At 38.0% G+C, this 67,500-nt stretch overlaps 2 protein-coding genes across 2 annotated transcripts; one reads left to right on the top strand and one right to left on the bottom strand.

The window, feature by feature from the left end:
- Positions 1–23,645: 23,645 nt before the first annotated feature.
- Positions 23,646–24,824, bottom strand: SERP1 (stress associated endoplasmic reticulum protein 1). The gene is made up of 3 exons (XM_074298342.1): positions 24,573–24,824; positions 24,402–24,477; positions 23,646–23,933 (listed from the first exon to the last, which is right to left on the bottom strand). Exons 1-3 carry the CDS (start codon positions 24,654–24,656, stop codon positions 23,893–23,895), a joined length of 201 nt encoding a protein of 66 aa, XP_074154443.1. The 5' UTR covers positions 24,657–24,824; the 3' UTR covers positions 23,646–23,892.
- LOC141560348 (eukaryotic translation initiation factor 2A) lies at positions 24,779–56,747 on the top strand. Its single transcript, XM_074298341.1, has 14 exons — positions 24,779–25,279; positions 34,030–34,099; positions 36,904–36,978; positions 43,377–43,495; positions 45,266–45,365; positions 45,763–45,845; positions 46,663–46,736; positions 46,836–46,980; positions 47,183–47,299; positions 48,810–49,381; positions 52,832–52,927; positions 53,711–53,845; positions 55,242–55,307; positions 56,267–56,747. Exons 1-14 carry the CDS (start codon positions 25,252–25,254, stop codon positions 56,330–56,332), a joined length of 1,746 nt encoding a protein of 581 aa, XP_074154442.1. The 5' UTR covers positions 24,779–25,251; the 3' UTR covers positions 56,333–56,747.
- Positions 56,748–67,500: the final 10,753 nt, after the last annotated feature.

The raw sequence follows: 67,500 nt of genomic DNA, 5'->3' as shown, positions 1-67,500 counted from the left end.
TTTCATGAAGCTTAAATAGTATCCTCCTGGACCACAGTCACCACAATTTTGTAACTGGATCTGATTCATCATCATCATTCTGCTAATATTGTATGATTCTTTATGGTTAGCATTCCTTTCTGTGTATAGGAATAAATTATCTATTCCATACCTGATTTAAAATTGTTCATTAAGAATATTTTTAAAAAGTTTTTCCCAAATGAATGTAGGCTATTTGCATTTTTGTTTTTTCCGAGGTTATTTTTACCTTTCTAAATGTGATTTTTCTTGTGCAACAAGAGAACTGTATAAATATGTACACATATATTGTATTTAAGATATACTTTAACATGTTTAACATGTATGAGACTGCCTGCCATCTAGGGGAAGGGGTGGGGGGAAGGAAGGGAAAAGTTGGAATAGAAGTATTTGCAAGGGTCAATGTTGAAAAATTACCCATGCATATGTTTTGTCAATAAAAAGCTATAATAATAATATTAAAAATAAGGATAATTCTATGGCAAATAATAAACATAATAATAATAAATTTACTTTAATTTGGAAAAAAAAGTTTTTCCCATAAGCATTTTTATATTCAAAGGCTATTATCTGATAAAGCCTCATTTCTAAAATACATAGAGAATTGACTCAACTTTATAAGAATTCAAGCCATTTTCCAAATGATAAATGGTCAAAAGATATGAACAGACAATTTTCAAATGAAGAAATGGAAACTATTTCTAGTCATATGAGTGTTCCAAATCACTACTGATCAGAGAAATGCAAATTAAGACAACTCTGAGATACCACTACACATCTGTCAGATTGGCTAGAATGAGAGGGAAAGATAATGATAAATGTTGGAGGGAATGTGGAAAAACTGGTACACTAATACATAGTTGGTGGAATTGTGAATGAATCCAACCATTGTGGAGAACAATTTGTAACTATGCTCAAAAAGTTATCAGTCTGCACACCCTTTGATCCAGCAGTGTTTCTACTGGGCTTATATCCCAAAGAAATCTTAAATGAGGGAAAGGGACCCACATGTGCAAAAATGTTTGTGGCAGCCCTTTTTATAGTGGCAAGAAACTGGAAACTGAGTGGATGGCCATCAGTTGGGGAATGGCTGAATAAGTTGTGGTATATGAATGTTATGGAATATTGTTGTTCTGTAAGAAACGACTGACAGGATGATTTCAGAGAGGCCTGGGGAGACTTACATGAACTGATGCTGAGTGAGATGAGCAGGACCAGGAGATCATTGTACATGTCAACAGCAAGATTATATGATGATCAATACTAATGGATGTGGCTTTCTTCAACAATGAGAGGATTCAGGCCAGTTCCAATTGTTAGTGATGAAGAAAGCCATCTACATGCAGAGAGAGGACTGTGGAAACTGAATGTTGTTAACAACATACATTCTCACTCTTTTTGTTGTTGTTTGCTTGCATTTTGTTTTGCTTCTCTTTTTTTCTGGTTTGATTTGATTTTTCTTGTGAGGCAAAATAATTGTATAAATATGTATGCATATATTAGATTTAACATATATTTCTACCATGTTTAACATTTTAAAAAAGTGTTTTTCCACTTTGAGGAACCCCTAGGTTTAGAAGATAGAATCTAAATTATTATCTTCACAGGGCATTAGTGGAATAAAAGGATAAGAAAAGAAAACACATTCACAGATAATGTAATATGTGGTAAATGCATTAAAGAAATGCAAAAGGTCTATTGGTAAAGTCCCAGATTCTAATCAATGGGATTAAAGATGTTTATGTGGTTTTTTGAAGGATATTACAGTAAGAGACAGCACCGTATACTGCTGCTTGTTATATGCTTGAGAAAGACCTCCCAAGGTCTGGTCTCAGCTTCTTCAATTATAAAATAAGAAAGTAGAGCTAGAAGATCTCTGAGAACTCTTTCAGCCTTAAGTCTGTGATCCTGGGATGAATAAGAATTCTAAAAACTAAGGGGTGGGAGAAAGACATTCCTGGTACAGGACCAGATGTAGCATAAAAGAAAAAGGCAAAATGCAGGCTGGATGAGAGGGATCGAACTAGCTTCATTTTCCTGAAGCATAAAGTTGGGGCATACAGGGAGTAAACGAGTCTAAGGAAAATGATGCAAAATGGTGGAAGGACCTTGACTGGTTAGCAAAAATTAGCCACATTCCATAGACAACTATGGATCAGAGATTTGGGAGCATAGGAGTTAGCATAGGATGGTTGGCCACACATACACACACACACACACACACACACACACACACACACACATTTATAATATTCTTTGTAATATGTGTATTATGTAATGTGATTATAATATGCAGTATATAATTCTATAACCTGTCATAATATATATTTATTTTATAAAAATATTAATAACAGAAGCATTTTTTAAAAATACTAACAGAATTAACAACTAAGTTGATATTTCAAAAGGGGGACAACCAATAACATCAAACCAGAAAAGGAAATGAAAAAGAAAAAAAAAAAGAAAATTATTGGAAATGCCCATGCAGAATTTTCAAGGGATTGGATTCCATCAACTTTGGAAATTCCCAAGACTCTCTCTATGAATGTACTCAGCATCTGCTCTGTAAATTCTAATCTTAGAGAATTGCCTGTAGGTATTGAAGGCAAAATTATACTTCAAAAAAACTAAAATCTTAAATGAGCTGAATTAAAATCTATAAAAATATTAAACAGAATAATGAACAAAACAGGACATAGATAATCTTAGTAATTTGAGAGAATTTGAAACTTAAGTTAAAAAAAAACAAATGTTAAAAATTGTTTTTACATGTAATCAGGAGTAAAATATTACATTTTTTTTTTAAAAATAAAATAGCTAAGAGTGAAAAAGGACCTAGATTCAGATGTGTTCATAATTGCCTTCTCTATTTTTTGAAAATAGCTGGTGAAAAGGAGAGGGGGGTTGTTGAGGAGACAGATGAGGTAAATTTTATTCTAATTGAATTATTTTCTGCCACCCTCCTTTGGATTGCCAAAAAATAAACAATAACAACCCCCCCAAAAAAGTACCAACTTCCCTCACTTCCAATTATGTATCAACTGAAGAAAAGAGACAGGTTGCTTTAACAGAAACTGAGCTGCCCATCCTCAGAAGTATTCAAGAAAAAGTTAGTTGACTACTTGTTAAGAAAATTGTAGAGACGATTTATATTCCAGGTAGAAGCTGCACTAGATGCCCTCTTTGGTCTTTTCAAATTTCAATATTCAATAGTTTTCTTCAATTACATAAGAGAAAAAAAGAAATGCAAGCAATTTCTCTGCTTTTAAATCAGAAGCACTTTTTTCTGTACATCCCATATTTTAAATAACAACTACATGGCCCTAAGTTGATAAAACCTTCAAAGATCAATAACCTTAAATACATAAGATTCCATAACTGTTTTTCTCCCTTTTATTTAATTGCAATTAAATAGCAAAGACTTTATTTGTTTATAGCCAGTATATCATACTGTTCACACACACACATTAAAAAAAAAACACTCAGTAGCTTGCCCTCAAAATAAAAAGGGGGCTGGGGAATAAATATGTATATATAATTTTTAAATTAAACTTATTTACCATTTAAAACATTTACATAAAAATATGGCTGATAATGTAGTGGAAAAAGAAAGGGGAAATGGAGTCAGAAAATTTGGTTTCAAATCTTTGCTTTTCTCTACAAGATTACCTCAAAAATCTCTTTTGGCTTTTTTCTCTGATCCAAATTATTTGTGACTGTTAAAAACATGTGTTCAATTAAAAAAAAAAAAAAAAAAAAAAAAAGACCATCCCCCTAGCTCTAATTGCTTTTGTGTATCTTCCTAATTTCTCTTTTTGTCTTCTTTTCAGAGGCTGATAATATTAACAATAATGATAACCATTTACTATCTTTTTATATAATTAGAGTAATAAAAATCATTGTAATATATGAATATTCCTATATTTCTTCATATTTAAATGAAATAATATACATAAAGTAATTTGCAAACCTTAAAAAACTATATAAAATAAGATGTTTTTATTGTTATTATTGTGATATATAAAATGAGACTTTAGACATATTCTCCCAACCCATACACAGGTTAGCAGAATGGGTGCCTACAGCATGACTGACTAAACATTCCCATCAAGGTTCTAGGGTAATACATAAGAAGTGATGGGATTCTTTAAATTCTATCAGCTTAAGCTTCTATCTATTGTGTTCTCCCCACCGCACCCCCAACTGCCACAGTCCCCAAATATGGATTTCAGAACATGTGCACCTATTGTTTCTGGTACGCTTAGGAGAAAATGAGGAACCTCTTCCTGGATGCTGAGCCAGAATGACAAATGTTTACAAAAGGATGGGACTCTTACTGTCCAGACTTTTGTTGAATTTATAATTGATTAGGTAACAACATCTTACATATATATAGCAGTCCGGATTTTTCAAAGGGCTTTCATTTTTATTACCTTGTATGAGCTACACAGCTGTAGTGAACCTGTGAGGTCATTGGTAGAGAAGGTGGTATTGTTTACATTTGTCAAAGGAAATGGTGAACACAAAGATAAAGCAGGTTAATGACTTGCCAGAGTTTCCTGATTGCCAGGCTCACTCTTGCTGTTGTTGTTCAATCTCTTCAGTTGTGTGTGATTCTTTTAGAACTGTCATTATCTAAGCAGATAATGAAATAATTCTTTATCCACTTGATATTTCTTGTGTGGATGGTCAGGCCATCTTGAGTAAACATATCTCGTGCATTTGAGGTTTTCTGAGCAGAAATATTGATGTGTTTTGCCATTTCCTTTTCTAACTCCAGGAAACCGAGGCAAACAGGGTTAAATAACTTGTGCAGGCTCAAACAACTAGTAGGTGTCTGAGGTTGGATTTTGTCTGGACCTGCCCAGGAGAGGTCTTCGGTACCAGCCCAAGTCCTGATTATGGGTGAGGAGTGATGAGGTGGAACTCACGAGGATGGTCAAACAGGAGCCCGTTTATTAACAAATCTTCAGCTTTATATGCCCTATGCTTATATAATACACTTACATAACTATAGGATACTGCGCATGCAGGACCACATAAACAACTTGCTATTGTGTGCAGATGTTTCCTTGCCATAACTCTGTTTCAAGTACAACACAGGTTGTCATGCCTCCTGACTCTCACGTTGTCAAGCTCCCAGATTTCTCAGAAAGGCAGAGACATTCTTAGGGGAACACGGGGAGCCAAACCAGACATTGTCAGCAGGGTTCCTTACTGAACTAAAGGGTCTTATACCTCACCCAAGGTTCCCCACTATCTATGGCGTTCTACAGGATTTGAACTTAGGTCTTTCTGACCCCAGGCTTGGCACTCCTATTTTTTCTTAGGAAGACCAAATTCCTGCTTATGTAAATAAATACCTGGGTTTTCTTTATCCTGACACTCAGGACAATTCTGTCTAGGCTTAATTCTACCATATATGGATAGACAGAGAATGCCAACTACAACATTTACATAAGCAAAATAAGAGATAAGTAAACTTTAAAAAAAATCATGCATTCTAAAACAAACTGCAATTTTGGATTCTCTACTATTTTCAAAGGGCTGGGCTGCTTCTCTCTTTCATTTATTAAATAACTACCACCATGAAAGAAAATTGAACCATATCCATTTGAATTTTCCGATAGATTGTGAAAATTAACTGGCAAAATATGATATCAGCCACAGAAATGAAATACCAAAATTTCAGACTCTACTGCAGAGTGCAAGTCTGATGTGCTGGCCCCATTGTTCAAATTCCAAATGTCTAGTTGCCTAAAAGACTATTTTATGGAGCACTGGAACATGGCAAGCACTCACACACAGTTCAGAAAAAGTGATAAAAGGACACTCTTAAAGTCTCTTTGAAAAATGTTAGTATTACGGCAACAGCAAGATTATATGATGATCAATTCTGATGGATGTGGCTCTTTTCAACAATGAGATGATTCAGACCAGTTCTAATGGTCTTGTGATGAAGACAGCCATCTGCACCCAGAGAGAGAACTATGTAATCGAGTGCAGATCATGACATAATTTTTCCCTATTTTTGTTGTTGTTTGCTTGCATTTTGTTTTTTCTCTCATTTTTTTCCCTTTTTGATCTTATTTTTCTTGTGCAGCATGAGAATTGTGAAAACATGTATAGAAGAATTGCACATGTTTAATAATGTAATTGAATTACTTGCTGACTAGGGGAAGAGGTGAGGGGAAGGGAAGAAAAAAATTTGTAACACAAAATTTTGCAAGAGTGAATGTTGAAAATTATTCATGCATATGTTTGGAAAATAAAAAACTTTAATAAAAAAATGAATGTTAGCATTAATTGTGAGACACAGGAAATGTTGGGATACGATCACCCAGAATGTTCTCACATCAAAGAAGGTGCTATGTTCTATGAGCCAAACAGAATCTCAGTAGAACAAAGGACCCATGACCTGTGCAAATCCAGAGACATCTTTATCACAAATCCTCAAATGGATTATTTGTGTCCTATCCACAATAGTCTTCTAAGCTTGTATTGAATTGATCAGCCAGTTCACTCCAACATCATCCTGTCCTTGGTGAAAGATAAATAACAATAACTATGGATGGAACCAGATCAAATAGTATCACAAATGAAAAGTATTTTGGTGCTTAGATTCATCCCTTTATCTTTTATAATGTAGGATTTATCTGGATGATTATCCATCACAAAATCTAATATATTTGTACTTTGATATCAGTGAATATAAGAAAATAACTAGCTGTCCTCTTTGCATGACCTTCAATCTCCTTTCTGCCTTTGTACAACTATCTCCATGTCTGGAATGATTACCTCCATTATTTTAGCCTTGTAACATATTTAGCTATTCTTTAAAGAATACCTCAGGGATGACTTTCTACAAGGACTTTCTTGATTTCCCCCAGGAATTATCCTCTACTTCTTGAAGTTCCTCTGTACTCTTTTATATTCCTTCATGTATATTCCTTGAAATCCCTTGAAAGAAAAACCAACAGGAATAATCCTATTGAACTGGAGAATAAGAAATATTAGGAAAATCATAAAACAGGGAGATATATGCTGGTCAAAAGTATTCATCATTGTCAAGAAATAATACCAAGTTCAGATTAAGGAGAGGTTCTTGTTCACAGGTGACATTTTACTAGTTGCACTAAGCCTTTGTCTATTACAATACATACAAGAAGAAATACATAACCACTCAAGATGACCTGACCATCTACACAGGAATTATCAGGTGGATGAAGAATTATCTAAAGTGGCTGAAGAATTATTCTCATATCTGTTCAGATAATGATAAACAATTGGGTAAAAAAAAGAACTTGCACTGATTGTCTATTAATATATATTCCTAAGATAAAGTGGTAGAAATTCATAAATTGGGTCCAAAATTGAAGAGGAAAAAAACAAACTAGATTACCTTTTAATGACCCCAAATATCTTTCCAAAACAAAAGCCTTTTTTTTAAATGCCAATATTTTACAGTTGTCATATGATTATAAGACATGGAACACAGCAGTACTGAAGAACTGAAAATAAATATCACACAAAGGTCAATTGTGGTTGTGAGCTGGCTGCAACATATGATGAATTCCAATGAGGAACTTTGAAGAAGAACAACAGTAAATGATATCATCAGGGAAATGTATGATAGGAAAAAAATGGATTAGCCATGGAACAAGCAACAGAAAGTACATCTGGATATCCCAATATTTCAAAGGAAATTGAAAGAAGCTTCCAGAGCATTTTGGTGAACCCTCACCCCTACCTCATCCTGAGTTAAAGGATCTGGGCAGAATTTCAGGTTGTGATCTGGATTACTTCTATTTGATGTTAAATCCAAATTATTGAGAGTATAGAAATATTTGAATATTTCAATAAACTTTGTATTCACCTATATATTCATACTATACTCTCCCAACTCTAATTTCCCAAGGGCAGGAATTATTTTGTTATTTGTCTTCATAGTTGCAGAACCTAATATAGTACCCTGTATACAATCCTTGCTAAATAAATGCTTGTTGAATTGAATTCATATCGAATAACAGAGCTTGGATTCCAATTCACATACTCACTTGGTGATGATTTATGAACTCTAAACCCAAAGGAATAGTCATCTTCCTGTCTGAAGCTAGGAACCCTTAAGGCACTCAGCTCCGAAATCCTTGAGTCCATGGAAATACTTTAGCATCTGTAGCCTCCTACTCCTTCAGTCTCTAGCTTTAGCTCAGAAGACTAAACAAATCAATAATGCCATTCATACCTTCTACAGAAAGATTGTCAATGGACTATGTCATTTTATACTTCTCTCTATGACTTCTCAAAATGAAACACTTTTTCCTGGCCACCACTCCTCACTTAGGTTAAAACTTCCAGGACAGGGAGCATCTTCCTTCCATATCTGTAACCCTAATGCTTAGCACAGTGCTTGGCAAGTACTAAGAATTTAATAACTGCTCATTCATTCATTTATTCGTAGTTTAAAATGATGTGGCAATTAATATTATTAAAGTAATACTGAAACAATAATTATTTCTTGAATAGAAAAAGTAATTGCTAACTGCCACTATCTTCCAAATCTCCATTAAAATTCAGTTGGATTTTTTAAAAGCCAATTTTTACTTACACTGCTAAATTCTTTAGAACCTTAGAACAAAGGACTTCACAACTTAGGTTGATTTCATTTTTGATATCCCTTTTTCCCATTTTCTAACCCATAAACACTTTTTTTTTTTTTTTTTTTTTTTTTTTTTTTTGCTGAGTCAATTGGGGTTAAGTGATTTGCCCAGGGTCACACAGCCAGGAAGTGTTAAGTGTCTGAGGCCAGATTTGAACTCAGATCTGACTGACTTCAGGGGTGATGCTCTACCCATTGTGCCACCTAACTGCCCCACCCATAAACTCTTTAAGGGAAAGAGCAAAATTTACATATTGCCATATTACGTTGGCACTTGCTATTTACTTTTTTTTAGATTTCTTTCATAATATAATTTTTTTATAATATAGCAGTCTTTTGAAGCCTTAATGTTTTAAGTTCTAATGATGGAGATAATTCTTTCAATTTTAACTTCCCTAGATTTTATCACTTTGATGTATAGAGAGTAGGTCTGTGATTTCCTGTGTATGGGCAGCTGGGCGTGGAGGTAGGAGTGAGGGTGGATCACCACTAGGGAATAAGGAGCTAGGCCTAGAGTCAGAGAGACCTGAATTCAAATCCAACCTCAGACTATGTGACTCAGGCAAATCACTAAAAATTCTGTGTGCCTCAGTTTCTTCGAATATAAAATGAGAATAAAAATAGTTTCTACCTCACAGAGTTTTTATGAGAATAAAACGAGTTGATTTTAGTAAAACACTTAACACAGTGCCTTGAACTTAAAACATGGCTTTAATCTCAGAGGGTTGCCTAGAGAAATGAGAGGTTAAATGAATGGCACACGGTCACAGTGCTAGATTATGTCAGAGGCAAGATTTGAATCCAATTCTTTCTAGGTCCCAGACCAGCACTCTATTCACTATCCTTCAATGATTACTTTATATTTCTTTTATCATTCATGCTTGAATAAATTATACTGTATTTATATTCTAAGGCAGCTGAGTTCAGGTTTTAAAAATAGTATTTCTAATTAAATTACCTCACAATGCTAATTTGTTCTTATGCTGCTGTATATGAAATTGCAATTTTCAAATTTATATAATGTTTTGAAACCTTAAAAAGAGACATGAATCCTTTTTTTTTTTTTTTTTTTTTTTTTTAAAGCATGATTTAATCAGTGTTCCAGGGACTAAAATTCATGCCAAAATAGATAATGTTTTGGTCTGATTCCATAAACAGCAATACTCCATTGCCATTTAGAGTCCACATAGATTTCTTTTATCTTAGAGCCGAAAGAGACTGTCAATATTATTTTACAGAGGAAGGGACTGAGGCTCATAGAGGTTGTGATTTGCCCATGGTGAGAGAGCTTATTAGTGGCAGAGCTAAAGCTGGAATGAAGATCTTTGCATTCTACCATGTTATCTCATTTGCAGAGTATTTTGTCCTTGGAACTGTCAAAGCTCTTTCATCTTGTTAAGTGCTGGAGATAAAAAGAAAGGTACAAACAGGGTTCCTGCTCTCAAAAAGGTCATGTTCTATTGAGATACACAATATTCAGCCAACTTTATACAAACTAGAAATGTTCAGGATAAATTGGAGGTAACCTCAGAGGGAAAGGGCTAGCATTAGAGGTCATGACTATAAACCTCTTATAGAAAATGGGATTTTAGCTGGGACTTGAAGAAAGCTAAGAAATAGAGATGGAAAGGAAAGTGTTTCAGGCATGGGGATGACCAGCAACAATACAGAGAGTTAGAGTGTTTTGTGTGAGGAACAAGGAAGACAGTGCCACTGGACTGAAGAGCAAGGAGAGAGGGAAAGGGAGAAAGACACCTAGGTGAGGATCCTTAATGACTGGGAAGATACATAGTGATCACCTCCACAATCATGAACTGAAAAAAAACAAAAAAAAAAAAACCCTGGTACATTTCTCAGGTTCTAGCTTTAGTCCAGATTGCAGATTAAAATGCATCTAGAATTATTCATTAAGAGTAAGGCACTCAATAGTAGAAAAATGAGGGAGAAATACAAAATATTTAAGGCTGACCCTACTCTTAAAGAGCTTCATTAGAGTGATTCATCAGGAAATTCCTGACATTCATCTTTAAATTTGATGGATGACTTTATTCTTTGATCCAGACATTCCACTTCTGGGTATGTACCCCCAAAAGATAGGTCATCATAAGTATAAAGAAGTGAAAATAAAGTAGTTGTGGAAAGCCTAAGCTTAAGGTGGAATGGAATATTACTGAACTGTTAGAAACTTTAGACATGAATATAGGGAAGTATATGAAGACTTATGTCAACCAATGCAGTCAAATAGAACCTAATCTATAATAATAGCTAGCATTTATCTAGAATTTTAATATTTATAAAGCATTCATAAATATGATCTCATTTTATCCTCATATTCATGCTGGGAGGGAAGGGCTATTATTATCCTCATTTTACAGATAAGGAAGTTGAGGGACAAAGCAGTTAAGTAGTTTATTCAGGGTTATGTAGGTAGGTAGGTAGGTGGTATAATGGATAGAACACTGTGTATGGAGTCAGTTCAAATTTGACCTTAGATACTTAACTGTGTGACTCTGGGGAAGTCACTTGATTCCTGCCTAAAATTAAAGAAAATAGCAAACCACTTGAACATGTTTGCCAAGAAAACTCCATAGATTGTTGGCTCATGGGGTCATGAAGAATCAGATACAATTGAGTAGCAAGAAGTAAATGAAGAGATACAATCTGATTACAGTTAGCACATAGTAGATATTTAAATGTTTCTGGGGTCGCTTGGTGGAGCCATAATGCACAGAGCACTGTATCTGGAGTCAGGAACACCCACCATCTTGAATTCAAATCTGAACTCAGACACTTGTGACTTTGGACAAGTCGCTTCCTCCTGTTTGCCTCAATTTCCCCATCTATAAAATGAACTGGAGAAGAAAATGGCAAACTGATCCAATATCTTTGCCAAAAAACCAAAAAACCAAAAAACAAACAAACAAACAAACAAAATGGGGTCATAAAGAATTGGACACAACTGAAAAAAGACTGAACAGTAACAAAGAAAAAGTCTTAAACTGGATTAAATTCCAATTTTCCTGACTCAAGGGCCAGAATTCTATTCACTGTGCTGCCTAGATGTCATAATGTGTTTAGCAGGAAAAAAGAAAAAAGAAAAAAAAAAAAAAAAACTATGAGGAAAAACAGCAACAAAACCATGGTACTTTAATCCTCTGAAATTATAATGATCGAATTTGTTCACAGAGGAGATATATGAGAAAGTACCTCCCTAAGCTTCTTTTCAAAAGCTTGGGAAATGAAGGGGGTTGGGGAGGAATTGTGGAGGATGGGGCTTGAGGGATTGTGGGCATGAAACATTTAACATAATGCCCGACTTTTTCAATGTGTTGGCAGTTTTGCTAAACAATTTCTTATTCTTCATTATAAAGAATGACATTTTGGGTGAAGGAAAGACATTGGGACATGTAAGAAATACAAACAAAAGATATCACTAAAAAGTATTTTGTAAAACTTGATAAATTGAACCCATAATGTAAGCTCTCTATCCCTGTATCCAAACTGTGTAGCTCTGTCACTTTAACGTCTATGCTGATTTTTGATCTATACAACACCCACAGAATTTGGTACCATTGAACCACGTGGAAAGCTTCAATTATGACAATAAAAAATTTGCAGCACTTTTCTCCTCTCTTTTAACAATTGTTTCTTATGCTCAGAAAGGTTTCCTACAACACAAACTGATAAGACTTTGGAGAAACTGTGACTGTAATGGTCACTTCACATACTTTACTCAGTCTTTCAGTCATTTTTGTGGGAATTATCATGTCATATAAACAGGTCACATAACTGATCTCTTAGTCTCCAGTCACCAAATCTATTCAACTCTTTGGGATCTTGACTTTGGACATTTCTGATACTCGGGGATGCTCCCTTCCAGGAGGGGAATCCTCTGGAAGTTCGGAGTTGGAAGAGGCTGTCAGAATCATTTAGGCCAATCTCTTTCTCTCTGTGTCTCTCTCTGTCTATATCTCTTTCTCTCTCTGTCTCTCTCTCTCTGTCTCTCTCTCTCTGTCTCTCTCTCTCTCTCTCTCTCTGTCTCTCTCTCTCTCTCTTTCTCTCTCTCTCTCTCTCTTTTAACTTCTGCCTTATATTTAGAGAGATGGGATCATAGCTAGAACTCAAGACCTTGACCAACCCAATACTTTATCCACTACCTAACACTATCAGACTTCAAATCTTTTTATTGTTTAATTGTTGACATGGTTCTATTAATATGTGGTACTAGGATGTCTGCTCCATGTAACTTAATAATCATATTCTTCTTATCCCTGTAACTTGGCATGTTGGTTCCTATTTCCTCACACGCATCCATTACAAAGTGACTACTTAGCAAGAACCTGATACTACAGAGTTGGTTGATGCAACAGTTGAGCAATATCTCTGGCACAGATGTAAACGGTTAGAACATGTTCTCAGTTGGACTGGTCCATTTAACCTGCCACTTCTCTGAGGATAATATACCTGTGGGCTGCCAAGATGACCTATGCTAAATATGAGGTGTTGTTGCCTATGTTGACATTGGTCATTGGTTCTCCTGTGTTCTCTCTTTAATTAGATTGTAAGCTACTTTAGGAAAAGTACAGTGCCTTATACTTATTTGAAACCTCCTCGACCCCCACGCCTCCTCCACTCCACTCCTTACCCAGTCTAATACAGTGTCTCTTTATCAAAATGTTCAAATCAGTCTTTTGAAAAGCAGACAAACTGGTGTGGTGAGTTGTAGGCTTTGTTGAACAAACCTCTTAATATTTGTTTACACTTATTAGGAAAAGAGTAAAGTATACTGGAAAGCATTTAAACTTGTGGTTAGGACGACTGGATTTGGATTCTGCCTGTGATATTTGTATGACCTTGAGAAAAAAAATCATTTCTCTATGCCTCAGTTTCTCCAGTAGAGATTATACCTGCAGTAGTACTTCCTCCAAAGGATTCTTGTGAAGGTCAAATAGGATAATGTATAAAAAGCATTTAGAAAATATTAAATAGTTTGACAAACATTTATTATACAACTACTATGTAATAAGTACTGTTCTTGGTATTGGGGATATTCATGCAAAAATGAATAATCCTTGTCTTCAAAGAGCTTATTTTCTATTAAGGTAGACAATATTTATATGTAAAAGTACATAAAAATACATATATAAAAATAGGGAGGGAAATTTGAGGGAAGGATAATTGCAGGGGGAAGGAATTCAGAAAAAGCTTCTTATAGAAGATGTTACTTGAGAAACGTTTTGAAGGAAATAGGCTTCCAAGAGGCAAGGTAAGTTGGGGGTGCATTGAAGACAAAGCATGCAGTCAATGAAAAGGACAAAGATGGGAAATGGAGTGTTGGGTAAGAAACAGCAATCAGAATAATTTAATGGAATTGTAGAATATAGGAAGAGAGTAATAAAATTAGAAAGGTAGGTTAGGGGCAAGTGGTAAAGATCTCAAAGAAAAACAGAAGAGCATATTGTGATCCTAGAAGCCCAGGGAAGGTACTTGAGTTTATTGAGTAGAGGAGTGACATGACTAGTCTTAAAGTTTAGGAAAATCACATTTGAAGCTGTGTGGAGGAAAGATTTGAGGAGGTAAAGATTTAAGTCAGGGAGAACAAATAGGAGACTACTGCAATAATCTAGAAGAAATGATCAGGGACTGAATTTGGGTATTGGTCATGGTAATAGAGAAAAGGGGATGAAGTCGAGAGATAATGTGGAGGCTGAAATGTCAAAACTTGACAGCTGATTGTCTGTGGGGTGAGGTAGACTGAAGGATCAAAATGATTTCAGTTGTGGACTTGGGTGAAAGGAGAGTAATACTTTCTTTTTTTTTTTTTTTTTTTTCAATCTTTTTTTTTATTTTATTTTATTTTATAATTATAACATTTTTTGACAGTACATATGCATGGGTAATTTTTTACAACATTATCCCTTGCACTTACTTTTATTCAGATTTTTTCCCTTCCTCCCCCAAGCCCCTCCCCCAGATGGCAAGCAGTCTTATATATGTTAAATATATTACAGTATAATTTAGATACAATATATGTGTGTAGAACCGAATTTTTTGTTGCACAGGAAGAATTGGATTCAGAAGGTAAAAATAACAGTTTACATTCATTTCCCATTGTTCCTTTTTCTGGATGTAGCTGGTTCTTTCCATCATTAATCAATTGGAATTGGATTAGCTCTTCTCTATGTTGAAGAAATCCACTTCCATCAGCATACATCCTCGTACAGTATCATTGTTGAAGTGTATAATGATCTTCTGGTTCTGCTCGTTTCACTCAGCATCAGTTGATGTAAGTCTCTCCAAGCCTCTCTATATTTCTCCTGTTGGTCATTTCTTATAGAACAATAATATTCCATAACATTCATATACCATAGTTTACCCAACCATTCTCCAATTGATGGACATCCATTCATCTTCCAGCTTCTAGCCACTATGAAAAGGGCTGCCACAAACATTTTGGCACATACAGGACCCTTTCCCTTCTCTAGTAGTTCCTTGGGGTATAAGCCCAGTAGTAGTATGGCTGGGTCAAAGGGTATGCACATTTTGATAACTTTTTGGGCATAATTCCAGATTGCTCTGAGAGTAATACTTTCAACAGAAATAAAAAAGTTATCTGAGATATCATTTATATTTGTTATTCTCACTAGGAATGATTTAAAACTAAAACTGCAGGGTAGAAATAAATGCTACTGCTGGGTTTGGAAGAAAATATAGGATGTATTAGATCAAATTTAAATATATTTGAGCTTCCTGTGATGTCCCATTTTCATGCTTTATTGTGTCAAGAAGGGGACTCAAAGTCTTTAAAGTCTAGGTTTGCTGGGCTTAAATATGGCAGGTTCTATCAGACTAGAAAGATGTATATAAAGGCCCAGTGATCTGCTGATGGAGAATCATAGTTACTAACTCTTCATATCTGGAAATATGCTGAGGAGATCATGGTCTTGAAGAATGGATATATTTAATCTCACTTTTGTTGCTCATTTCAGTCATGTCTGACTCTTTGGGACTCCATTTGGGATTTTCTTGGCAAAGACACTGGACGTGGGTTTGCCATTTTCTTATCTAGCTCATTTTACATATGAATAATTGAGGCAAACTTTTTTTTTCTAACTTTTTAACATTAAAAAAAAATTTTTTTTAAAGAAGATATGGTTTCTGTCAATTTCAGAGATTGTTTTGAGAGCCTGAAGAAGACATAACCCCTTTCACTCCTGTTCCTCAAAAATATTTACTTTCCATATAAAAGAGACTTTTGGGCTCTGGGTCAGGAGAGGGAGTAGCAATTATCAAGCATGTAAAGAAATCTAAGGTATTCCACTTGTCCTCAAGAAGCTTATATACTGGTTAGAGAACAAATGCAAAAAGCAAAATAAAATAAAACCAACCTGACAATACTCTTACAGTACAAACTGTGAGTATTATAGAAAGGAATTGAAAGAAGGAGGCTAAAAAAGAAGGAAAGACTTTGAAGAAGAGGCTGAATTTGAGTCTGATCTTGAAAAGTGAGTAAGATTCAGAATATCAGGGAATGGAGGGCATCCAAAGAAGGGAAATGATAATTTTGACTTCAGTAGAAGGTAATTCTTACAGAGAAATGAATAGTGGAAAAGCAGATAGGGCTGTATTGTGAAGTTGATCTTGAATCTCAGGCTAAAAATTTTAGATTTCATTGAATAGGCAATGGAGAGGCATTGATGATTTATAAAATTACCTCCTGTTGTAAAAATAAAATATCAAACTGAATTTTTAAAATCCTCTTGGAATTTATCTCTATATTTATAAATAAGATATATCAAGTGAATATATGTGCAAATACACTTGAATGAAAGGTCACCTTAAAAATTCAAGATTTCATTGAAGTATGAACCTTGGAAAAGACATGTAACTTCTGCCCTCCAGGCAACTCTCCAAGAATAAAATTACAGAGCAAAGTGCTGCATTGATAGAGGAATTTCTTCTATGTCAATGAAATCAAAGGCCCCATTCCCTGTGTGTATTTTCTTACCACACATATATATGTAAAACAATACATATAAAATTTGTAGGGCACTGAGAGTCTAAAGACCTTAGATTAAGTCATGACTGTAATCCATTACCTATGTGATCAGGTATCAACAACCATTTGTCAGTCAAGAAACATTATATTTAAAATGATCCGCACATGTATAACCAAATCAGATTACTTGCTGTCTTGAGGAGAGGAGAGAGAAGGGAGGGAAGGAGAAAAATTTGGAAATCATAATGTTACAAAAATGAATGTTGAAAACAATCTTTACATGTAATTGGAAAAAATAAAATACTATTGAGTGTGAGAGGGAAGATTCCTAAAAATGAATGAAGAAAAAAAATCACATTTAAGAAGTACTTGTTATATGCCAATGTGTTAAGTGTAGAGAACACCAAGAAAGCAAAAAACAAAACAAAAAGCCAAGTCCCTGACATTTAAGAGTTTACATTCCAATAGCTGAGAAAATTATGTAAATAACAAAGTATATACAAGATTAAAGTAATCTAAGAGGAAAAAGCTCTAGCAATTTGAGGATTAAGGGAAGAAGGTATAGGAGAAGGGACTAAAAAAATCCTCAACTGAGAGTAATCTTTGAGCTGAGTTTTAAAGGAAGTCAGAGATTCTAAACAGCAAAGGTGAGAAGACCTGAGATAGTAAAATATTAATCTCTCTAGTTTCCTTACAACATGATTTCTAAGGTTCCTTCCAGCTCTATAATTTAAGGATTCTAGTTATCTCATTATTTATGAAGCAAAAACTACTCCATAAGAGCAGGGAAAAAGGAAAATCACATGACCACAGCTAACATTACATGACTTTAACATCATATTCAATTTTAATTTACAAAATGCCATCCATATTTATTTTATTTGTAGATCTGTAGATTTGTAGATTCTTCAAATAATTCTACGAATGATTTTTTAAAAGCATGCTATTTGAACATTTTAAGATCAATCCTTTGTTTGGAATAACAACCATTGAAGTGTCTATGAAATTTGCATGCATTTACTATATCTTTTTCCTAACATTAATACTGACACTTTAATGGAATGAATTTTAATCATTACCAGTCACTTCAACATTTGGAAGGAATTTTAAAGTCACCACTTTTCTTCCATTTTCTTTCTGTAATATAAGTAAATATCCAAATGGTTCTTATTGATTGGGAAGTTGCTTCCAACAATGTAAATGACAAATCCTCCATCTCTCTTTTCTATGTCCTCCCATAAGCTCAACACAGGGTCTTTGCTCAATTTGTCTTGACAATGAAAGGGTGAGGAAGCACCAGCAAAGCATCTGACTGTCCTCCTCTATCCCTCAGGTTCTTACCATTTGGTGATGACATATTTACTCCAATTCTTCTTTAGAGTTATCATGTACTCCTCTATTATCCTTTGGGATTTGTTTTTAGTTTTGTAGAGATAATTGTTTTCCATGTCATGGTTCAGAAAAAAAAAAAAAATCAGTAGGATGGCAGTATTAAAAAAATAGGACTTTGTCCCCATGGGAAGTTTGGAGGTTCTTAAAGACCCTTGTCTGCCTACTCTTTCCTGTGTGACTCTGGGTTTAACCAATTGTCCATCAGTCCTATTTGTCTAAATAAATATATATTATTGGACAAAGCTCTATAGATTGTCCAATGAAATGTATATTATAGCTGGGAGCTAGATAATTTTCATTCACTCATTCTTTTCTGTATGGATAGGGGAATGGATTCAGGGTTCTGCATTCCAGATCCAGGTGTTGGTATTTCCTGGAATGTCTTTTAACTGCTAACTGTAAAATGGGAATAATAAGCTCATACTTCCCAGGCTTATGTGAAGATAAAAGGAAATATTTATAAAGTGCTTAGCAAAAGTCTTGATATAAAATAGGTGCTTAATAAATGTTCTCTTATTCCTTTCCTCCAGTCAAGGCAAACTGTTTTAGGTGATTAAACATCTCTTACCGGAAGCTCCAAAATGTTCCAAATGTTCAAGTACAATGCCACACACAAACAGGAACATTTGGAAAGCCTCTCCATGATAGAGAATCCTCTCTGACTTGGACTCTGCCCCAGAGTTCTTTAAGTGCACATCTATTTCCTTGTTTTGTGCTTCATCTGATTTTTGTGATCAGAGGGTTGTGGAACAGGGTCAGTTCTGGTTTTATGTTTTTGAATCTTAAGTGATCTTGATGTCTGATGGATTTTGGTCTGGGTTTTGATGTCTGGTATTTTATAATATGTTTTCTTTCATCATCAAAAGAAAAGATTCGATATCTTTTACATTATTCAGAAAATTGTGAAACTTTTAGGCTATATGATATCAAGAGCCTTTCCCCAAATTATCATGCATCTATTTTACATATAAATATATCTGTACATGTTTGTAAACCCAGCTATACTGTAAGCTCTTTGAGGAAAAAACTGTTTCACTTTTGTCCTTTTATACCTGGTAATACAATAACCCATCAGAATTTCTAAAGTACATATACTGTACATGCAAAGCACTATGGACATAAAAAGGTTCATATAGACACATAGGTTCCTCCCTCAAGGAGCTTACATTTCACTAGAAGGGACAATTTATAAGTAATAGGTACATAAAAGATATATACAAAATAGATGGAAAATAACATTAAAAGGAAAAGATCTGGTACCTGTCAGAAAGGATGTGGGATCTTGTTTAGGGCTTGGGAAAAGCGTTCTTTAGAAGGTGGCATTTAAATGAAGTCTTAAAGGAAGCCAGGTATTTTAAGAGGTGAAGTGAGCATACTTACTCATTCCAGGAGTGCGGTGAGCATACTTACTCATTCCAGGAGTGCAGGGCAGCTAGTGCAAAGGCATGGTGATGGGAGATGGAATGTGATGTGTGCATGTGTGCTAGAGCCAGCTCCAACCTGCTCCAGAGCCAATTGTTAAATTTTCAGTATGAGCATTTACACCTCACAATTTAGTGCTTGATGTAGTTTGGTTGACTGTCCAGGAAAGAGCTAAGGACCAGAACTAGGGTGGCTGTAGTATGTATGAGTGGAGGGCAGAAATGTGAAAAAGATTTAGCAATGGATCAGATACTTGTTGGGAGAGCTCATAGAGTTGGTGATGCTGAAATTTTAAGCTTAGATGTCTGAAAAGTGGCGAACTCTTAGAGATCAGGGGAAAGAATTTTTGAGGGATGTATTTGAGATACCAGTGGGAAATCCAGTTCAAAATGCTCAATTTGAAGTTGATGTGAAAATGGAGTTGAGGGACTTGATTTGAAGACATAATTTGATTTACAACTGAAATATCTCCCATCCATTCCTTTAACTCATGTTGTGTAATTGCTCAGACCCTTTTCACTTCTTGGCAGGATTTGGCAAATACCTCTTAAATGTTCTCATCTCATCTTTCCCTCTTCCCCAATCCAATTGTCAAAATTAATGTCCCTAAAGTTCAGATCTAAGGATGTTAATTCCCCTGTTCAACAAAGGATTCAAATTCCAGAATCAAGCATAAATTCCTGTTTGGTTGTTTACAACCAAGCTCCAAACCAACCTATTCATATATCACACCTCACATCCAGAACTCCCTCATCCAATATTTCACTGTATTCCATTCTTCACACAGGTTGTCCCGATAGCTAAAATGCACTCTCCTGTTGGTCTCTACCTCTTTAAAAAAAAAACCATTGTCTATTTGATAAGCAATTGCCAGGCTGCTAGTGCCCACCTCCCACATCACCCTCAAGATTGCTTTATATTCATTTTATCCATGTGTTCATGTCCCCTCCTGAAGAATCTTTGCTCCTTTAGAACATGGGATCATATTTTTGACTGTTTCCAAAACCTGGCTTACAGAAAACATGAAGTGAAATTTTCTAATTTTTTTTTTTTAGCCTCAAGTAAACCAGATATTATTATCCTTGTTCGAGAAAATTGTACTCCAAGCTGTTAAAAGAAAATTCAGTTTTTTGAAGGGGATTTCTTTAATTAATGACATCTGATTAAAGTGTAGCAAGACTAAAATATAGCATATATTTAGATTTTTACTGAAAATTTTTATTTGCCCAAAGTCTCTTATAGTTCTTGTTCATTTTGCTAAGCCTAAAAATGCTATTCTGGAGTGCTTGTATTTCAATCACTAAAGGGTGCCACTTCATCCCTCTGATGGAAATTATAGTTAACATTTTTCAAGTTAGCCACTCCATAAACATTCCAAATTGCTTGAACCTCCTACCAATAAGAACTTCCTTTTTCTTTAACTGCAATCCTCTACCTGTCAAGATCATAGTTAATAAGTGGCATAAAGACTAAACTTTCTACATTTTAGTGCTCAAACATATATATGTGTTCATTTTCTAAATCAGAAATTAGTTCATTTTCTCTCAATGATTACATTTTACCTTTTCTAGTAATAAATGTAATTAGCAACTATTACTACTGATTGGTACGACACAGTATTGAAATAAGATTTTGCCCAAAAGATATGCTCCTGGAGAAAGCTATTTTAGAAGCCAACCACATCTTCCTATAGAATTTAAAGGGCTCACAAATATTTGCTCAAAAACTCCTTTTGTTAGGTCCAGTGAGTCCAGGAGCTGGACATAACCTATATTATAAAGCAAGTACCTGAAGTTTTCTGTTTAAAGATCCCATGGCCCTCAAAAAATTGAATACATCAAATTTAATACAGGCTTTCAAAGCCTGTTACAATGAATTCCATTACAGTGAAAATCTTCATACAGTGAGAAATATTTCCAAATCTATTCAACAACCACTTTATTTTGAGGTGTATTATATACAACCAAGTGCATACAATGAAATAATGTGGTTATCCCCTTGAAATTTATTACAACTAAAAATTAGAAAATGAGATGTTGGTAATCTCATAAACTATTTAATTTTATATTGTTGACTGACATCTTTAGGTAGAATATAGAATGAGGGGGAGGGAAGGGAAAGGAGAAGAGGAATAGGAAGGAAGGTATGTTTTCCATAGTTGAAGACAATACAGTGAAAGAGGGTCACGTTCTACATGGGGAAAGCATTTAAACAATTTAAAAAGTATACTGTACATGTATTACTATGCACTCTCCCATCTTGTTCCTTACATCTATTCCAAAGATTGCAAAGATTCAGTAATGTTTCTTTTAGACAGCGTAATACAAAGAAAGCACTTTATCATCTAATAACTAGACATTTAAATGAGGTTTGTTTTTTTTCTTTTAACAAAAGCATCAAATATTGAAAGCATTTTTGATGGGGGCAAACCAAAAAGCACAAGATTCTCATTTAACCAAACATGCATAAATTGCTTAATATAAAATGCACATGGTGGGTAAATTACACATGTAAATACAAAGGAAATGGAGTTTTTTACAGATGTGAAAAGACTAATTTGTACACCAATTAACAATCAATTTAGTCAATAATTCACTGTAAACAGAAAATGCTTATTTGAAGCCAACTATTTGTTCTAAAGCAAGAAAAAAATTGCAATGGAATGGTTTGACTAAAACAAAATTAAGGCACCTGCTTCAAATTTAGAGCAAAAATTTGCATTTTTAAAGTTAATAGTATAGTAGAATCTGTTAACCAAGGCATTTATCTTCAAATGACAAATATGTGCACTGAAATGGCAAAAATAAAAGTAATGATAGATAGAACCTTGGTTACCTTAGCTAAATGCCAGGACTAGCAGCTTTCCTATTCTTTTAAAATTACAGGAGTTTACTTCCATCAAACCTTCAGTACTATTGCCATTGCTACTTCAATTGCCTCTGGTTAAGCAGATGGGAAGCTAGATAAAAGAATCCAGTCAACTATTCTTCATTATAGTCTAATCCAAATGTTATCAAAATGAGGGAAGTAAAAACAACTTCCTTATTTGCCATACACACCATTTTCATTAACACACCAAGTTTTGTCCACCGGTTTGCCTACAACTACAGTCAATGAGAAAACACAATCAGTGGCTGTTTTTCCCCCTTGTTTCTTAAGCTTAAAATTTTGCTTTCTCCCCATTCTCTTATAGAAAAGGCTAACTGATAGCTACCTGAAGTCAAATATCATACCACTAACTTCAAGGTGAATTCTAAAGATAAGCCCAATGTATTTTGTAACTAGATGTCAATACAACTTCACATACATGTATCTTCATGGGTAAATTCTAATCCTAAGTCTGAAAGTAGACTTAAAGTTGACCTTAATTTAGTTGGTGTGCCTTTTTTTGGTATTGAAAGTGCTATCAACATGCTTTGAGGTCTAAGGCACAGCTGGACTCAACAGCATGTCACAACCTGAAAAATTAGTGGAATTTTCATAATATATTTTTTTCCAAGCCATGCCATAGTAAACTGCTTATTAACTAGTATGGGCTAACTTGCAAATCTTAAGCTGTGGTAAATACCCTTATATTTGACATGAATAATTCAGGTGACATTTACAACATACTTAGAAGCTACTGTTGACAGGTTCTACTATATCATCACCTCATAAACTGCAGTAGATAAGGAGGTGACAGAATATTTCATCAGGTTGTTTTTTATGGCCTCTTAGGTTAGTTTATTCAATTATGTGAAGTCCAAGGTAGTGTCAAAGTAATAGTCTTATTAAAAACGAATGTTCTGGATCTAAGGCTCTCCCTCTATAGTAGAATTTTGAAAGCCTTTTCATTTTCAGGTGCCAAGGGCTGCAGGGGAAACTAGGCTAACTACATCTAGGTGTTCCATTTATAAGCACCATAATACAGCACTGCTAAGATTACCTAATGAGTGTGCTTTCAATTCACGAGACAGCAATAAAGTGCCTAGCTGCTATATAAAAATCAGTTTCCAAATTTTAAATTAAGACTAACTGCATTTATACATTAAAGGGCGAACAAGACTTAAAGACCTTTTGTCTATACAACTTTAGTCTAGGTATCTATAATGCATACAGTTTTCAGAACACATAAAACGAGAATTTAGACTTGACTGAATAAGTCGGGTCCACGACTGTAGATCAACAATCAAATTTTATTGCTTTATACATGTGGTGCTTTTCAAGGCACTGTGGTATGAACTAGAAAACTTGGAATGACTTGTGAAGAAGAAACCTGGGAATGACACATGAAGGATGACATGAAGAGTCATTCTGAGGCAGGATGCTTTACTGAACTGTTTTTAAACCAGGGTATCAAACATCAGGAATGAGTTCAAGTTATAATTCACAGGAGAATGAAAACATCTTAAGGTCTGTCACTTCACATGCCCATCCTGATACTCTGAATAATCTGGAAAATTGCTGTAAGGAGAAGAAGCAAATGTTAAAATCACCTTCACAACAATTCACGTTTAGCTGGGGCAATCTGATTTCTCCACCCCGATCCGGTTTCCCTGAGCGGCACAGAAGGGACACAAATCTCACGTCCCCTTCCGTGAATTTTCAGGGAAATCTTAGGCTCCTCAGATTTTAGCAAAGGCAGAGAGACACCCCCTCGGGCCGCTAACGCTCCGTTTTCACGTATCCAAGGGGTGGGGGGCAGAAGGGGCACGACTCCCGTTCGGCTGTGCGGGGCTCGGCGCCCTGGCTTTGCCCATCCCGCTGACACGGGAAGAGGCTTCCCTCAGAACCCCCTCCCCAGGAGGGGGGCCTCAGGCGGCAGTTCACTGACATATTGCAGCTGGCCATCGCGACAAACGGGAGGAGCTGGGCCGGCCCCGGTCGCGATAGCGGGTCGGGACCAGCCGCGGCAGCGCGGGTGACACTTACCCGAGCCGCAGACGACAAAAATGAAGAGCGCCAACAACCAGGGCCCCACGGACGCCTTCTCCTCGGGGGCGTTCCTCTGCAAGGGGAGAAGCGGCGGCGTTAGTGATGCTTCGGCCGCGGGCCCCCGCCGCCCGCCCCCGCCCGTCCTCCCCGCCCGGGCCGAGCCCTCACCGACGTCTTGGCGACGTTGCCGCGCTGAGTGATGTTCTTGCTGTGCTTCTCGTTGGCCATCCGGATCCGCTGCTTGGCCACCATCTTGGCTCGCCCCGCCCCGCCGGGGCCGCCGCCGCTGCCGCCGCTGTCGCTGTCGCTGCCGCGCTCGGCCGCGCTCACAGCAGGGGGCCCGGGCGCGAGCTCCGCCGGCCGCTGGCGAGCCTGGGCGCGTGCGCGGGCACTGCGGGGGGCGGAGGCGCTAGGCTCCGGCTGTCACCGCGAGAGTCGCGCCGGGCACGGAACGGGGGCCGCCCGCGCGCTGTCAGTGGCGGCCGCGCCTTCGGGGCAGAGTGCCGCTCACTCGCTCTCAGCCGAGGATCCGGAGGAGAAAGGAGAAGCCGTGAGGAACGGGCCCAATTTGTAGAGCTGGCTCCGCACTGCTCCGCGGTGTCCGGCTGCCAACGTCAGCACTGAAGTGGCTCCGCCTCGCGGAAGTGCGCAGGCAGCCGCCTAGCCCGCGGGGGGCGGGGCCTCCGCGCCCCTCCCCCGGCCTATCAGGGCCCGCCCCGCCCTCCGGAAGAACCACGTCGTCGCCTCCGCGGCAGCGACGACGTGTAGGTCCCGCAGGGGCCGGCCCCCGGCCTCGTGAACTCTGACCCGGCACACCGGACGGACGGAAATCTCTTTCCGGGACAAGATGGCGCCCTCCACCCCGCTGCTGGCAGGTGGGTCCTGGGCTGCGGGGAGGCTCGGGGACCGCGGGCGCGCGTCCGCGGGGGATCCGGCCGAAGGCCCCCTCGGAACTCGGGACGCCAGGCCGCGTGGTCGCTGCCGCTGGGGTCCGAAGGCTGCCCCCGGCCCGCGCCGCATGGCACGCGGAAGTGGGGCTCGCGGGCGCTCCGCACCGGGGGCTGGAGCTGGGCGTGGGAGCGGGGCCGGGGCTCTGGGGCCCTCCTCCCCCCTCCCCGCCCATTGGGGCCGGGCTTGCCGTAGTTACACGTAGCCTACCCCAGGTCCTTGACCCCGGGTGACTGCGGAGACACGTGGGGAGGCCCAGGGCCAACCCGTGTGGCAGCAAGCATTAGTTAGGCGACTGCTGTGTACCGGGAGGAAAGGACGCTAAGTATACACAGAGAAACGGAGACGGTCAGGAAGCAGGAAGACCAGTGAAAAGATCCCTGCCCTCCCGCCGCTCCGAGGCTGGCCATTAACTAGCGGCCGACCGCAGACAAGCTTGAGGAGGGGCCAGTTGGGCATCTCAGGCGAGGCTGGGATTTCAGCTGAGACTCTGAGGAAGCCGGAGGCCCGGGGGAGCACAGTCTCGGCCCCTTGTGTGCCCCAAGGAGCTAGTGATCAGGGGCAGGGCTGGCAGCTGCCCGGGGGCCGCTGGTCCCAGGTGCCAGCCACGCGGCGGGAGGAAAAGGGGTTCAGTTTTGTCCTAGAAGGGAATCCCGCCCGGGGCCGGGTTCCTGACCTCGAATCCCAGAGTTCGAGGGGTCGCCGGAGCTCAGGGCGGCCCTGCCCCCAAGGCCCGGGTGGGCCCCTTCTGCTGCTGTCAGATGAGAGGCCAAGGAGGAGCAAATCGATCCTACAAGCACTTGTGGGGGCTGAGCCCGGGGGTCCTCCTGTAGACACTGCCCCTGGCTGCTTTTTGGCTGCCTCCCACTGACCCTAAGTGGGGCACCTTTTTCCTCCGGGGACACTAGTTTGAGCGCAGTGGCCGCGATGCTGCCCTCCTGCGGTGTGAGGTCCCGGTGGGCTTGCTCCCGCTCTCCCTGGCTTGGGCCTCGGGTCGGACACAGAAAGAGCGGGGGCACGTGGGCCACGGAGCTGGCGCTCAGACCGCAGCTGGGGGGGGGGGCGGGGAGTTGTAGATCCCGGGCCTCTTAGAACTTCTTCCGCTCGCCACTCCTTTCTGCCTGAGGAATTTTTAGTCGTTCTTGAGTATATATAAAGTAGGGGTACGAGTCAAACATTTTCCTGATAAGTCATAAAGAAACTCATAACAACTCTCTTGTATACACGTAAATTTTACTATTAAAGATGAAAGAAATTTTCATACTAATAAGATGGAGTCCTTGTTTGTTTTTACATTTAAAAATTAAATATTAGCTTTTCCTGCTGCCAAATTTGTGTGAGCCCCACATGAGCTGTGACCCACAGTTAGAAAGCTTTGGTTTAGAATGTTGGCATCAAACTCCAATAGCACAGATCCTTGTGGCCGCGTGTTGACTTAGGAAACCACAAGGTAGCGTTCTGAACCCGGTGTTTATTTTCTTAACCATCTCCCAGTCAGATTTCATCGGGTCGGAAAGCCCACTGCCCTCCAGGTGGGCCCTGAGAGAACATGTGCGGGCTTTGCGGGTGTGATCCGGACTCGGGACTTCAGCCTGGTCGCCCTGGCTTCAGGGCCAGCTCTCAGGATGCCCTGTCTTCTTCCGCTATAGATAGCAACTGCCAGTATTCAGTGTTTGCTTAAAAAAAATTCTTAGTAAAAAATTTTTAATTGAGGCGGTGCCAGTTCCTAGCCTGGGTGGTGCTCATAGGAATAGTAAGTACTAAACTGGGCACTTGGATGCATTTTCCTGAGGGGAGGGCTGGAGAAGAAGGAAAGAAATAAAATGGAGAAGGAAATAAGTGAAGGAGGCCCTTGGAACAGGCTCAGGGTAGTTGATTGTGAAGAAGCAAAAGTCACCAAGCAGCAGCAGTGCTACAATTCCGCCTTTTCTCCCCGGCATTTCCTTAGCCAGTGTTCTGTGCCAGAGTGGGTGCAGAGGGCCTGGTTGTGGTCTGCTTTGGAATCCTGCCATAGGGAAGCCATGCTTCTCCGTGCCTCGGGATCTATGTGTAAAATGAGACACGTTTGGTACTTAGTTGTGAGAAACGAGGTAAAATTTGTCAAGTGTTTTGGAGACTTTCAAGCAGCTGTATAAACGTCAACAATAAAACAAAGTTGGAGCATTTGTGCACAAACAGGTCTATTAGGAAAAATACTAAAGGTTGTGTAAGATGATACATGTGTGTGTGCAGAGTGCTTTGGAAGCCCCGGCTGACGGGAGGCGAGGCTCAGGGGAGACCTGCTAAGAAGGGCATTGGCCTCAAGCTTTTTACTTACTTCTCCAAAACTCCTTTTCTTAATCTGTAAAAGAGAATGGTTTTTCCTAGTGAATGTTGTCTTCATCAAACAAAAGCACACACACGTGCAGACATACATGTGTTCCCTTCAGGTAGTTTCTCATTTAAAAATAAGAGTTCCTTTCCTCTAACTGAGGGAAATGAGATTAACAGGTTCGTGATCTATCTATGTGTGTATGTGCGCTTGATAAACTCGGGATAGACCCAGTGTAAGGTGTTACCAAAGAAAAGGAACTTAAGTTTGACCTTTACATTAAAAAATACTTGGTAAGATTTTGACAAGGGGAGAAAGTATTACAGGTAAAGAAAACGGGTGAGCAAAAGCAGGAAAACCATGGAATGAATCATCTCACTTAGCAGAATTTAGAGGGTTTGAAAGGAGAATAATGGAAGACCAAAAAAAAGTAGTTTTGAATACTGCGGCAGGGGGTGGGCAGAGGAGGAGGAATGGACTTTATTCCTTAGTTAAGGGAGAGCCAGTGAAGGTTTGGAGGTAGGGTATAATCAGAATCACATTGTTGGCCATGACTCTCAGAATCCAAGAGATTAGAGGATTTATTAGGAGCTTGTTTCGTTTGTTTAAATTGACATGTATTAAGGAGTTGAACCTAAGTAGCAACAAAAATGCCACAACCGGGGGCAGGTTGGACTTGGTTGGTGATATAAGGATGACAGTATCTTATCAGAATGTAATATTCATATCTCAAGCAAGTGAGAGAATGAATGATGCCCAAGTATCTATTACTGATTTGAGGGTGAAAGGTGACTCCCAGTGTTCAGTTTCCAATTCTTGGTAAATGGTAGGCAGAAGGAAGCCATTAACAGTGAAAAGGAAGACCAAAGATTCTTTAAGTTGGAAAACAAGCTTGGTTTTCAGCCCGTTAAATTTTAAAACCTTTAGGTGAGCATGTCTAGGAGATCCCAATGAAAGTTGAGAGTACAAAAAGAAAGCAGAACGTAGATTGTAGAAGGCTCAAACTCCAAAAAGGTATGCTTGAATCAAAACAGAGCTCTTAAGTCTAATTACCTATTTGATGTAAGACAGTGACTATTAGCATATATTTGGATAATGGTTCTTTTCACTGTGGGTGCTTGCTGAATGTTTGGTGTTAAAATAATCCGAGGCTAGGATTGGAGAAGGAGGGAAATAGGCAGAGTCACTTGGTGGCAGGAGGAGGAGGAGAGACGTTGTTGACTCCAGACTCGGCAGCCAGGATTCTGCTTGCCTGCCTCTTCCACTTCTCCCCCTAAAGACCAAGTGAAATTACTCTGGCTGACCCCGAGGCCCTCCAGGGTTCTAGTCTGTACTCTACAATAGACCAGGAAGCAGAGGCAGAGAACATGGATACCCCTTTAAAAATTTGATAGTCTCCTGGTCTCCCTCTTCTAGACCATGGTACCTACACATTGCCAAATTCACTTTTCCCCCCATGAACTCCTGAGTACTCAAAAACCTAAAATGATTCGTTATTGCCCAAAGGATATATTAACTCCCCAGTCCTATATTCAACCATACAGTTAGACTACCCTTCTTGCTCTTCTTCTTTAAATTCTCCTTGCCTTTTCCTTGCTTTCATCTCAGGACATGATCTTGCTTCATATCTACTTTCTTCCTTCAAGGCCCAGCTCTGGTACCACCGGCTTCTCTTTTCTGGCTCCTCACATTTTCTTACTTTATCTGGATTTTTCTTCTGTTAATACATTATTTTAGCCCTGTTTCATGGAGAGAAAAACTGAGGCATAGGATATGATTTGCCTAAGAACATGTAATGGGTAACTGATATGGCTGGTAATGGCATCCAAAAGAGTGATTTTCATCAACACTACTAGAAACTCACTTGAATTACAGAGACCAGAAAATCTGGTCTAGAAATGAGTTAGTGGCCAAAATAAACCTGGCCTGGGGCCCCTAGCCAGAAAAGAAGTGGAAGCTTATATAGCTGTCACTAACATTGAATAAAACATAAATATGGGGGAAACTTTGTTTTGTTTAGTAACCCATGGTTGCCTATTTTTAGAATGGGTTGAAATAATTTTCTACATAAAACTTAGAAACTCCACAGCTACAGTACACAATGTAACAATTGTATAAGAATGGTACTAAATAAAATAAAATTTATCTACACTAATTATTCACTTGCTGATATTAAAGTCACTGTCTATTCTAGAATATTTCTCCCTAGGCTGTAGAATGGCATAAAATGTACATGTTTATTCACTTTTGTCTAGGGAAAATGCCTCAATCAAAAATCTTTGCTAATATAGAGATTGTGCACTAATAATATGTAATAAGCATTATGCAAATGTTTCAAACTCTTCTAGTTCAGCTGAGTCTATTAACAAGATTTATCATTGCCATTAAAGTTATTTTTGAAATGGATTTCTTTCTGCTTCTATCAACATAAAATGAGAGGTGTTTTGTATTATAAACTGGACTTTATCATTCACCTTAATAAAGGCTTAATTATGAGTTATATTGCATTGGATGAAAGTGGTCAGTATGTTTAGAAACTGATTGGAATCACTCAGAAATTTAGATAATCTTGGATAGAAATTTAGTCATGTCATTGTCAAAACATGACGCATGGCTCATTCTTATAGTAAACTTTTGTTTATATCAGGAGGTACAGAACAAAATAGTTATTTTTAATAGTACAAATATGTGGGGGTAAACTGATGAAATATTTAGCCCTGAGTTCTAGCTGCATGTTTGTTTCCAGTACAGTATTAACTTTTTTTAATATACAGTAATAAGCAGTCCTTCAAAATAGCTTAGTGAGTTTTCCTCATCTGCAAAATGAGAAGGTTAGCCCTTCCAGCCCTTTTTCTGTGATACTACTTTGGCTTCTTAAAGAAACCCTTATCTTGAAGAAAAAACAAGTTTTGACCTAATTAGTACTAGATCACAAATTTGAAAGTTACCTTATACCTTTCTTGTAGTATTTTTTAGGTAAAACTGGACTCATAGAAAATAGAAAATTTGGGTTTTCTTGATAAGTAAACTTGATATTTCCAAAAATAAGAACTATTGCTTTGATTTAAAAAGTGTAAATTGTTATCTAATGATGTTCATCATCAAATATTACTGTATCTCAGTGGTGAACAAGTTGAACACTGTTTAAAAGAGTTCTTTGGGGTCAGCTAGGTGGCACAGTGGATAGAGTACCAGCCCTGAAATCAGGAGGACCTGAGTTCAAATGTAGTCTCAGACACTTACTAGCTGTGTGACCCTGGGCAAGTCACTTAACCCCAATTGCTTGGGGGGAGGGGGAGAGTTCTTTTGACCAAAAAGTTGCTAATTTCCTTCACCAGAAATAGGAAATAGAATCAGTCTGGTGGCTGTGTGAGACTTTGAACTCCAGCAGAGTAAGCTGTTTCTTTCTCTTATAACTAGGATTGTACATGGAATTGCAAATTTACTATGTACAACTTGTTACTCCTTTTAAATATACAACAAAATTATAATGTAGATTCCTTTTTTTCTTCCTCCATTCCCCAGATGGCTGCCATTAAACACAAAAAGGTGTGTGTATGTATGTGTGTATGTGTGTGTATGCATATATTTACAATTATTATAAACATACTTCTATTTATCACTTTTCTGGATGTAGATGGGAGGTGTTGTACCTAATATAAATATCCTTATTTATCTTTCCAGTGTTGTTAAATCCCCAGTAGTCCAGCCTATTTGTTTGGTTTTTTTTTTGTTTGTTTTAATAGAACTTTTTTTTTATTATAGCTTTTTATTTACAAGATAAATGCATAGGTAATTTTTCAGCATTGACAGTTGCAAATCCTTTTGTTTCCAACTTTTTCCCTCCTTTCCCCCACCCCTTCTCCCAGATGGCAGGTTGACCAATACATGTAAAATATGTTAAAGTATAAGTTAAGTACAATATATGTATACATGTCCAAACAGTTATTTTGGGTCCTGCCTACTTGTTATTCTTCACAGAGGACTTCCTCTCCTCTCTACATGCCTTTATGCTGGCTAGTACTCCACTCCTTGCTCTTGCTGGCCATTTAAACTGCTCTCCCCCTCACCTCCAACTCAAGAATTCTTGGCTTCCATTAGGAATTAGCTCAAGTACCTCCTTGTATAAAAAGCTTCTCCCAATTCCCCTATTGTCTTCATTTCGGAAGTTGCCTCCTATCTTCTGTGTATATATTTGTTGTATTGCTCAGAATGTAACAACAATTTTCTGATCCTTGATGTCAGGTGAAACAAAATAACGTGATGTGTGCTTCTCAAGGGAGTTCATTAGAGGGATTCCTCATAGATGCTAAGCTGTTCTCTATATGTACCTTTTTACAGATAAGATTGTTCTTAGGGTATCAATCCTAACTTTCCATACAGGAAAAACCAATTGTCTTGGCTAGGACATGCCATCAAATCGACAACCTACAATGCTTTTCTACTACCATATTTTGGAAATTGCCACCTTCATTTATTAATTCTAAGATTTTCCTGAAACAAAGGCCCATCTTTTTACTATGTTCTTAGTATAGTTGGTTAGCTTGAATTCCTAGAAAATTAGTGTCTCTCTGAAAGGTTGAAATAGATCAGTTCTACATAGAATCATGAATTTAGCAGGATTACTGGCAACAGGGTATAGATAGAAAAGAGAACCAAAAGACCAATTTGAATTTTGTGGCAAGAAGCATCAGCAATGCCAGTCCTTGAGCTGTATCATTGTTGTTATGTTGTCAAAAGAAAGTGAGAGGTGACTGGTTAGACCCTGGTGATAAATTTTGAGAGAACTTAGATGAGAGTTGATGTAATGGGTGGGATCAGTCTGTTGCAAAGAAATAACCATGTTGATGAGACCACAGATTTATGTTCTTAGAAAACTTGATTATCTCTAGTCTCCAATATAAATAATTGTTTATATTGCAACAAGAGATTGATATGCTGATAAAAATCCATTTTGTTTGCATATCTGCCTACAAAAGGATATATATAGATGATAGAAATTTAAACTGAGTTTCTTTTTAAAATGTCTTATTTATAGTCGTGTCTTAGTTAATCCTATGAAGAAGTCTCATGTATTCAACTTCAGACAATTCAAAGTTACAATTTTGTATCATAGTAATTGGTTCTAGCCCAATGAAAATATGTAATGTGAATTTGAATAATGAGAAACACCTCAGAAAGTTTGCTATTTACGTTTATCACAACTCAGTTGTATCACCATCAGTTCCCATTAATATTTCTTTCTCTGAATCTAACTTTCTCTTTAAAAATTTTAATAGTTACAGCCAATCAAAACCACCCTATATATCGACCACAGCTATAATTATATGCCCTGGTTCATACTTATAGTCCATGGCTTGTAGCATGCTTCCTCATTGATCCTCTGAAGTATTGATCACAATTCTAGTCTTTCCCATGTTATTTTCCTTTACATTATTGTTTAGCCTAAGATTCTCAGAAGTTTTTTTTTTTTTGGTTTTTTTTTTTTTTTTTAATACTATTGACATTTAAGACGGGGACTATTTTTGCTTTTGTGTCCCTTTTGTTAAGTCACCTTTTAGTTAAAAAAAAAATAGTAGAAAAATCTGTAGATAGCCTCTCTATACTTGAAAAGTAGAAAAATCTATGTTTGGTTTTGGTCCTTTAGCTACAGTTCACTGAACATCTTTGAAGAACTCAAACAGGATTTCTTAACCCAGGGTCCAGAATCTTTCTTTCTTTCTTTTTTTTTTTTTTAATTGTTTTGATAACTGTTTTGCAGTTTTCTTTGTATTCTTCCATATTTTATTTTATGCATTAAAAAATTTCATTCTGAGAAGTTCATTCTCTAACAACTATAAGACAGTGTGTGAAAATGAAGGAGAAAAAGCATTATGAAGTGTGTAGAAAAAGTTGTGCAGATACCAGCTATCCTTTTTCATTTTCGACTTGATATGTAGGAATATTAATATGAAATATCCATTAGAATAATTAAGATGTTACATTGCTTATGCATAAACAGGTAAACCTTCTAAGTCTTTAAATACATTAAGATAGATTTAGTCAAATATTTCATCATTTCATTAATAATAATTAATATATTTTTGAACCTTAGAGTTCTATATGCCTTATTTGATGAAATATTCACAATAAACCCTGGTTTCTACTTTGACCTAATCATATGATTTTTCTCCCCCTGAGGCAATTGAAGTTAAGTGATTTGCCCAGGATCACACAACCAGGAACTATTAAATGTCTGATGCCAAATTTGAACTCAAGTCCTCCTGACTTCAGGGCTGGTGCTATATCCACTACACACACTAGCTGCCCCTAGCCATATGAATACTAAAACATAATTAATAATCATCTTTTATTTTTCTTTTTTAGTTCGAGGATCAGAGGGGCTCTACATGGTGAATGGGCCACCAAATTTCACAGAAAATACAGTGTTTCTAAGGTATGATTTACATTTTTGAATGTCAATATTAGGGGGCAATATTTTTAATATTATTTTCAGTTTTAAATTTCAATATCTTATGTCAGAAAAAGAAGACAGTTGGCCTTGAAATCAGAAAGACTGAGTCCTGATTCTGACCCATAAATAGACTGTGTAACCTGGCAAAGCTGTGTAATCTTTCAGGGCTCTGAGTATTCACTAAGGATTTAAGTTGCAGAGAAATCACCAGCTTTCATAGCTAGAGAGAAGTTCTTCATTTCTGAATTACAGTAAAATAACAGTTCTCTAGTCACCATGTGAGAAAGTACAAGTCCCTGTTTCTTGAAAATTAATTTTACAAAACTTAGATGTTCCTGGTTTTCCCAGTCAATACTTTGGGAAATATTGAATTTTCCTGAAAACACAGAATGATATCATTTATTGACCAGTGTGAAATGCATGTTTTATTATGGGGCTTTAAATCATGTTTAAACAGAAAGAACATCAAAGTAGGAATAGAACCAGCGTCTTCTTGCGACAGAGGCCTAAGATCCATGAAAAATCAGTTCTCCATTGTCTCTACCAACTAGAAAATATTAAACAAATGTGATTAAGAGGGAATTAGGTTTAAAGATAGATGAAGAAATAGAGAGTTCTGAACCAGTTTGAGTGAAAAGCAAGTCTCCAGGCCCAGATAAGTGATATTCCAGAACATTTCATAAACTTGTAAAACCACTTTTTGGAAATCCTTGAAAAATCATGAGTATTGTACGCACATAAGTGTGGGGAAAAAAGTTTGATTCTGGATAAATTTGTCATCAATCCCAGGGAAAAAATGTTGAATGTTTGTTAAATAGAAAGCTTTTAACTATTTAACTAATAATCCTTAGGAGACAGAATGAAGCCACTAAGAAATCATGCCAGATTAACCATCAAGTACATATTGAACACCTATGTATGTGCCTGGGACTAGGAATACAAATACATTGGGTGGGAATAATCCCTTCATTCCCCCTCCCCCCCCACAGGCTGGGGTTAAGTGACTGGCCCAGGGTCACACAGCTAGGAAGGGTTAAGTTGAGACCAGATTTGAACTTGGGTCCTCCTGAATTCAAGGCTGGTACTCTATCCACTGCCCCACCTAGCTGCACCTAATCCCTTCATTCTTAATGAATAAGTCCATGTGTAGACTTGTAAACATGTGCAGAATAAATGTAAAGTAGCTTGGGAGGGGATCTGGAAATGTTTCATGTCAGGTGGTACCTGAGCCCTGTTGTAAATAGAGAGCCATGGAAGTAGATTCGAGAGAAGAGTAGCCTGGTAAGATCCACATTTCCTCTGGCTGCTAGTCAAATGGAGGGTCTGTTAAAGCAGGGAGAGAGACTGGAGGTGGGGGAGGCCAGATGTCAGTAATCCAAGTAAGAGCTGGTGAAGGCCTCACTTATGATGGTAGAGAAGGGGAGAGGTAGAAATGGAAAGATTTGGCAACTGGAACAAGAATGGAGGAGTGTATGTGAAAAGGTGAAGATAACTTCAAGATTGTAAGCCTGGGGAAGATCAGAAGAAGAGTGGCTATGGAGGGAAAGATGAATATATTTTGGAAGTGTTTGAGGTGTCCAGTAGGAATTTAGTTTGGTTAATTCATGATTAAGATGCTGAAACCAAGACTAGCTAAATAGATCTTTGATCTTCATAGAAAAGAGGGCCTTGATTTTTCCCTATAGGTAACGAAGGGAGTAGAAGGGAGTCAATTACCTAGAATTTGTTGAACACTTTGGATATACTAGTGAAAGGCAGAAATAAGGGCCTTGATCTCACTGCATTGACATTCTAATAAAGGAGCTATGTGCGGAGAACTGTGTGCTTGGGAGATTTAGAGAGAAGTTTAGGAATTGGAGATTTGCATGTCAAAAGGAAGAAGTAAATGAAGGTGGAGGGTAGAGAAAAGAAGTAGTTTTGGTGAGGGTTAGACCTGAATTTTAGGAAAATGCTTTTAAAGCTGAGAGAAAGGTAGATTAGAGAAGAAAGAGACTGGAGCAGTTCACCCAATTAGAAGCCCCCCTCCTTCCCACATATACACACACCCTCAGCTATCACTAATAGAACTATCTGCTCATGTATATGTATATACATATAGCTTGATAGACATGTATGTGTAAAATAGAGAGTAGAGACTTTGAGAATAGTCATTCTAAGATGAACAACAAAAGTCAATTTTCATTTTATATTAATGAAAGGGAAATGAAATATCTAAATATAAATGTTAACATTTGCTTTTGGAAGTTACAAAAAACATTTTTATTGCATATAAATTGTAACTTCTACATTGACTAAGGAGATTAACATAATGTACCATGTGGAAAGAACCAAGCGGGTGGGGCTTTTATTCTGGACACACACTTCTCTCTCTCTCTCTCTCTCTCTCTCTCTCTCTCTCTCTCTCTCTCTCTCTCTCCTCTGGCAAGTTCCCTCAGTGACTTGGGCCTAATCTTTTTTGTTCTCAGTTTCTTTATTTGTATGCTTTTATAAATCTAGAATTATCCTTAACATTATCCTTAGGGGCAGCTAGGTGGCGCAGTGGATAGAGCACCAGCCCTGAATTCAGAAGTACCTGAGTTCAAATTTGGTCACAGACAATTAACACTTCCTAGCTATGTGACCCTGGGCAAGTCACTTAACACCAGCCTCAGGGAGGGGGGGAGGGGGGGAACAAAAAACATTATCCTTAAAATATCCTTAAAATTATCCTTTGTAAAATCAGTTTATTATAAAAGATGAATCCTTATTATTTTTGAATACTAACTTTGTGTTGTTATTGTCTTCAGGGAATCAGGAAAAAATTGTAAAGTCTATGCCTTTAGCAAGGATGGAAGTCTGTTTGCTTGGTGTAATGGAGAAAAGTAAGTGCATGTTGCAGTTAATATTTTCATCTTTCTGTTTGTGGTGAATACAAAATGTAACTTGTTTGCATACCATGTATTTTTTGGACATTGGAAAACTTTTTTTTTTTTTTTTTTATAATATTTTATTTTTCAAAATGCATGCAAAGATACTTTTCAGCATTCACCTTTGCAAAACTTTGGGTTCTAAAATTTTTTTCCCTCTTTGCCCCATCCCACCTCTCCTGGACAGCAATCCAGTATAAGTTAAACATATGCAGTTCTTTTAAACGTATTTCCATATTTGTCATGTTGATCAAAAAAAAAAAAATCAGATAAAAAACATGAAAGAAAAAAACAAACAGCAAAGGTGAAAATATTATCCTTCGATCCACATTCAGCCTCCATGGGTCTCTCTGAATGCAGATGGCTCTTTCCATTACAAATCTATTGGAATTTCCTTGAATCACTTCATTATTGAAAAGAGCCAAGTCCATCACAATTGATTCACATATTCTTCTTGTTATATGCAGTTTTCACTTGGTTCTCCTCACTTCCTTTAGCATCAATTCTTGTAAGTCTTTCTAGGCCTTTTTGAAATCATCTTGCTTATTGTTTCTTATAGAATACTAATATTCCATAACATTGATATACCATAACTTGTTCAGCCATTCCCTAACTGATAATTATTCATTCAGTTTCCAGTTCCTTGCCACTACAAAAATGGCTGCTATTTTTGAATATGTGGTTCCTTTTCACTTTTTTATGAGCTGTTTGGGATACAGACCCAATAGAAATCTCCTGGATCAAAGGGTATGCACAGTTTGATAGCCCTTTGGACATAGTTCCAAATTGTTCTCCACAAGGGTTGGATCAGTTCCTACCTCTACCAATAATACATTAGAATCCCAGTTTTGCCACTTCCCTTCCAACATTAATCATTATATTTTCCTATTATCTTAGCCAATCTGAGAAGTATGAAGTGATATCTCAAGAGTTGGCTTTAAATTTCTTCATTTGAAAATTGTGTGTTCATATCTTTTGGCCATTTATCAATTTGGGAGTGGCTTTTCTTATAAATTTGAGTCAGTTCTCTATATATTTTAGAAATGAGGCCTTTTTGAGAAACATTAGCTATAAATTTTTTTTTCCTACCTTTATGCTTCCTTCTCATTTTGGCTGCATTGGTTTTGTTTATACAAAAAGGCATTGGTAAATTGTAAAGAAGTTAGAACAGTCATTTTGAGAGAAAGAAGCCATCTTTCATAAAGCTTTCCTATCAAATTTTCAAAGTTATTATAGACACTATATTTGGTTTTGTGCTTTTTATTTTTTATTAATAATTCAGATTTTAACACTAAAAATTAATAGTGGAGGGAGGACAGTTGATTTGATAAATTATTTGCCTATAAAGAAATTGAGAAAAAGTTATTATAAGTTACTGATTTGCATTTTTTTTTTTTATGTACATACTGGAATTTAAAACATTCCTTTTTTTGTTTGTATGCCTCAATTTATGTCTAATAATTGAAATTAGGTTATTTTGAAATGTGTAATCATTGTTGTCAGTTATGTAATTTGTAAAGGTATACTTTCTAAGTGTTTTTAAGTAAGTCAAGGGATAATATTAAACTCTTATGTAAAATATATTAGAAAACTGATATGGCATCAAAAATGTTTTTGTTAGAAAAAATTCTCTTTAATTATTATCCCTCTAAAAATGTCAATTCTCATTTTTCCGAGTTATATTACCATATTGCTTTCCACTTTACAAATCACTTTACCTGTGTCTCAATGTCCTCATCTGTAAAAATGGGAGCAATAATGACACCTTGCTCACAAGGTGGCTGTAAAGAACAAATCAATTAACATGTATAAAGTGCACTGTGAATCTTAAAACACCATATAAATACTAACTATTATTATTATTGTTGTTGTTGCAGTAATCCTAATTATAACAACAATACCATTTAACTTAATCTTTATAAATACCAACTCCTCAGGTTTGGTGATTCAAATTCTTTCATTGACTTCAGATTATGCATACACAACACTGCCCAATGTTCTCTGTCTTTAGGACAGCTACTTTCTACCTACACTAATCAATCAGACAGAAATTCACAGGACTGGAACCATGTAATTTGGGAGTTTCTTCGAAACACAACATAAATTAATGGAAATGGGGACACATCTATTAAAAGGCAGAACTATAATGACTGCAGAAACAGTAAAGTGTTAAGTACAACTAAGTTAGGTTTCCTTCCCCTATATACTTTATGCTTCAGCCACTATGAACTCTTAGCTCATTCCAGCAGGCAGTTTGTTCCGCGTCTTTGTCCTTATCACCTGCCATTTAAAATCCAGCTCAGCTGCTTCCATTCTCAGATCTTTTCAGGGATGATCCTTCAGTCTACATGTAGCCCTTTGTACCTTTCTTATGCGCAGAGTATTATTTTGTATTAGATTTAAGACTATTCATCTAGAGCTGGAAGATTCATTTTGTCCAGACAAGCTCACACAAGTTGTGAGTAGCTGAACCAGGATTCAAACCCAGGAGAAATCGATCCAGCTAGCCATAATGAACTAGGAATTTGAAGAGTAATACTCTGGGGGGAACCAAAGAAGTTTCACTAGGCAGGGTAGAACCTGTACTAAATGCAGAATGAATAAGAATTCCAAGTAGCCAATGTTAGGCAGGATTTTGGAGGCAGCTTAAAAACCAAGAAGTGAGAGATGGGTGAAATGTGGCTGGAACATAAGAATAAACAGAAGCATAATGCAAAAAGTGTAACGTGCTGTTGTCTCCAGATGCTGCCGATCGCTCTCTCGAAGGAGATCTGCTGTGTCAACTCAAATCTCTCAGACAGATTCTTCTTCCTGTAGAGAACCATTGTCTCCAGACAGTTGCTGTTAACTCTGGTCCAGAGTAGTGACTTCCCTCTTTTATCCTCCCAGAGAATGGGCGTGGGATAATGCAAGGGCTTCTAGGAAAAATTACTTCAACCAATGAACTTGCTCCTCCTAAGCATGCAAGCTCTTCCCCAGAAATTCACAAGTAAAACTCCCAGTAATGGCCGGAACTAGAGAATTGTCAAAGTACCGACTTAGCACTTAGTAAGAACCTAACAACATAGCCTGTTAGAGCCATATTTGGAGGTCTTTAAATATGAACTAGTCGAGGAAGTTTGTATTTTATCTTGAAGAAACAGGGGTATAGTGGGAGTTCTTGAGCAGACAAGTGATGTGATCAGACTAGGAGAATTTTTCCCATTTGTATGAAGATTAATAGAAGAAAGACTAGAGTGATGGTCATTTGAGTGAAGAGAAGAGACAAATAGGAGGGAAATTGTGGAGCCAAAACCAAATCATAGACTATAGGGGCAGCGAGAGAGAGGAAAATGTTCAAGATGACCACAGTCCTTAACTTGAGAATGTTGCAGAGAATTTAGTGGTGACCTCAACAGAAATAAAGGTTCATAGCAGGTACAGATTGAAAGAGAAAGCTGGGCTTTGTATTTGCAGAATTTGAGATGCTAGAGGGCCATATGGATAGTGCTATCCAGCAGGCCATAAGGCAGGCCTGCACACCAAGGTTGAAGAGTCAGAGCAAAGCACTTATCACTGGGTCTCTGTGAAGAATTATGAAGAAAGAAAGAGGGCAGAGGACAGATTTGGGGGACAAGAACTTTTAGAGGAGGTGAGCAGGCAGAGAAAGTGAGAAAAGGCATCCCAAGAGAATGATAGCTAGAAGGAATGTCAAGAAAAGACTTGTTCAGAGTGAAGGTAGACATGAGAATGTGCTTTTGGTCAGGAAGAGAAATTAGAATGAGATTCAAAATGAAAGAGAGAGAGCCCTGGGAGCGCCATCTGGGGAAGGAGGTCATGAGCTTAGAGCTGGAAAGGATCTTAGGAGGACTCTAATCCAACCCTTTTTAAATATGGGAAAAGGAAGTCTGGAGAGGCCAGAGACTTGGATGACCTAATCAGAATCAGCATCCAGATCCTTTGGCTTTAGAGGTGACCCTGATCTTTAACTAAGGTGAGGCAGTAGTGTTGAGGAGATTAAGGGGTTTGAGTCAACTTCTAGGCCAGAGCTGCTGCTTTTATCTCCATGGTGTCCTTGCAGCCATCCCTTCCTCAGTATTGCTCCCTCCCACTGGCACTACTAATTGATCCAATTAATCTCTCCCCATTCTGGTTCATCTTCCAAACCAGTGATTTTCCTTAAATATAAACCTGACCGTGCCATTGTTCTGCTCAACTATAATAGCTCCCTACTTCTCTGTCATTGCTACTAACACTTAGCTTTCTGGCTCCTTCCCCAAGCCTCTGTCTCCCCTACCTGAAAAAACCCTCATGGGATCAACCCAACCCTGCTCATTATCCTCTTATTTGTCCTTTGCTCTTCATGGCTAAGTTCCTCTGTAATGGATGCTTACATCTTACCCCCTAAGTCTCACTTCATCCTTCCATCACAGCCACATCCAGCAGCCTTTTCCTAGTGCTTACCCTCCTCTACCTCTCTGCAGCCTTTGACACCCTTGGCCATCCTCCCTTTCTTGATAATTCTCCTCTCCTGGCTGTCCTTTTGGACTGTCCCTTCCAAGCCCCCTTTGCTGGCTCCTCTTCCGTCACGCCCTCCAGCCCGAGGTGTTTCTCAGGGTTCTCCTGGACTCTCATCTCGATGTTGACAGTACTCATACTTGCCTGTCCTGCCCCAGCATCTCTGCTCCCTTTCAGGCTAGCATTTCCACCTGCCTTTCAGACATCTTGAACTGGAAATCTAGGAGAGATGTCACACTGAACAGACCCCAAACAGACCTGATTATCTTTCCCCCTGAGCTCTCTCCCCTCCTACCTTTCCTGCAGCACTATAGTCTGCATCCAACAGGCTCACAACCCCAAAGCAGAACTAGATTCCTTCCTTCCTCTTACACCCATGTCCAGGCTGTGTCCGAGACCAGCCGATTTTATCTTTAAAGCATCTCGTGATGGCTCTGACCCTGCTCCACCACTGTCCCTGGCTACTGCAGCCACCTGCTGGGGGGGCCTGCCATTTCCCATCTCTCCCCACTCCAGTCTATCCTCTGATCAGCTCCAGAAGTGATTTTACTATGGGACAACTCTATCATGGCACCAAGCCTGCTCACTAAACTCCTGTGGCTCCCTTTCACCTCCAGGAACTGAGACACCGAGACAAAGAGCTCTGTTTTGGCATTTCAAGCCCTTCCTAACCTCTCATCTCTTTCCTTCCCCCCCAATCTTACACCTGACTCCCAGCATGTACTCTTTAACCCTGTGATTCCGGCCTCACCAATAACACGCTCCTCCCTTTGACTCTGGGCATCTTCTCTGAATGTCCCTTGTGCCTGGGACGCTATCCCTGCTCTCTGAATTCTTAGTCCCAACTAAAGTGTCTACTGGACACTTTCCCCCATGAGCCCTAATCCAGGTGCCCTGCCCCTGTCATTTCCTGCTTATCCTGTATGTAGTGTGTACATTTTTGTTGGCATGTGCTCTACCCCATTCGATGAGGAGGCGAGCCTGTCCTTGGCTTCTCAATTCACAGTGCCTGGCACGTAGTAGGGACTTCATCTGAGTTGATTGCCTGATAGATGCTGTAGATGCTCCTTATGAGCCTGCAGCTGAATTTGAGCTCAGGTCTTCAGATTCTTGACTCAGTGCTGGGTGGTGCCCTGGTGGCCTTAAGGACTGGTGCCCTGGTGGCCTTAAGGACTCAGACTTTCCTCCCCTGAATCTGAGCTAAAACAGAAAATTTATGCAAAAGGCACAGGAATGCAAATTAGATGTTCTTTGCCTTCCCAATGCAAATTGCCATGCTGTCATCTTTCCTGCTATAACTCCATGATGGCTTTTTCCCATCTATCCTCCCTTCTGATGTCATTTCTTCTTTTTGTCTTTCACTTATATTTCCACAGCCCACCTCCTTTTTAGGTTAGACCAGTGGCCCTCAAACTTTTTAAATAGGAGGCCAGTTCACTGTCCCTCAGACTGTTGGAGGGCCAGACTATAGTAAAAACAAAAACTCATACTCTGTCTCTGCCCCTCAGCTCATTTGCCATAATCCGGTGGGCCACATAAACGTCCTCAGTGGGCCCCATCTGGCCTGTGGGCCGTAGTTTGAGAACTCCTGAGTTAGACCCTTGCTGGTGGAAAAATAAATAAATAAAAGTTATATATGTGCCCTTCTTAACCAGAATTCTGGTTATATGGACATTTTTTGGATTAAAATTTTAAGTACATATTTTTAGATTATTTTTAGCAAAATTAGGAAAACTAATTTTTGTTTTAATGAACTTTTTGCACTTATCAACTTGTAAAATATATTATGTTTTTAGTAGAGTTGACTGTTCTAAATTAGTTTAATGACTCTTAAAATGATTTACTTTGAATTCCAGGGTAAATCTTGTGAATGTTGCTGACAATGGATTGCTGCATTCCTTCAATCTTCCAAAAGCAGTTTGCCTTGAATTTTCACCAAAAAATAGTGTCCTAGCAATATGGCAGCCTTACACAAGTGAGTATTAGACTATTTGTAAAAAGCATTCTGATAATAAGATCAATTAAATTGTGTTTTTAAAAACATGAAGCTTATATGCAATCAAGTTATCTAAAACCTTAGAATAATTAAGATTTTTTAAAATATTATAGTGAAATACATAATACCTTAGAGGAAATGCAGTAGATATAAAACCTGAGGACTCATCCCTAGTAGAAATGAGTCCTAGAGAGATTGGGGAAGGTTTTCAGTCAATGTTCAATGATGCTAATGCACATTGTGAAAGTGTAGTGGTTTTGTTTTAGCTAAATAAGAAAGTATTAGGGACTGAGAATAGAAATTTATTGAAAAATTCCATTTCACTTCAGCATAATGTGATGTTGGCCAATTTTTATGATATAGTCATAGTCTGTTACTAGAATAAAACTAAATAAAACATAATAAAACAATAAAACTAGAATTGAAACAAGTACATGCAGGAAATCAAATATGTGGGGAAGCAGGTGAAAGGAAATTTCTGAGGAAGGTAGACCTGCTCCCTGACCTCACAACCCATCTCTTGAAATTCTGTGGCTTTAAACCATATAGTCATCTGGTGTATGGTTACCTGAGTTATTTTCTATGATTCTCTCTCCCATCCTGGTTAGGGGGTGTTGTTATTACTTCTACTTTACAACTGAGAAATTTTAGATTGAAAAGATTCAGTGACTTCCATGGCCAGAAAGCTAGGAAGTGCTTTCCTTCCTAGGAAAGAAAACTTAACTACAGACAGAACTAGAAGGTGTTGGAAAATTGTGTTTGTTAGTAAAGTAGGTATCTTGCATAGTTGGGGTCATGAGACAGAATTTGAATTCAAGGTTTCTTGACTCCCAAGTCAAGTCCACTGCTATATCCATTTGTATACCACAGTTTTCAAAGAACCAAAATTGTCCAAAGGGAGTGGAGATGCTTGTGCTGGATGTAGCAGTAAGCTGTTGCATGTGATCAGTAAGAGATCATCAGAGAAATGAGCAATAGGAATTTGTATGCAGCATAAACGGATGAACCTAGATTTAAAAATTATATAGGATGGAAAGATGCGGAGGCATTGCAATCTGCACCAGTTGGAGTAGTAGCCCACACTACTGTGGTCACTGATCCATCAAAGTTTTGAAGAAGATGAAAGGAAAATTTTATATCAACTATGATTAAGCGAAGGCATTTTTTTTTGGACTGTGATGTTAAGCATCACCAAAGACAACCACATTAATGCATTTTTTTTTTATAATTATAATTTTTTATTATAGCTTTTTATTTATATATGCATGAATAATTTTTTCAGCATTGACAATTGCAAAATCTTTTGTTGAGAAGGCATTTTTCTACACTTTTCTATAGTTTTTCTATATAGTTTTATATATATTCTGTATACATATATATTATACACATAACATTTCTATAGTTATAAAATCAGTCTTTCACAATAAAGAGATGAATTAAACTTATTAGACCAGAAATTTTTTCTAATATAGCAAATTATTAAAACTGCAGGTACTAGGTCAGAAATATTTCTGCCCAAAGGGGAGTATCTAATAATAACTTTAGTAGTGGACAATTAAATCCAGGGTTAAATAAAAGCTATGAGGTTAGAGGAAAATTTAATTGCTGTAAATCAACATTTTAAATTTGTCTGAACAGCATTAATCAACGTATTTATAAGTTCATTTTTAGACTGAGGTAATGAGTTGAGAGAGACTTATGATTCCTGTAACTTGAGACCACTGTTTTGAAAATGTATTTTTATTCCAGCTTCTAAAGATGGCACATCAGGAGTACCTAATCTACAACTTTATGATGTAAAAACCGGAAAATGTTTAAAGTCTTTTATCCAGAAGAAGATGCAGAACTGGTAATAAATAAATAAATGAATGAATGAATGAATGAATGAATGAATGAATGAATGAATAAATGAATAAAATCTTAATTATTTACAAGGGAATATATAAATGTTATATGTGTCAAAATCATGATATCTTTATGGTTTTGACTCCCGTGTTGCAGAAAAGTAAATTTTGGGGAATTTGGGATATCAGAATAATCATTTAGTTTATTCAGTAGTATACTTTCTATTACGGGTATAGAATTGATTAGTTACATAATGTCTGTCAAATAGCCACCAGTAATAAATGGCTTTTGTAATTATTTCTGCATTTTTTCATTTGATGACTATTATAAAAATGTTATTTGAATGTTGCACTTTTTCAGTCTTAATTAGTTTTGACTTTTATTATTTCTTTTAAATTTAGGTGTCCATCTTGGGCAGATGATGAAAGCATTTGTGCTAGAAACGTTAATAATGAAGTTCACTTCTTTGAAAACAACAACTTCAGTATGAAAAGATTAAATATTTAGTAATACATAACCCACTAAAATTGTTTTCTGTTACCATATTCCTCAAGTTCTCCTTAACATAAATTTCACAGTTAATTCTCTTTCTGTAAATTATTTTATTAATTAGAATTTAAATTTCAGCAGTTTGAAAGATTACATTTTGAGAACTGCTAATGAAATGTAACCATAGACTCTGAGGCCTACTGAAATAGAATAAAGATTAGCAAATTGGGATACACATGGCAAAAATGGATGGTAGATGTGTTCTTATGCATGCTTTCTGACTACTTTAGGACTACTCTGTCCCTGCTTCTCTTTCCTTTTGAATTATTTTGACATTTCAGATATATAAATAAGACTCTTAAATTAATGGCATAACAGTCTAATTCCTTGACCATCTAAATATAGATACTCAGGGCATTCTCCAGCCTTCACTTTCTGCCTAGAAAATGGTAAAATGTCTACTTTGCATTTCAGTTAAATTAATGGACATTGGGCAATTTATTTCTGTGCCTTTGCAAACAAAATGTTTGACTTCATATGATAATGGATAGGCTATTGTGCCAATTTGGGATTATGAAGAAAAAAGCATTTTTTGAAATTAAAGTCTGGAAAGGTTTGCAACTGTTAGTACTTATGACATTCTTATTAAATTAAATTCTTATTAAAGAATTGGTTTTATAGTGTGAATTAGATTTTATTTGATTTGAGCAACATTAGCAATTGCAAAACAGCAATATTTTATTATAAGCTGAGAATTTGAAGAGTTTATTTTGTCTTTTGTAATTAATCTGATCCCAATTGTGATTTTTCAGGTACAATTGCAAACAAACTTCATTTACAAAAAATTAGTGATTTTGTATTATCACCAGGACCCCAGCCATGCAAGGTATCTTTATTAACAAACTCAATTTTCCAATACCTTCTGGTCTGTTTTTAATAAGTTTTAGAATTTGAAAAGTAACAACCTGGTCCTTTGTTAATGCAGGTGGCTGTCTATGTTCCTGGCAGCAAGGGAGCTCCATCATTTGTAAGGCTGTACCAGTACCCCAGTTTTAGTGGCCCTCATGCAGCGCTGGCTAACAAAAGCTTCTTTAAGGCTGATAAGGTGACGATGCTGTGGAATAAAAAAGGTATGTTAACATGTTCTGTGTCTTTTTATTTATTAAGCAGTTTATTGTTTGTTTATCAAATTTGTCAATTTACTTTCATTAATAGCCTGTGCTTTCCTAACACAAAATCAGATATGCTCTCTATTAACCCTGGTTAGAATTTTGCTAATTGCTCTAGTTTGTTTTGCCTTTTTAAAGTAATTCAAACTTCTTAATTTTATAGCCACTGCTGTGTTAGTAATTGCTAGTACAGATGTTGACAAAACAGGAGCTTCTTATTATGGAGAACAAACCCTACACTACATTGCAACCAATGGAGAAAGTGCTGTGGTACAATTACGTAAGTACTTCACCCATGGCCCTTTGGTAGAATGCCATCTACCGGATATAAGTGGAAACTCTTAACCTAGTAATGGGAAATTATATTTTTTCAATATTTCAAGATGGACTCCAGAGTTCTTTAGCTGTGTATACTCATGTTGCTAAAGTAAAACTTCTGTTTAATGAAGCCAGCTTAGCTTGGAGTTTTTGCCATAGGTTAGCTGCAAGGTGACTTACAGCCTCAGAGGCAGCTAAGTTGTTTCCAGATGTTTGCTCACTGTTTCAGTGAGGGAGTACTCAACACCAATGAAATCATGGATTCTTAAAGTATTGAAAAGATAAACAAAACTCTTAAAATTCTTTTTATCTAAATAATGTAAAATAGTCCCCAAGCATTGTTTATGTTAGCATTATAAATTTAGAGCCAAGCTATCCCAACTCTTCTAGAGGATCTGAAATTTGTAAGTGATCATTATTACTGCTAAATAAAAGAATTATTTCCAAAATTAGCAAATGGTAGTTTGTTACAAAGGCAGATTAAATAGTGAGATTAGGATAAAATTGAAAAGTATCTTTTAAACATTTGCAGTATGTCAAGCATTGTGTCAAGTTCTAGGAATATAAATAGAAAACAAACACTCTCTGCTCTTAAAGTGCTCACATTCTAATTGGGAGAGATAATATATAAAAAAGTGCAGCAACAGTGCAGATTGTGAGGGCCAGGGGTCCTTAGTGGGCATCAATAGGAAGAGCAGATCCAAGTAAGATTTGGGTGGGATCCATTGGGGTTCCCTTGTCTGTCCAGTGGACTGTACCCTTTAGAGCGTGGTGTCATTTTCTGTATGGGTGGGGATTTGGATGAGCAAAGAACTAAACTGACAACTGGCTTTGAAAATGCACTGCCATCATTCATTAATAATAAGAATAGTAGCTGTGATAGGGATGTAAGGTTTATAAAGCACTTTGCCTATTTTTTCTAGATTTAGCCAAAAAGCAGTATAATCATTGTCACTTATTTAAAATTATTCATATATATAGTAAGGCAACTCAACTCTGTATACCAATGGCTATAGACCACCTTAATAGAGCTTGGAGCACATTAAGATCGCATAGCCCCTTTTAGTAGAATTGGTGATAGGGCGTGTGTGTGTGTGTGTGTGTGTGTGTGTGTGTGTGTGTGTGTGTGTGTGTGTAAATTTCATTGGTGCAGGAAACTCCTGCTGGTACAGATCTATCCGTGTGCAGTGATGTGCCCAGATCTGAGTCGTTTCCCCCCCCCCCCAAATATGTGTAAGGGGGGAACAGTAGGCTCATTCACTAACTACTGATCTGCACTGCCTCTCATTGCTAATAGTAACCCACCAGCACTTAGAGACTTGAACTCTGAAACTTTTTCTCTCAAAAATATTCTGTTGGCATATTCATTCCAGTAGTTTTACTAGCTGATATGGTCTTGAACTTACTCTTTTGGGTTTTTTAATAAATGTGGTTTTTTTATTAATAACATAGATTTTATATTTTTCTTCTAGCAAAAAATGGTCCCATATATGATGTAGTATGGAATACCAGTTCCACCGAGTTTTGTGCCGTTTATGGTTTTATGCCAGCCAAAGCTACAATTTTCAATTTGAAATGTGATCCTATATTTGATTTTGGAACTGGTCCTCGGAATGCAGCCTACTACAGCCCTCATGGAAATATATTAGTACTTGCTGGGTTTGGAAATCTCCGGGGACAGATGGAAGTGTGGGATGTTAAAAACTACAAACTTATTTCCAAACCAGTGGCTTCAGATTCGACGTACTTTGCCTGGTGCCCAGATGGAGAGCATATTGTAACTGCTACATGTGCTCCAAGGTTACGCGTTAGTAATGGATACAAGATTTGGCATTATACTGGCTCAATTCTACACAAATATGATGTCCCATCCAATGCAGAAATATGGCAAGTATCTTGGCAGCCATTTTTAGATGGAGTATTTCCAGCAAAAGCAGTAACTTACCAAGCAGTACCAAGTGAAGTGCCAGAGGTGGAGTCTAAGGTTGCAACAGCTTACAGACCTCCAGCCTTAAGAAACAAACCCATAACTAGCTCCAAGCTGGTAAGTTGAGAGATTTGTATACTTTATAAATGTGTCTTAAATTGACTTGACTCGATTTCAAAAGGTAGCACTAGGAACAATGTGGGAAAATTGCAAAGAATGGCTTTAGACTTAATGACGATTGGGATGAGTTCTCTTGGCAGCAGTGCTTAGATAACCACTTATCAGCTGTGTCCAAATGGTGATGCCTTTTAGGTATGTTTTGGACTAAAGTCCTTCCAGTTTTTAAATTTTGTGATTTTTTTTTTTTTCTGAACCTTTAGCTGTTCAGTTTGAAAATGGTTTTGTTTTTTTTAAAAACGGAGCCTCAATAACAGTGGGTAACTATTTAGGGAGGCTGTTGTCCACTACAGGAACAAATGGTGACAGTACTTAGGTATGAGAGCCTCAGAAACCTCCTTAAAGAGCATCCTTGTCCCCATTATCGAATAACTTGTCTCTTATGAGTGACTTGTGAACTCCCTGGGAATGGTTTGCCTTATGTGGCTTCTCGTAAACAACAGTTAACACTGAAAATGCATTGTTATTTCTGGGGTTTCTGTTGAGCCAGATGATTTCATAATAGTTGCTCTGTGATGGCCCCATCTTTGTTTTTGTGTTTGGGGAAAGCACAAGTATCACACAGCCCTGCCTTCTGAATCTCGGAGAGTCATGGGAGGTCATAAGGAGTAGGAAGTCTTCAAGGTGCCTGGATCCTTGTCATCTTGTACATGGGAGTCAGATTGAAGCTTCCTGTGATGACCTTTCAGAAAAAAACTCACAGAGCTCTTCCCACTCAGTCTTTCCTGCTTCTCCCATTCTAAAGTATTCTCCATTTTTTGGTGAACATTTCTTGTTTCTCTTGCTTATTTTCTGGAAAAGAGAGACTTTTCTTTTATGTCTTTTCATCTCTGGCTCCTGGTACCACACTTTGTCTGAAAAAGATGCTTAATGAATGGTGATTACATAATTTTTTCCCCTGGGTCATATTTTGTTAACCTGTAAAAGTACTTAAAGAAGCTGAAAACTCAGGCCTCCTTTAAATGAGCCTTACATTTTGGGAGACTCCTGGTGTGAGGTGAGAGTAGACCTTGCTTAATGTACAGAGGCTGAGTCAGATCTTCCCCAGTTCAGAGGTACACAATGATTCCAAGTTAGACCGTCTTGCAGGAACTGTATCAGGACACCAGGCCATATTTCAGAACTTTACATAATGGATGCATTCCTAAGAATAATCAACGAAGTCAGTTTTTTTCCCCTAAGTTGAATAATTTTAGCTAACTCAGCTTGCTGTCACAAGAAATTCCATAATCTTTTGTAATGCAGAATATTCTCCATCAGTGCCCAGTGTCCTTGTTTTGTGATATACAAAAGAAATACAAATAGTCTGTTCCTGCTTTATATTTATGTAGATCTAGACTATAATTTAACCTAATCATCAAGTAAATCTTTTTTTTACCTGTTTAAAGAGAGAAATAGTCTCAATTTAATACCAGATAACATTCTGGTGGCTGAAAGAGTTAATTAAATATTCCCAAGTTTTACCTTCTATAAATAGCTTTTTATTGGCTCCTGCTGCTTTGACCCCATTCTCAGATTTTTCAGCATTCAGCATTTTCTTTATAAGTCTTATTTAGACTAGAACTGAATTTGCAGAAACAGCAGAATAGAGTGGTTGAGAGGACTTGGAGCCAGGAGTTCTGAATTCCACTTCTCTCTCAAACAGTCACTAGCAGTGGGTCACAGGCAGAGACACAATTGCTTCATCTGTGAAGAATAGAGCAAAGGCAGCTGTTCAGCTCTATTAAGACAGAAGCTTCTAACTTTCATTTTGTAATAATAATAATAATCACTTCACATTTATAGGGTGCCTTAAGGATTTTCCAAAAACATTCTTCATAATAATTTTGTGAGGTACTTCTATCCTGATTTCACAGAATGCATGTATAAGAGACAGAGAGGCTTCTCTGTGGTGGAAAATCCAGGCAAATAGGCCTTTTACCACAGTCCCTTGTGACTTAAAGTGCTTATCACTATAGAGACTTCACAAGACTGTTCCTTGACCTGAATGTAGACGTTGGTGTCGAAATGTGGCCTATGCCCTTGGTAGGAGTGGTCACTTATCCCCATTTTGTACTGTTCTGGTTCAGTCTTTCTTATTCTTGTCCATTCTCCATGACTCTGTTTGGGGTTTTCTTGGCAAAGATTCTGGATGTTTGCCATTTCCTTCTCCAGCCCATTTTACAGATGAGGAAACAGTTAAAACAGGATGAAGGGACTTGCTTAGCATCACACAGCTGATAAGTGTCTGAGGTCAGATTTGAACTCAAGAAGTGGAGTCTTTCCTCCAGGCCTATTGCTCTGTGCACTGTGGTCCCCCTCGCTATGTAGTCATTCCTAGGTAGAACCCTTGAATTAGTTTTTAGCTTCATGAAGGAAGAATCCCAGCAGTACAGACAACAAGGGATGATTGCATTGAATTTATCCCAATTTGTAAGTGAGCCTCAGTTTATTCCTTCTCTCCCAGTGGGGCCTTATGACTTTTATTTGTAATCCCTTAGGCCATCTCAATCTTCCTGACCTCTATCTGATCCCTAGACCAGATGTTCTGGAGGACACAGTGAGGGGGCTGACCTTGCCCAGCCTCCCTCATTTAAGTCCAGTTCACTTGCAGGTCACAGCATCCCCTCCCTGATGTCATGGTCCTCCTGGAGAACCAAGGACAAACAACAAGGTCACCTTCTAATCTCAGATTTTTAAAGGAAAGATCTAGTAAATTAATTTTTTATGCAAAGAAAGAAAGTGAGTGTGCTTTATATTTTAAGTTTAAGGCCTCAGCAGCAAGAAAAGTTCTTCCCGGAAGTTATTCCTGGTATCTGGTTTCATAAAAATCACATGTCAACAGAGTTACTAAGAAAAACTCCATTGTTTCACAGAAGGAAGTGAATTCTGCCAGCTCTCATATAGCTGAGAGGTATCATATGTTAGCTTGGATGAAAAGCCTAATTAAAGCCATTCTGCCATTTGGAATATTTTAACTGCTGATAAAAGTTCTTCAATATTTGTTAGTTGCTACTGCTTCAGAAGCACCCATGGTTTTGTCATTGTAAGTGTGCTTTGCCTCCATGTAGATAGCTGACAACCTTGATATGCCTCGTGTCATTGAAAAGTTGCTCCAGCCAAGAAAATGATCCCTTGGTGACTAGGCCCAAGGGTTCCTGAGCCATTGGAACTTTTGCTGGGCCTTTCCTCAAAGCTTCTCTGGTTTGGGAGCCTGCCAGAGCTTTGCTGGTGCTGCCTGGGAGACCCCAGAGTCACCTCCAGGTCACAGATGAGCTCTTTTACTTAGTAGTCTAAAGAAAGTAAATCAACAAAGTCACATGTTCTGTGTGGGAATGTGTATAATGGCCGTGCCCTTGGACCCACAGTGGGGCTTTGCGTTTCCTGATGGTTGTTGTCTGTTTCCTGTAGCATGAGGATGAACCCCCTCAGAATATGAAACCGCCATTATCTAAGACAGCTCTGAAAAATCAAAGAAAACATGAAGCCAAGAAAGCTGCCAAGCAGGTACCGTGGCTGCCGCCGCTCCGGGACTCTGGGGTCTGTGGGCTCGCAGCTTGTCTTTTACCTGAGATGAGAGACATTGAATGTGTCCTTTAATTGAGAAAGAAAATTCTGAATAACACCAAGAATACAATGCCCAGAAAGCATAGGATTTTGTGTCAGGAAGGTACCAAAAATATTTTTCAAGTGAAATCATAAAATGAAAGATGCAAAGACATAAGGCCCAACACTCCCCTACATGGAAGAGGTTATTAGTACCTTTTCAGTTGTGAAGGATGGACTTGGACTTATCCCAGCATCTTCTTGTTGCAAGGGCACAGATTATCTGGGTTAACCTGCACCTGTGCTCATGAAGTCCCTTAGGGCTAGGCCCCTTTCTCCAGTTCTGCTCTGCTCCTTTTGACGCACATTGATGAGATGGCTATCTGAAGTCAGCCCCCTCAGGAGTCCTGAAGTCCAGCAAGGCTTTATGCAGGGACCCATGGCCTTGGTCTCATTAATTACAGCTACAGGCCACAAAATATAGTAGCTGCCAGATCCTGAATTAAGGAGCCAGTTGGGTAATCAGTGGCAGTAAGCCCAATCAGTTGGACCAACAGGTTCAGCTAGAAGCATTTCTTTTTGTTAGGCAGACATCTTCCTGTTCAGACCCTTAATTTATATATCACAGTGTATAAAAGATAGAGTCACATTTCATTTCTACATTTAATACATCTGGACTATGGTGGTTTAAAATTTAGTGTTTCTGTTTTCTTGGATCATTGTGTAACAGATAAATTCTTACAGGAAGCCAGAAACGAAGGCAGTCAGAGTCAGGATTCGGCCCTTAATCCAGCACCACAGCAGAACCCCCCACGAAATGTCTCTCTGCCAACATCGGGAGACCCTGAGGTAGACAAAAAAATCAAGAACCTGAGAAAGGTAAGGGGCCTCTCATTAAAAGGACAAACAAAAATTGCCCAGAAAGGATAGTGGGGAGCATCATGGGATGATGGGACTTTCTTACAGATGGAAATGAGGGGAGAGGGGGAGAGTAAATGGGAGAAGCTTGGACTTGTCCCGGGCTGTGACATTGTAAGTGAAGGAGGCTCTGGTTCTGGGCTCGTCCCCAGCAACTGACCAGGTTCCATCTTATGTCCAGCACGTCTGCCAAATGCTGCACGTGTGTGCAGCCGTCGAGCCCAGGTGGTCTTACCCCAGTGTTACATAGCCTGTGGGATGGCCTGAGCATTACTAGCCATTTGGGTCTAAGAAAATGGAAGCTGAGAGGTCTGTGAGGTTCCCAGAGTCTCCCCATTGCTTAGTGGGGGTGACGTCATTCCTGGAAGCAGGTTCCTCTTGTCTCTAGGGGACTCCCTGGGAGTGCTTTGGTGGTGGTTTTAGTTGGAAGTTTGGGGATATTGGGGGGCGGGTCACATCTGTGAGGTGACATTCTTAGCCACTGGGTGCCCTCTAGAGGCCAGCAAGTCCTAGAATATGGCAGTATGGCCGCAAATGTGGGGAATTGGAGTGGGTGCAGCCGTGGGGAAAGCAGGTTCTGCACACTGCCCTTTATTCTAACCTTGCTATAACTCATCTTAAGGCTCTGGAAAAAATTTTAACATAACCAAAGAAAATTTTCTTTCAGGGAAATATTTCTAGTTGGTATTGAGTGCTTTTCTAAAAATGACAGAAAGGTTGCAGGTGTACTTACGAGGTTCCTTCCCCACTGTGGTGCTAGTAGATTTCCTGTGGAATTTTTATCCATGCCCCCAGTGTTCTCCTCTAACTTATATCAGTTTCAGTTGTATTTGTGATTACTGTTAGTTCTGGATGCTCCTATCCTCCTCCTGTGGAATGGAGCAGAGCCACATGATGGGCACTTCATAGGGTACCCGGGGACTCTAGAGTGACATCTGGAGCCAAGGAAATGACGTTCTGTTTTATGTGGCTTAAGTTTCTAAAAATTGGCTTGTCCCCCCTCAGATTCAGATATCTTCTTTTAAACCTTGTAAATAGCTTGTTACATTTTTTATAACTAAATAAATAATAATAAATATATATTTAATATATTAATATATAATAATTATATAATAAATATATATAATATATAAAAATATATAATAAATAAATAATAAATGATAACTAAACTTTTAAAATATATACTCCATCTTGGTCCTTCTGCTACAGTACTTTGATTTAAACAAAATAGGATGATTGAATTGACCTTATTCTAATTTCAGATCTTTTTTAAAAATCAGTTTGTATGTAATGACTAAGACTTCTAACATTCTTTTTTCTTTCCCCCTCCTTTAATCTCATTATTTGATTTTAACAGAAACTGAAAGCAATCGAACAATTGAAAGAACAAGCAGCTAGTGGTAAACAGCTTGAGAAAAATCAGGTATTACCTTCTGTCTTCTTTTTGGGTTATAATTCTTTTTTAGCTTACTTTTCTGAAATAATTTATCAGCTAGAAGCATATACTTTTCGTGTGTATGGTTTATTTTGGCATGTTAGTTCCTAAAACAAATTTTTTTCTTTTGACTACAAATAATTTTACAAGTCAAGTTTCACTGTCTTCCATTGAAGTCTTATACCAATGCCTTGATGTGATCTGGAAGCAATCCTGGACAAAACCATTATTGAAGGCTCGAGTCTAATCAGTTCAGCAGAGCTGGAAAGACTTCCAGTTTGGAACCTTGTGACAGATCTCACACATTTCTCTTTCTCCCAAGAATCAGGCTGGTGGCAATAGATTTATACCCAGCCCCTATATACATATAGTTATAGATACATGTATACTGTATGTGTATTAATTTGCATAACACATTTACATGTATTATATCTATGAGAATGTCTAAAGACCATCTGCAGAGGAAAATGGGAAGAATTGCCTGAGCCATCAATTCAGAGTGTCCATACTGAAGAAATCACAGATTATTGATGTATTGCTATGTTTTCACTCTAAAACACATAAAATTACATACATATCTGCCACCCTCTGGTCTGTCACTGAAAATCATATCAACTTTCTGTTCATTTTTTTCCACTATTTCCACTGACCCTGAGATGCACGGGCCCCTCCATGCCTCCTTTACCCCCTGCCCTATGTGGGTCCCTTGTGTAACTGGGACAAGCCCAGCCTTCCTGACAGTTTCTTAGCTACAGGATGCAGTCCTGCTCTCACTCCTCCTCTGTGTAAAGGGCAGAAGAGGCTGCCATATAGGCAGGCTGGATTCATCTTTCTTAACTGGGGCATTAATAGAATGTGTATGCAGACCACATGATTAAATTGGAGTTTTAAAACTCAATTTTTTAAAATCTTTAGCTCAATAATAATATTTTGAATTTTTTCTTTAGATGGAGAAGATCCAGAAAGAAAGTGCCCTCCTACAGGAGCTAGAAGACTTGGAGTTGGGTGTTTGAAGTTTTGTGGAAAATCAGTTACCTGAAATCAGTGCAAATACATTCTCTGTATTAAACTTAATAGAATAATTAATTTTTTTTTTTGTTTCAAATGGCTGAGTCCACACACCTGTACATATTTGCTGTTCATCTATATTTCTAACCATTTATCTTAAAATTTGTGCATGTGGGAAATTATTTAATAATGTTTATTAAATTTTCATTTCCTAACAAAAACAGATACAGATGCTTTTGATATAAATTAATATTAATAATTAATATTAAGTATCAAAAAAAAAAAAAGCATGTCAGTTGGAGAGTATATGTCTGACAGCTTAAAGATCCCATACAAAAAAATTGCAACAGAACCCAACTGTTCACTTATTTTCAGTTTCTACAGAACTATAAAATTTAATAAATAACATTTTAAATTTAAGAATTTTGGTTTTGTGTTAGATCAAAAATAAGAATTCTTTTAATTATTTTACAAAGTATGTCCTAAAATAAATTTGTATCTCCAAAACTCAGGATGATTCTCTATATCAGATTATTTTAATATCAGAAATATGATGGGTTGCTCCTGTAATCCTTTCTACTAGGGGAGACCAATGCTAGTGAATCTCTTGAGTCTGCGAGTTCTAAGCTGCCAGAGAGTTACAGCAGGTACAATTGCTTGAATTAATTCTGGCATTATGATAGTAAAGCCATTTCAGGGTATACAGGGTCCCCAGCCTGATGAGGGGAGGGCTATACATCCAGGCCAGAGCTCCTGTACTTGGTGAACTCTAAGCCAGAGCAGCAGCTGCCCTGCCAACATTGCAGGGAGAAGAGTCACCAAAAGAAGAACTTTTAGCAAACTGTTTCCAAACCTTTCCACTAAATTGTTTCACAGGGCTAATATATCTTATCTTTGAATTTTCTTCTATTCCATCCTATCCCCCACTTAGTAGTATTTAATTTTTCCCAGTTACTTGTCAAGATGGTTTTCAGCATTCATTTTTATAAAATTTTCCAAATTTTTCTTCCTCCTTTCTCTCCCTCCCCAAGCATCTAAAATCTGCTTGCTATTATTTCTTATGTTACAACTGTATTTGATTACATTTATAGACCACAACTTGTTCAGTCATTAATTGATTGGTGGGCGTCCTCTCAATTTCCAGTTCTTTTCCATCACAAAAATAGCTGTTCCTAAATATTTATATGCATGTAGGTTCTTTTCCCTTTTTTGTGATCACTTTGGGATACAAATCTAATGGTGGTAATGCTGGACCAAAGGGATAGATGTGGGGTGATACCTCAGAGTTGTTTTAATTTACATTTTTGTAATCAGTGAGAGCATTTTTCATATGACTTTCTTTGAGTTTTCAAAACGGAACATTTTATATCAAACAACATACTTCAGGCCATCAAGATATGATTTCTTCAGGTCACTACTCCTTCTACCAGCAGATGCCCCATCACAGAGAGCTGATAGACAACCAGCAAACATATCTGAAGTGAATAGATAGGGTATGTTTACAAACAAGACTAGATTGAAGAAGGGTCTCTCTGGTGTTCTCTTTCCAGTAGTAAACTTGTGGGTCTACCTTATAAACAATAGACAACCACAAACAGTGGTCAAAACACACAAACAGTACCTTTGTCAAATTCTGACCCCTTCAGTGCTGTGGGAGAGCCTTCCTGCAGCCTCAAAGTTTATTCTAGTGGAGTTGGAAAGGCTCATAATGTAAAAGGATCTGTCCATCACTTGAGTCTGCTTTTCAGGGAGAGAGAGGATCACCATTAGAAAGCTTTTTTTTTTCAGCACAGTGACTCATGAAATATTAAAGGAGAACATGACCTTCCATCTCCCAGGTCCCCCTTTCTATAGCCCATATTGATTCTCAATTGGTATTGATTGGTTAAAAAAAAAAAAAAAAAAATTGGACCAGAGAATGCTAAACTTGGCAGGCCTTAGATCATCTATAAACTTGGATTTAGTTCAGACTCATCACCTCATCAGGACCATGGTGACGGCCCTCTAGTAGCCTTCCTGCCTCACCTCTCCACTCTGTCCTCTATGAAGAACAGTGATTTTCCTGATGTACCGTCACCTCCTGAGCCTGCCCCTGCTACACCGTGAACTGTAATGGCCCCTGCTTCTTCCCCCACCCTGCCTCTCCACTGCTGGCGTTATTCTCCCACTCCACATGGTGTGCCAGCTTACCTGCTGTTTCTCACCTCTTCTCCCCATACCGAGATGCTCTCCTTTCTCACCTCTTAGAATTTTTGGCTCCCCTCGAGGCACGGCTCAAAAGTCATTTTTGTAGGAGTCTCAGGAAGGCCTGAGTCTGAATCCGTCCTCAAGCACTTGATTAGCTGTGACCTTGCACAAGTCACCTGACTTCTGCCTTCCTCAGTTTTCTTAGTCGTAAAAGGCTTACAATAGCACCTACCTCACAGAGTGGTGAGGATAAAATGTAACATGTCAAGTGCTTTGTAAACCTTCAAGTGTCCTTTAAACATTGGTTATTCTTATGTAAAGCTTATATGGATAGCCTTTAAAACTTAATATAGTAAGTTCAATTTACAGTTTTTAAAGCTGTTCTGCTTATCTGCTTTTTCTGGCCTTTGTGCATTTTTTCATTTTAAAAAAAATTATTCAATTACCCTTGTTTCTTTTTATTCTTTTTGCAATTCTATCCCTAATCTACTCTCTCCCAAACCCAGCAATTGAGTGGTGAGAGAAGAAAAATGAAACTTTTTTTAAAAAATGCATAAATTTTAAAAATTCCACATCCTGTCAATGTATTCCACACTATTTTGAGTCCAACCATCACCTCCATGTAGCAAGTGGAATAGCAGGCTTCTTTATTAGTCTTCTAAAGTCATTGTCATTGCACTCATCAGTGTTCTCAAATCTTTAAAAGTGGCTTTTCTTCATAATGTTGTTCCGGTCCACTTACTTTATCAGTTCATATTGGTCTTGCCAGGTTGTACCAAGACCGTTTTATCATTCCTTGCAACAAAATAATAGTCTATTATATTCACATACCATAGTTTATTTAACCTTTCTTTATCATGTGACAATCCCCTTCATTCACAGCTTTTTGTTCATGCAAACAGCCTCAAAAATACTGATATATATATATATATGGGTGCTTTTATTCTTTCTTTAATCTTGAAGTATCCACTTGAAAAGTGGATTAGAGATAGAATTGCAAAAAGGATAAAAAGGAAGGGGGATTGAATCCTTTTTTTAAAAAATGAGAAATGCAGTAGTGGTAAGACTGGGTTAGAGCTCCAACAAACAGCACATTAATGTACCTGTTTTCCAGTGATCCCTCCCAGCATTTCTCATTTTCCTTTCTTGTCCCCTTTTGCCAGTCTGATGAGTACCTCAAGTATACATCTCTTTAATTACTGATGATTTAAAGCATCCCCCCACCATGCCTTTATTAGTAACTTGTATTTCTTTGTAAATTGCCTATTCGTTTACCTATGGGGATCAACATATACTTTTGTTTGTTTGTTTGTTTTTGTAGCTTTTTATTTACAAGATACATGCATGGGCAATTTCTCAGCATTTACAATTGCAAAACCTTTTGTTGCAACTTTTTCCCTCCTTCCCGCCACCTTCTCCCCCAGATGGCTGTAGTCCAATACATGTTAAATATGTTAAAGTTAAATACAATATATGTATACATGTCTAATGGTTGTTTTGCTGAACAAAAAGAATCCGACTTTGAAATAGTATACAATTAGTCTGTGAAAGAAATCCAAAATGCAGGTGGACAAAATTAGAGGGATTGGGAATTCTATGTAGCGGTTCATAGTCATCTCCCAGAGTTCTTCCGCTGGGTGTAGCTGGTTCAGTTCATTACTGCTCTATTGGAGCTGATTTGGTTCATCTCATTTCAACATATACTTTGAATCTGATCATTTCCATGGGAAGGTAGAGAAAAATAAGAAGTAGATGAAAATAAAGACAGTCTCCAATTCTCAGAAAAGCTTAAATGATAAAAAGTAATATAATAATTAACACAATGCTCATTATTTGCCAAGGACTACAATGATCACTTCATTAGATCTCAACTATACTGGGAGGTAGCTGCTATGACCCTCACTTTACAGATGAGGAAACTGAGGCACATAAATGACTTACTCAAGAGTCGCTTAGGTAATAAGTGTTTGAAATCAAATTTGAACTTGGTTCTTCCTGACCTCAGACCTTCTGCCAAAATAGCCTCTTGGCTGCCAAAATCAGTAAGGAGAGTCCAGGAAACAGTTTAATCGGCAAATATTTGAGCTTGTCAAGGAGGGAGAGGAGTCAGCATGGAACTACACCAATGTGGGGTATAAGCTCAGTGGCCAAACACCAGAGGAGATGGGCGATTTTGAAGAGCCTTATCTCACAAAGAAATGGAAGATAAATGCTTCGTAAGAGAACTTGGCACGGGACTCAGACAAGCCAAGTCATTCTCCCCATCATTCGGAATCGCTGTGCTTTAAAGTTAGCATGGAGCTTCTCATAAATCATTTCATTTACTAGTAGAAAAACAGACATAAAAAGGAATAGATACACTAGCCTTTCTATATCTCTAACAAATCATGGAGAGTCGGGAATCTCAACAAGTCAGGGATCCGCAACTAGGAAAACATAACAATAGCCATTAAGAAGATGAAGTTGGGAAAAGAAGCCAGAATCAACCTCTTGAAAGTGACGCATTTTGAAGGCATTTGACATTCAGTTTTCAATGTTATGATTACCAAAGAATAACACAACTAGAGAGACAACTTTAAAAAACACCAGCAACTACGGATCCCCATGTGTCTCATGACTTTCAGACTGTTATAGGAATAGTCTGCAAATATGGATGAAGCTTTAATGAAAAAAAGGTGAACTCTTTCCAGTAGACTTCATATTGACTGTCATATAGTTAAATGACATGAGAATATAAGAATCCGTTTTACCTGAAAAGCTACATTTATCCTCAAACAGAGCATAACCCAAGCATGCTAAGGTGGTCATTTTCTTCAATGACACATTGTGTTGTGTCATACAACGGGGAAATAGTCTCATTGCAAAGATCCATTAGTGTATTTGTGCATTTCTTGCATAAAGTCCAGAAATAGACATTTCTAGGAAAAGTTTTTCAGATGCTCCTATTTGCAGATAACATTGTGATTGCTTCTATTTCCCCTAAAAAGACAAATCACTTCGTTGTTTGCCTTATCTAGAGAATGAGCTGAAGGAAATGAGAAAGCACGCCAGTGTCTTTGCAAAGAAACCCTCCAAAAAGGGTCACAAATGATCAGATATGACTGCAGCAACTGAGCAAGAGGAGTTAACTTTACCTTGCTTGTTCGAAAGGAATTGACCTAACTATTCATGTTGAAAAACAAAAAACAGTGATGGAAGAAAATACACGGTTTAAATTATGTTTAATTGGACAAGGAGCCAATTTAATCCATCCTCATGTGTACTTTTGACCTGCTGTAAATAGGGAGTGAACAGATCCCAACCCTCCAGGGGTATACATTCTCTTAGGGGAAATGGCATGTGTGTGTACATAAGTATACACGTGTGTGTACATGCACATATACCTGTGTGTATACATATATATAAACTTACAATATGTATGTACAGATATGGCTGTGTAATATGTAAAAAAAAAAAATGGGAGAGCAGCATAATCTAGGATCAGGAAAGACTTCACATAAAAAGGGGTGCTTGGACTAAGTTTGAAAGAAGTGAGGGATGGATTATTTGAGACATTCTAGGTATAGGAAAGGCGCAGATATGAGAGATTAGGTTCTGAGGGTAAGAAATAGGAAAGAGACCTGTTGAGTTGTATTGTAGAGTGCGAGAATGTGAACCGTGACTTGGAAGGCATGTTGCAGACAGGTTTTAAGGTCTTTAAAAATCAAACAAGTTGATACTTATACTTGGCAGAAGTTAAAGCATATGTGTATATGTGTGTATTTATACATACATACCTACACACACACACACACACAGAAGCTGTCTGCCAAAGACTTGTGCTCTTAATCAGAAAGGAAGGCAGTAACTGTTATATTGAAGAGTCTCAGGGAAGTTATCAAGCTTTGTCTTTCTCTAGTTTGTTGTTATTGTTCAAACTCTGGACAAAGAAAGAAGCTGTGAGCTTCCTGGGAAAGAGCAGAAGTCATATGAAAATTAGTTCTCTGAAGCCTAGAGATTAGCTAGATGGAGACAGAGCTAAAAACCAGCTATGGCCAATGGTCTGGCCCCAAGGGTTGTTGCTTAAATATTCAACAACCTGTTCTCTGAAGGAGAAGTTTAATCTGTTTTTCTGCATCACTTTTTTAAGTCTAGGCACTTGACAGAATGATAAATCAAGCCCTGATTTGTACATTTGCCAATTTCTGGAGTGTAAATATTCACAATGAAAATTTCACAATGGGCTCATGGACTTTTTTGAGCTGCTTCCAGCACATCCCTGCCCGGACCATAAAAAGCATCCAGCTGATGCCGAAAGCACAATTTAAAATGATAAGCGGGAGCTAATTTCAGAGAAAAGGCTCTGGGGGTAGAGACAGGAGACCCCCAAAAGTGGGCTTTAAGCCAAATCTTGGAGGAAGCTAGGGAAGCAAGGGGATGGGGCAAGACAGCATTCTAGGCATGGAAAAGAGCTAGTGAAAATGCACAGTCCAGAAATAAATTGTCATGTGCAAGGCACAGTGAGAGTGTTGCTGGATTGTAGAGCAATCCTTCAAGCAATCCACACATACAGTGTACTCAAGGACCTCCATCACTCCTGTTGCTCTCCTCTGAAAGTCCAAATGATGGATGCCCGTCCTATACTCTGGTGCCCAGAGCTGAACTCCAGACTGGTGGCACCAGGGCAGGGGTTTTATTCCTGGGAGTGATGACACTCAATAGAACCCAAGATTGGGTTGGCTTTTTGGCTCCACTCAAAGCTCAGTTCCTATCTCTAGAATTTACTCCTCTATCTCTGTTGTTATGTTTATTTTACTGACTAGTTTTTGTTTGTTGAAATGCCACCTACCTCAAGGCCCAAGGAGCTTTCCAGACAAGATAGCGCCTGGATGGAGGCAGGCAGCCCATGACCCACAGCCCTAATCCTGTAACATCCTAACTATCATTCCAGACAAGTGGCTGGGAAATCCAATAAGCAGCTACAGTAGTATGCCAGAAGTGCATAGAAAAGCCAGCCAGAGGCCCAAGGGCTTTAGGAAAGGAGGGCAGCCAGGAGAGCCAGCATCAGCATACATGGAGAGGAAACCGGCCAGTGTGATCACATACCAGGATAGCTGCAAGAAACCCCAAGGCGACTGTGGTGGAGCCCCATTGGGGACCTTGGAGGGCCAGCCACCCACGCACTAAACAGAGAAATGTCCCCACAGGGTCCCCACACCCTGTCCTGAAGAAACAGCTCCTGACCCTCAACATTTAGGGGAACCTAATTCCGAAGGGGGCCAGTCAAGGCGAGTTGAGGAGACTTGGACAGCCAGTTGGTAAGTGGGAGGCCACACCTGAACTTGGAAAAAGGAAGCTTCCTCATGCCAGCCCTCCACCACCTTCCTGCCTTCTCTCCCTGAGTTCAAAGCTGGCTTCAGGCCCTTGTAGCATCCTGACAAATCACTTCATTGTTGCCTTATCTGGAGATTGAGCTGGAGGAGGAAATGAGAAAGCACGCCAGTGTCTTTGCAAAGAACCCCCTCCCCAAAAGGGCCACAAAAGATCAGATATGACTGCAGCAACTGAACAATGAGGGTTAACTTTATCCAAACCACAGTCCTTGCATGACCAGAAGGGGGCATCAGAGATTGGTGTACAAAGGAAAAAGGAGGGAATTGGAAATTCCTGGGACTTGCAAATTACTCAGTGATCTGGATAAAATATGGCCCTTCTCTCTCCTTTCAAAGCCAAGTTGCCTTCTTTGCCTCTTATACTCAGTTTAACCCTCCAAAAGCTGGAGTCTACCTCTCCAAAAGAAAGAAAGAAAGAAAAAAAGAAAAGAAAAGAAAGAGTAGGGGGAAGAGAAGGGTGAAGAAGAGAAGTCAGTTTAAGCCACTCAGAAATAGTCACAACTAGATTAAGAAGAAGTGGATTTCAGAGAATAGGACAGTGGTTGAGTTGGTTCACCAAAGGATCAAGGGATAGATATTGATGATGAAGGAAAAGGTTTGTTTGTTTGTTTATTTGTTTGTTTTTTTAAATAGTAATACTGACTGACAGGACTGTTTTCTGTTCCTTTTTCCATCTTCATCTATAAAGCTTCCTCACAAGGTGAGGTCTAATTATATATCACAGCAACTTTCTGCTGATTCATTGTTCTACCATTGCTAATTACATCTTTTGCATAAAAACTCCCACCCATTCCTTTCTCAGTAAGATTTTACAAACAAATTTATATTCTAAATCTGGATTGCCTTTGGCAGCAGATGTCTGGTTGACAAAGAGATCAGGTGTTTCTGGGGTGATTGGCTTCTAGTATCCTTTAACTTCTTCATGGTGATTGCTTTCTACCAGATAAAGAACTCTGGGGAATGGTGACTTGGAATTAATTGACACTTTTTTTTTTCTTGGTTTTCACTCCTTCCTTTTTTCTTTCTTAGCAGCAATAGTTTGAATGGATCACATGACCACTGTTGTAATCAAATGCTGTAGTTTACCTTCATTCTTTCTTCTAATTTGGTGAGCTCAGCTGAGAGGTTTCTTTATGTTCAATCAAGAAAAATGAGAAAATGAAACTTTCTAAGAAAACCACAGGTCTGATATATTATGCAATATTCCACACTATACTTTACTTCCTTTTTAACATCCTCCCCCACCCCCCCCCCAAAAAAAAACCCAAACCCTCCATTAATGACTTTTAAAAACAGCAGCCCTTTTTAGAAATAGGTGTTCTTTACATCTCCTCCCTCACCAAAACGTTTTTTATATATGTAACCTCTCACCAAGACTAGAGAGGGGAAGGGCAGAGGGGAAGAGCAGTTCTCTGCAGCATGCTGAATCTCAAAAAAGACATTGCCTTGGTGGAGAAAGCTCCTTAGGACTTTACATGTTCACACCACATTACAAGAAGAGAATTCAATATGAGATTATGAATCTCCATTTCATACTGTGTCCTTTTTAAATAAAAGTAGTAGTTTGGGGGAGAGATTGGGCAAGTTCCTGCCTTTATCCTGCCATCTTTGGCTCTACCTCTCCTCCTTTTAAAAACTATGTAATAAGTATATATTTTTTATTAAAGCAATTTATTATCAAAACATATACACAGATAATTCTCAATATTCACCCCTACAAAACTCTGTGTTCCACATTTTTCCTTCCTTTTCCCCTGACCCCTCTCCTAGACAGCAAGTCATCCAATATGTTAAACATGTGCAATTCTTCTATACATATGTAATACATATTATACATTGTTTTCAAAACCACCCTGCTTTTCTGTTTCCTTCCTTCTGAATTTTCTTTTGTTTTCTTTTTCTCCCTCCCTACCCCACACCAAAGAAGGCCACCATTACACACACACACACACACACACACACACACACACACACACACACACACACACACATTTTCTCTCTCTCTCTGTCTGTCTCTGTCTCTATCTCTGTCTCTCTTTGTCTCTGTCTCTCTCTGTCTCTCTCTCTGTCTCTCTCTCTCTCTGTCTCTTTCTCTCTCTCTCTCTCTCTCACACACACACACACACACACACACACACATTTTCTCTCTCTCTCTGTCTGTCTCTGTCTCTGTCTCTCTCTGTCTCTGTCTCTCTCTCTGTCTCTTTCTCTCTCTCTCTCTCTCTCTCTCACACACACACACACACACACACACACACACACTTCTATCTGTAAAGTTCTTTTTATCTGGAGACAGATAGCAGATAGAGAGATATTTTATATACTTTTATTTATCAGTTCTTTCTCTAGAGGTAGATACCATCTTCCTTCACAGGTCCTTTGTAGTTGATTTGAGCATTTTTAATACTCAGAATAACTTACAAACTTGTTCTTGAATAATATTGCTGTTACTGTGTACAACATTTTCTTGATACTGCTTCAATATTTCATCCGAGCCTTTCCATGTTTTCCTAAAACCAACCAAAAGAATTTCATCACAATTATATATCTAACATTTTTATCCATTCCCCAAATGATGGGCATTCCCTCAATTTACAGTTCGTTGCTATCACAGAGAGCTGCTATAAATATTTTAGAAACTTTTTTCCTTTTTCTACAATCACTTTGAGAAACTGACTTATTATGGTATTGTTGCATCAAAAGGTATACACAATTTTATAATTCTTTGGGCATAATTCCAGATTACTCTTCAAAATATGGATCAGTTCATAGTACATCCCAGTTTTTCTACATCCCCTACAATATTTGTAATTTTCCCCTTCTATCATTTTATCTAGTCTGATAGGTATGAGATGATATATCAAAGTTGTTATAATTTGCATTTCTCTAATTGACAGAGCAGTTTTAGAGAATTTTTATATAACCACATATAATTTAATTTCTTCATTGAAAAACTACCTATTCATGTCCTTTGACCATTTGCCAATTCAGAAACGACTTCTATTTTTATGTATTTGACAAGATCCCCTATATATTTGTGATATGAGACCTTTATCAAAGAAACTTTATAAATTCTCCCTCATCCCTCTCCAATTTTCTGCCTTGTTCTAATCTTGGCTACATTTATTTTATTTTAGCAAAACCTTTTTAATTTAATGTATTTAAAATCATCCATTTTATAACCTCTCATTACTCCCTATTTTTTATTTATTCATAAATTGTTCATCTATCCCTAAGTTTGACAGTTGATAGATTTCTTCTTCTTCTCTCTCTATCTCTCTCCCTCTCCCTCTCTTTCTCTATCTCTCTCTCTCAATATCTCTCTCTTTTCTCTCTTTCTCTGTCTGTCTCTCTGTCTCTCTCTCCCCTATAAGTTTTTCCTGAGAGTTAATTCACTTATTTACTTTTCTGCCATGTTCTAAACTAGAAATATTTCAAAGGGGAAGGAGCTACCTAAAGATGTTTGTGGGCACTTTCTCATTTTTGTTGAATTTTGCCTGGCTCTTCATGACTTCATTTGGGCTTTTCTTGACAAAGATACTGAGGGGTTTGTTTTATTTTTTTCCCCTAGCTCATTGTATAGATGAGAAAAGTGACTTGCCCCTGAGCTCATA

Source organism: Sminthopsis crassicaudata, chromosome 3 (genome assembly GCF_048593235.1).
Source record: "Sminthopsis crassicaudata isolate SCR6 chromosome 3, ASM4859323v1, whole genome shotgun sequence".
NCBI classification, from domain to species: domain Eukaryota; kingdom Metazoa; phylum Chordata; class Mammalia; order Dasyuromorphia; family Dasyuridae; genus Sminthopsis; species Sminthopsis crassicaudata.
The sequence above is the reverse complement of the archived record's forward strand: the minus strand, read 5'-3'. Positions and strand labels throughout refer to the sequence as shown.

Bases quoted from the DNA above. Each gene is read 5' to 3' on its own strand.
- SERP1 (XM_074298342.1), bottom strand. From the start codon at position 24,656: ATGGTGGCCAAGCAGCGGATCCGGATGGCCAACGAGAAGCACAGCAAG. The intron at 24,478-24,572 runs GTGAGGGCTCGG...CTCCCCTTGCAG, and splicing joins GCAACGTCGCCAAGACGTCG to AGGAACGCCCCCGAGGAGAA. The intron at 23,934-24,401 runs GTAAGTGTCACC...TTCTCCTTACAG, and splicing joins TTTTGTCGTCTGCGGCTCGG to CAATTTTCCAGATTATTCAG.
- LOC141560348 (XM_074298341.1), top strand. From the start codon at position 25,252: ATGGCGCCCTCCACCCCGCTGCTGGCAG. The intron at 49,382-52,831 runs GTAAGTTGAGAG...TGTTTCCTGTAG, and splicing joins CCATAACTAGCTCCAAGCTG to CATGAGGATGAACCCCCTCA. The intron at 55,308-56,266 runs GTATTACCTTCT...TTTTTTCTTTAG, and splicing joins AACAGCTTGAGAAAAATCAG to ATGGAGAAGATCCAGAAAGA.